Below are 72,089 nucleotides of genomic sequence, written 5' to 3'. Positions count from 1 at the left end.
TATGTGTAAGGGTCTGTGATGCGCATGTAACCTATGTGTAAGGGTCTGTGATGCGCATGTAACCTATGTGTAAGGGTCTGTGATGCGCATGTAACCTAGGTGTCAGGGCCTGTGATGCACATGTAACCTAGGTGTAAGGGTCTGTGATGCGCATGTAACCTAGGTGTAAGAGTCTGTGATGTGCATGTAACCTAGGTGTCAGGGTCTGTGATGCACATGTAACCTAGGTGTAAGGGTCTGTGATGCACATGTAACCTAGGTGTAAGGGTCTGTGATGCGCATGTAACCTAGGTGTCAGGGTCTGTGATGCGCATGTAACCTAGGTGTCAGGGTCTGTGATGCGCATGTAACCTAGGTGTAAGGGTCTGTGATGCGCATGTAACCTAGGTGTCAGGGCCAGTGATGCGCATGTAACCTAGGTGTCAGGATCTGTGATGCGCATGTAACCTAGGTGTCAGGGCCTGTGATGCGCATGTAACCTAGGTGTCAGGGCCTGTGATGTGCATGTAACCTAGGTGTCAGGGTCTGTGATGTGCATGTAACCTAGCTGTCTGGGTCTGTGATGTGCATGTTACCTAGGTGTCATGGTCTGTGATGTGCATGTAACCTAGGTGTCAGGATCTGTGATGCGCATGTAACCTAGGTGTCAGGATCTGTGATGCGCATGTAACCTAGGTGTCAGGGTCTGTGATGCGCATGTAACCTAGGTGTCAGGGCCTGTGATGCGCATGTAACCTAGGTGTCAGGGTCTGTGATGCGCATGTATCCTAGGTGTCAGGGTCTGTGATGCGCATGTATCCTAGGTGTCAGGGCCTGTGATGCGCATGTAACCTAGGTGTCAGGGCCTGTGATGCGCATGTAACCTAGGTGTAAGGGTCTGTGATGCGCATGTAACCTAGGTGTCAGGGTCTGTGGTGCGCATGTAACCTAGGTGTCAGGGTCTGTGATGCGCATGTATCCTAGGTGTCAGGGCCTGTGATGCGCATGTAACCTAGGTGTCAGGGCCTGTGATGCACATGTAACCTAGGTGTAAGGGTCTGTGATGCGCATGTAACCTAGGTGTCAGGGCCTGTGATGCACATGTAACCTAGGTGTAAGGGTCTGTGATGCGCATGTAAGCTAGGTGTCAGGGCCTGTGATGCACATGTGACCTAGGTGTCAGGATCTGTGATGTGCATGTAACCTAGGTGTCAGGGTCTGTGATGCGCATGTAACCTAGGTGTCAGGGCCTGTGATGCACATGTAACCTAGGTGTCAGGGTCTGTGATGCGCATGTAACCTAGGTGTCAGGGCAAGTGATGCGCATGTAACCTAGGTGTCAGAGTCTGTGATGCGCATGTAACCTAGGTGTCAGGGCCAGTGATGCGCATGTAACCTAGGTGTCAGGATCTGTGATGCGCATGTAACCTAGGTGTCAGGGTCTGTGATGCGCATGTAACCTAGGTGTAAGGGCCTGTGATGCACATGTAACCTAGGTGTCAGGGTCTGTGATGCGCATGTAACCTAGGTGTCAGGGTCTGTGGTGTGCATGTAACCTAGGTGTCAGGGTCTGTGATGCGCATGTATCCTAGGTGTCAGGGCCTGTGATGCGCATGTAACCTAGGTGTAAGGGTCTGTGATGCGCATGTAACCTAGGTGTCAGGGCCTGTGATGCGCATGTAACCTAGGTGTAAGGGTCTGTGATGCGCATGTAACCTAGGTGTCAGGGCCTGTGATGCACATGTGACCTAGGTGTCAGGGTCTGTGATGCGCATGTAACCTAGGTGTCAGGGCCTGTGATGCGCATGTAACCTAGGTGTAAGGGTCTGTGATGCGCATGTAACCTAGGTGTCAGGGCCTGTGATGCACATGTGACCTAGGTGTCAGGGTCTGTGATGCGCATGTAACCTAGGTGTCAGGGTCTGTGATGCGCATGTAACCTAGGTGTCAGGGTCTGTGATGCGCATGTATCCTAGGTGTCAGGGCCTGTGATGCGCATGTAACCTAGGTGTCAGGGCCTGTGATGCGCATGTAACCTAGGTGTAAGGGTCTGTGATGCGCATGTAACCTAGGTGTCAGGGTCTGTGGTGCGCATGTAACCTAGGTGTCAGGGTCTGTGATGCGCATGTATCCTAGGTGTCAGGGCCTGTGATGCGCATGTAACCTAGGTGTCAGGGCCTGTGATGCACATGTAACCTAGGTGTAAGGGTCTGTGATGCGCATGTAACCTAGGTGTCAGGGCCTGTGATGCACATGTAACCTAGGTGTAAGGGTCTGTGATGCGCATGTAAGCTAGGTGTCAGGGCCTGTGATGCACATGTGACCTAGGTGTCAGGATCTGTGATGTGCATGTAACCTAGGTGTCAGGGTCTGTGATGCGCATGTAACCTAGGTGTCAGGGCCTGTGATGCACATGTAACCTAGGTGTCAGGGTCTGTGATGCGCATGTAACCTAGGTGTCAGGGCAAGTGATGTGCATGTAACCTAGGTGTCAGAGTCTGTGATGCGCATGTAACCTAGGTGTCAGGGCCAGTGATGCGCATGTAACCTAGGTGTCAGGATCTGTGATGCGCATGTAACCTAGGTGTCAGGGTCTGTGATGCGCATGTAACCTAGGTGTAAGGGCCTGTGATGCACATGTAACCTAGGTGTCAGGGCCTGTGATGCACATGTAACCTAGGTGTCAGGGTCTGTGATGTGCATGTATCCTAGGTGTCAGGGCCTGTGATGCGCATGTAACCTAGGTGTCAGGGCCTGTGATGCACATGTAACCTAGGTGTAAGGGTCTGTGATGCGCATGTAACCTAGGTGTCAGGGTCTGTGGTGTGCATGTAACCTAGGTGTCAGGGTCTGTGATGCGCATGTATCCTAGGTGTCAGGGCCTGTGATGCGCATGTAACCTAGGTGTAAGGGTCTGTGATGCGCATGTAACCTAGGTGTAAGGGTCTGTGATGCGCATGTAACCTAGGTGTCAGGGCCTGTGATGCGCATGTAACCTAGGTGTAAGGGTCTGTGATGCGCATGTAACCTAGGTGTCAGGGCCTGTGATGCACATGTGACCTAGGTGTCAGGGTCTGTGATGCGCATGTAACCTAGGTGTCAGGGTCTGTGATGCGCATGTAACCTAGGTGTCAGGGTCTGTGATGCGCATGTATCCTAGGTGTCAGGGCCTGTGATGCGCATGTAACCTAGGTGTAAGGGTCTGTGATGCGCATGTAACCTAGGTGTCAGGGTCTGTGATGCGCATGTAACCTAGGTGTCAGGGTCTGTGATGCGCATGTAACCTAGGTGTAAGGGTCTGTGATGCGCATGTAACCTAGGTGTCAGGGCCAGTGATGCGCATGTAACCTAGGTGTCAGGATCTGTGATGCACATGTAACCTAGGTGTCAGGGTCTGTGATGCGCATGTAACCTAGGTGTCAGGGCCTGTGATGTGCATGTAACCTAGGTGTCAGGGTCTGTGATGTGCATGTAACCTAGCTGTCTGGGTCTGTGATGTGCATGTTACCTAGGTGTCATGGTCTGTGATGTGCATGTAACCTAGGTGTCAGGATCTGTGATGTGCATGTAACCTAGGTGTCAGGATCTGTGATGCGCATGTAACCTAGGTGTCAGGGTCTGTGATGCGCATGTAACCTAGGTGTCAGGGCCTGTGATGCGCATGTAACCTAGGTGTCAGGGTCTGTGATGCGCATGTATCCTAGGTGTCAGGGTCTGTGATGCGCATGTATCCTAGGTGTCAGGGCCTGTGATGCGCATGTAACCTAGGTGTCAGGGCCTGTGATGCGCATGTAACCTAGGTGTAAGGGTCTGTGATGCGCATGTAACCTAGGTGTCAGGGTCTGTGGTGCGCATGTAACCTAGGTGTCAGGGTCTGTGATGCGCATGTATCCTAGGTGTCAGGGCCTGTGATGCGCATGTAACCTAGGTGTCAGGGCCTGTGATGCACATGTAACCTAGGTGTAAGGGTCTGTGATGCGCATGTAACCTAGGTGTCAGGGCCTGTGATGCACATGTAACCTAGGTGTAAGGGTCTGTGATGCGCATGTAAGCTAGGTGTCAGGGCCTGTGATGCACATGTGACCTAGGTGTCAGGATCTGTGATGTGCATGTAACCTAGGTGTCAGGGTCTGTGATGCGCATGTAACCTAGGTGTCAGGGCCTGTGATGCACATGTAACCTAGGTGTCAGGGTCTGTGATGCGCATGTAACCTAGGTGTCAGGGCAAGTGATGTGCATGTAACCTAGGTGTCAGAGTCTGTGATGCGCATGTAACCTAGGTGTCAGGGCCAGTGATGCGCATGTAACCTAGGTGTCAGGATCTGTGATGCGCATGTAACCTAGGTGTCAGGGTCTGTGATGCGCATGTAACCTAGGTGTAAGGGCCTGTGATGCACATGTAACCTAGGTGTCAGGGCCTGTGATGCACATGTAACCTAGGTGTCAGGGTCTGTGATGTGCATGTATCCTAGGTGTCAGGGCCTGTGATGCGCATGTAACCTAGGTGTCAGGGCCTGTGATGCACATGTAACCTAGGTGTAAGGGTCTGTGATGCGCATGTAACCTAGGTGTCAGGGTCTGTGGTGTGCATGTAACCTAGGTGTCAGGGTCTGTGATGCGCATGTATCCTAGGTGTCAGGGCCTGTGATGCGCATGTAACCTAGGTGTCAGGGCCTGTGATGCACATGTAACCTAGGTGTCAGGATCTGTGATGTGCATGTAACCTAGGTGTCAGGGTCTGTGATGCGCATGTAACCTAGGTGTCAGGGCCTGTGATGCACATGTAACCTAGGTGTCAGGGTCTGTGATGCGCATGTAACCTAGGTGTCAGGGCAAGTGATGTGCATGTAACCTAGGTGTCAGAGTCTGTGATGCGCATGTAACCTAGGTGTCAGGGCCAGTGATGCGCATGTAACCTAGGTGTCAGGATCTGTGATGCGCATGTAACCTAGGTGTCAGGGTCTGTGATGCGCATGTAACCTAGGTGTAAGGGCCTGTGATGCACATGTAACCTAGGTGTCAGGGCCTGTGATGCACATGTAACCTAGGTGTCAGGGTCTGTGATGCGCATGTATCCTAGGTGTCAGGGCCTTTGATGCGCATGTAACCTAGGTGTCAGGGCCTGTGATGCACATGTAACCTAGGTGTAAGGGTCTGTGATGCGCATGTAACCTAGGTGTCAGGGTCTGTGGTGTGCATGTAACCTAGGTGTCAGGGTCTGTGATGCGCATGTATCCTAGGTGTCAGGGCCTGTGATGCGCATGTAACCTAGGTGTAAGGGTCTGTGATGCGCATGTAACCTAGGTGTAAGGGTCTGTGATGCGCATGTAACCTAGGTGTCAGGGCCTGTGATGCGCATGTAACCTAGGTGTAAGGGTCTGTGATACGCATGTAACCTAGGTGTCAGGGCCTGTGATGCACATGTGACCTAGGTGTCAGGGTCTGTGATGCGCATGTGACCTAGGTGTCAGGGTCTGTGATGCGCATGTAACCTAGGTGTCAGGGTCTGTGATGCGCATGTATCCTAGGTGTCAGGGCCTGTGATGCGCATGTAACCTAGGTGTCAGGGCCTGTGATGCGCATGTAACCTAGGTGTAAGGGTCTGTGATGCGCATGTAACCTAGGTGTCAGGGTCTGTGGTGTGCATGTAACCTAGGTGTCAGGGTCTGTGATGCGCATGTATCCTAGGTGTCAGGGCCTGTGATGCGCATGTAACCTAGGTGTAAGGGTCTGTGATGCGCATGTAACCTAGGTGTAAGGGTCTGTGATGCGCATGTAACCTAGGTGTCAGAGTCTGTGATGCGCATGTAACCTAGGTGTCAGGGCCAGTGATGCCCATGTAATCTAGGTGTCAGGATCTGTGATGCGCATGTAACCTAGGTGTCCGGGTCTGTGATGCGCATGTAACCTAGGTGTCAGGGCCTGTGAAGCACATGTAACCTAAGTGTCAGGGCCTGTGATGCACATGTAACCTAGGTGTCAGGGTCTGTGATGTGCATGTATCCTAGGTGTCAGGGCCTGTGATGCGCATGTAACCTAGGTGTCAGGGCATGTGATGCACATATAACCTAGGTGTCAGGGTCTGTGATGTGCATGTATCCTAGGTGTCAGGGCCTGTGATGCGCATGTAACCTAGGTGTCAGGGCCTGTGATGCACATGTAACCTAGGTGTAAGGGTCTGTGATGCGCATGTAACCTAGGTGTCAGGGACTGTGGTGTGCATGTAACCTAGGTGTCAGGGTCTGTGATGTGCATGTATTCTAGGTGTCAGGGCCTGTGATGCGCATGTAACCTAGGTGTAAGGGTCTGTGATGCGCATGTAACCTAGGTGTCAGGGTCTGTGGTGTGCATGTAACCTAGGTGTCAGGGTCTGTGATGTGCATGTATCCTAGGTGTCAGGGCCTGTGATGCGAATGTAACCTAGGTGTAAGGGTCTGTGATGCGCATGTAACCTAGGTGTAAGGGTCTGTGATGCGCATGTAACCTAGGTGTCAGGGCCTGTGATGCACATGTAACCTAGGTGTAAGGGTCTGTGATGCGCATGTAAGCTAGGTGTCAGGGCCTGTGATGCACATGTGACCTAGGTGTCAGGGTCTGTGATGCGCATGTAACCTAGGTGTCAGGGTCTGTGATGCGCATGTAACCTAGGTGTAAGGGTCTGTGATGCACATGTAACCTAGGTGTAAGGGTCTGTGATGCGCATGTAACCTAGGTGTCAGGGTCTGTGATGCGCATGTAACCTAGGTGTCATGGTCTGTGATGCGCATGTAACCTAGGTGTCAGGGTCTGTGATGCGCATGTAACCTAGGTGTCAGGGCCTGTGATGTGCATGTAACCTAGGTGTCAGGGTCTGTGATGTGCATGTAACCTAGCTGTCTGGGTCTGTGATGTGCATGTAACCTAGGTGTCATGGTCTGTGATGTGCATGTAACCTAGGTGTCAGGATCTGTGATGTGCATGTAACCTAGGTGTCAGGATCTGTGATGTGCATGTAACCTAGGTGTCAGGGTCTGTGATGCGCATGTAACCTAGGTGTCAGGGCCTGTGTTGCACATGTAACCTAGGTGTCAGGGCCTGTGATGCACATTTAACCTAGGTGTCAGGGTCTGTGATGTGCATGTATCCTAGGTGTCAGGGCCTGTGATGCGCATGTAACCTAGGTGTCAGGGCCTGTGATGCACATGTAACCTAGGTGTAAGGGTCTGTGATGCGCATGTAACCTAGGTGTAAGAGTTTGTGATGTGCATGTAACCTAGGTGTCACGGTCTGTGATGTACATGTAACCTAGGTGTAAGGGTCTGTGATGCACATGTAACCTAGGTGTAAGGGACTGTGATGCGCATGTAACCTAGGTGTCAGGGTCTGTGATGCGCATGTAACCTAGGTGTCAGGGTCTGTGATGCGCATGTAACCTAGGTGTAAGGGTCTGTGATGCGCTTGTAACCTAGGTGTCAGAGTCTGTGATGCGCATGTAACCTAGGTGTCAGGGCCAGTGATGCGCATGTAACCTAGGTGTCAGGGTCTGTTATGCGCATGTAACCTAGGTGTCAGGATCTGTGATGCGCATGTAACCTAGGTGTCAGGGCCTGTGATGCGCATGTAACCTAGGTGTCAGGGCCTGTGATGCGCATGTAACCTAGGTGTCAGGATCTGTGATGCGCATGTAACCTAGGTGTCAGGGTCTGTGATGCACATGTAACTTAGGTGTCAGGGCCAGTGATGCTCATGTAACCTAGGTGTAAGGGTCTGTGATGTGCATGTAACCTAGTTGTCATGGTCTGTGATGTGCATGTAACCTAGGTGTAAGGTTCTGTGATGTGCATGTAACCTAGGTGTCAGGGTCTGTGATGTGCATGTAACCTAGGTGTAAGGGTCTGTGATGTGCATGTAACCTAGGTGTCATGGTCTGTGATGTGCATGTAACCTAGGTGTAAGGTTCTGTGATGTGCATGTAACCTAGGTGTCAGGGTCTGTGATGCGCATGTAACCTAGGTGTCAGGGTCTGTGATGCACATGTAACCTAGGTGTAAGGGTCTGTGATGCGCATGTAACCTAGGTGTAAGGGCCTGTGATGCACATGTAACCTAGGTGTAAGGGTCTGTGATGCGCATGTAACCTAGCTGTAAGAGTCTGTGATGTGCATGTAACCTAGGTGTCAGGGTCTGTGATGCACATGTAACCTAGGTGTAAGGGTCTGTGATGCACATGTAACCTAGGTGTAAGGGTCTGTGATGCGCATGTAACCTAGGTGTCAGGGTCTGTGATGCGCATGTAACCTAGGTGTCAGGGTCTGTGATGCGCATGTAACCTAGGTGTAAGGGCCTGTGATGCACATGTAACCTAGGTGTCAGGGCCTGTGATGCACATGTAACCTAGGTGTCAGGGTCTGTGATGTGCATGTATCCTAGGTGTCAGGGCCTGTGATGCGCATGTAACCTAGGTGTCAGGGCCTGTGATGCACATGTAACCTAGGTGTAAGGGTCTGTGATGCGCATGTAACCTAGGTGTCAGGGTCTGTGGTGTGCATGTAACCTAGGTGTCAGGGTCTGTGATGCGCATGTATCCTAGGTGTCAGGGCCTGTGATGCGCATGTAACCTAGGTGTAAGGGTCTGTGATGCGCATGTAACCTAGGTGTCAGGGCCTGTGATGCGCATGTAACCTAGGTGTAAGGGACTGTGATGCGCATGTAAGCTAGGTGTCAGGGCCTGTGATGCACATGTGACCTAGGTGTCAGGGCCTGTGTTGCACATGTAACCTAGGTGTCAGGGCCTGTGATGCACATTTAACCTAGGTGTCAGGGTCTGTGATGTGCATGTATCCTAGGTGTCAGGGCCTGTGATGCGCATGTAACCTAGGTGTCAGGGCCTGTGATGCACATGTAACCTAGGTGTAAGGGTCTGTGATGCGCATGTAACCTAGGTGTAAGAGTTTGTGATGTGCATGTAACCTAGGTGTCACGGTCTGTGATGTACATGTAACCTAGGTGTAAGGGTCTGTGATGCACATGTAACCTAGGTGTAAGGGACTGTGATGCGCATGTAACCTAGGTGTCAGGGTCTGTGATGCGCATGTAACCTAGGTGTAAGGGTCTGTGATGTGCATGTAACCTAGGTGTCATGGTCTGTGATGTGCATGTAACCTAGGTGTAAGGTTCTGTGATGTGCATGTAACCTAGGTGTCAGGGTCTGTGATGCGCATGTAACCTAGGTGTCAGGGTCTGTGATGCACATGTAACCTAGGTGTAAGGGTCTGTGATGCGCATGTAACCTAGGTGTCAGGGCCTGTGATGCACATGTAACCTAGGTGTAAGGGTCTGTGATGCGCATGTAACCTAGGTGTAAGAGTCTGTGATGCGCATGTAACCTAGGTGTCAGGGTCTGTGATGCACATGTAACCTAGGTGTAAGGGTCTGTGATGCACATGTAACCTAGGTGTAAGGGTCTGTGATGCGCATGTAACCTAGGTGTCAGGGTCTGTGATGCGCATGTAACCTAGGTGTCAGGGTCTGTGATGCGCATGTAACCTAGGTGTAAGGGTCTGTGATGCGCATGTAACCTAGGTGTCAGAGTCTGTGATGCGCATGTAACCTAGGTGTCAGGGCCAGTGATGCGCATGTAACCTAGGTGTCAGGGTCTGTTATGCGCATGTAACCTAGGTGTCAGGATCTGTGATGTGCATGTAACCTAGGTGTCAGGGCCTGTGATGCGCATGTAACCTAGGTGTCAGGGCCTGTGATGCGCATGTAACCTAGGTGTCAGGGTCTGTGATGCGCATGTAACCTAGGTGTCAGGGTCTGTGATGTGCATGTAACCTAGGTGTCAGGGCCTGTGATGTGCATGTAACCTAGGTGTCAGGGTCTGTGATGCGCATGTAACCTAGGTGTCAGGATCTGTGCTGTGCATGTAACCTAGGTGTCAGGGCCTGTGATGCGCATGTAACCTAGGTGTCAGGGCCTGTGATGCGCATGTAACCTAGGTGTCAGGATCTGTGATGCGCATGTAACCTAGGTGTCAGGATCTGTGATGCGCATGTAACCTCGGTGTAAGGGTCTGTGATGCACATGTAACCTAGGTGTCAGGGTCTGTGATGCACATGTAACCTAGGTGTCAGGGCCAGTGATGCTCATGTAACCTAGGTGTAAGGGTCTGTGATGCGCATGTAACCTAGGTGTCAGGATCTGTGATGCGCATGTAACCTAGGTGTCATGGTCTGTGATGCGCATGTAACCTAGGTGTAAGGGTCTGTGATGCGCATGTAACCTAGGTGTCAGGGCCAGTGATGCGCATGTAACCTAGGTGTCAGGATCTGTGATGTGCATGTAACCTAGGTGTCAGGGTCTGTGATGCGCATGTAAGCTAGGTGTCAGGGCCTGTGATGCACATGTAACCTAGGTGTCAGGGTCTGTGATGTGCATGTATCCTAGGTGTCAGGGCCTGTGATGCGCATGTAACCTAGGTGTCAGGGCCTGTGATGCACATGTAACCTAGGTGTAAGGGTCTGTGATGCGCATGTAACCTAGGTGTAAGGGTCTGTGGTGCGCATGTAACCTAGGTGTCAGGGTCTGTGATGTGCATGTATCCTAGGTGTCAGGGCCTGTGATGCGCATGTAACCTAGGTGTCAGGGCCTGTGATGCACATGTAACCTAGGTGTAAGGGTCTGTGATGCTCATGTAAGCTAGGTGTCAGGGCCTGTGATGCACATGTGACCTAGGTGTCAGGGTCTGTGATGTGCATGTAACCTAGGTGTCAGGGCCTGTGATGCACATGTAACCTAGGTGTCAGGGTCTGTGATGCGCATGTAACCTAGGTGTCAGGGCAAGTGATGTGCATGTAACCTAGGTGTCAGAGTCTGTGATGCGCATGTAACCTAGGTGTCAGGGCCAGTGATGCGCATGTAACCTAGGTGTCAGGATCTGTGATGTGCATGTAACCTAGGTGTCAGGGTCTGTGATGCGCATGTAACCTAGGTGTCAGGGTCTGTGATGCGCATGTAACCTAGGTGTAAGGGTCTGTGATGCGCATGTAACCTAGGTGTCAGGGCCTGTAATGCACATGTAACCTAGGTGTAAGGGTCTGTGATGCGCATGTAACCTAGGTGTAAGAGTCTGTGATGTGCATGTAACCTAGGTGTCACGGTCTGTGATGAACATGTAACCTAGGTGTAAGGGTCTGTGATGCACATGTAACCTAGGTGTAAGGGACTGTGATGCGCATGTAACCTAGGTGTCAGGGTCTGTGATGCGCATGTAACCTAGGTGTCAGGGTCTGTGATGCACATGTAACCTAGGTGTAAGGGTCTGTGATGCGCTTGTAACCTAGGTGTCAGAGTCTGTGATGCGCATGTAACCTAGGTGTCAGGGCCAGTGATGCGCATGTAACCTAGGTGTCAGGGTCTGTTATGCGCATGTAACCTAGGTGTCAGGATCTGTGATGTGCATGTAACCTAGTTGTCAGGGCCTGTGATGCGCATGTAACCTAGGTGTCAGGGCCTGTGATGCGCATGTAACCTAGGTGTCAGGATCTGTGATGCGCATGTAACCTAGGTGTCAGGGTCTGTGATGCACATGTAACTTAGGTGTCAGGGCCAGTGATGCTCATGTAACCTAGGTGTAAGGGTCTGTGATGTGCATGTAACCTAGTTGTCATGGTCTGTGATGTGCATGTAACCTAGGTGTAAGGTTCTGTGATGTGCATGTAACCTAGGTGTCAGGGTCTGTGATGTGCATGTAACCTAGGTGTAAGGGTCTGTGATGTGCATGTAACCTAGGTGTCATGGTCTGTGATGTGCATGTAACCTAAGTGTAAGGTTCTGTGATGTGCATGTAACCTAGGTGTCAGGGTCTGTGATGCGCATGTAACCTAGGTGTCAGGGTCTGTGATGCACATGTAACCTAGGTGTCAGGGTCTGTGATGCGCATGTAACCTAGGTGTCAGGGCCTGTGATGCACATGTAACCTAGGTGTAAGGGTCTGTGATGCGCATGTAACCTAGGTGTAAGAGTCTGTGATGAGCATGTAACCTAGGTGTCAGGGTCTGTGATGCACATGTAACCTAGGTGTAAGGGTCTGTGATGCACATGTAACCTAGGTGTAAGGGTCTGTGATGCGCATGTAACCTAGGTGTCAGGGTCTGTGATGCGCATGTAACCTAGGTGTCAGGGTCTGTGATGCGCATGTAACCTAGGTGTAAGGGTCTGTGATGCGCATGTAACCTAGGTGTCAGAGTCTGTGATGCGCATGTAACCTAGGTGTCAGGGCCAGTGATGCGCATGTAACCTAGGTGTCAGGGTCTGTTATGCGCATGTAACCTAGGTGTCAGGATCTGTGATGTGCATGTAACCTAGGTGTCAGGGCCTGTGATGCGCATGTAACCTAGGTGTCAGGGCCTGTGATGCGCATGTAACCTAGGTGTCAGGATCTGTGATGCGCATGTAACCTAGGTGTCAGGGTCTGTGATGCACATGTAACCTAGGTGTCAGGGCCTGTAATGCACATGTAACCTAGGTGTAAGGGTCTGTGATGCGCATGTAACCTAGGTGTAAGAGTCTGTGATGTGCATGTAACCTAGGTGTCACGGTCTGTGATGTACATGTAACCTAGGTGTAAGGTTCTGTGATGTGCATGTAACCTAGGTGTCAGGGTCTGTGATGCGCATGTAACCTAGGTGTAAGGGTCTGTGATGTGCATGTAACCTAGGTGTCATGGTCTGTGATGTGCATGTAACCTAGGTGTAAGGTTCTGTGATGTGCATGTAACCTAGGTGTCAGGGTCTGTGATGCGCATGTAACCTAGGTGTCAGGGTCTGTGATGCACATGTAACCTAGGTGTAAGGGTCTGTGATGCGCATGTAACCTAGGTGTCAGGGCCTGTGATGCGCATGTAACCTAGGTGTAAGGGTCTGTGATGCGCATGTAACCTAGGTGTAAGAGTCTGTGATGTGCATGTAACCTAGGTGTCAGGGTCTGTGATGCACATGTAACCTAGGTGTAAGGGTCTTTGATGCACATGTAACCTAGGTGTAAGGGTCTGTGATGCGCATGTAACCTAGGTGTCAGGGTCTGTGATGCGCATGTAACCTAGGTGTCAGAGTCTGTAATGCGCATGTAACCTAGGTGTAAGGGTCTGTGATGCGCATGTAACCTAGGTGTCAGAGTCTGTAATGCGCATGTAACCTAGGTGTCAGGGCCAGTGATGCGCATGTAACCTAGGTGTCAGGGTCTGTTATGCGCATGTAACCTAGGTGTCAGGATCTGTGATGTGCATGTAACCTAGGTGTCAGGGCCTGTGATGCGCATGTAACCTAGGTGTCAGGGCCTGTGATGCGCATGTAACCTAGGTGTCAGGATCTGTGATGCGCATGTAACCTAGGTGTCAGGGTCTGTGATGCACATGTAACCTAGGTGTCAGGGCCAGTGATGCTCATGTAACCTAGGTGTAAGGGTCTGTGATGCGCATGTAACCTAGGTGTCAGGATCTGTGATGTGCATGTAACCTAGGTGTCAGGGCCTGTGATGTGCATGTAACCTAGGTGTCAGGGTCTGTGATGCGCATGTAACCTAGGTGTCAGGATCTGTGCTGTGCATGTAACCTAGGTGTCAGGGCCTGTGATGCGCATGTAACCTAGGTGTCAGGGCCTGTGATGCGCATGTAACCTAGGTGTCAGGATCTGTGATGCGCATGTAACCTAGGTGTCAGGATCTGTGATGCGCATGTAACCTCGGTGTAAGGGTCTGTGATGCACATGTAACCTAGGTGTCAGGGTCTGTGATGCACATGTAACCTAGGTGTCAGGGCCAGTGATGCTCATGTAACCTAGGTGTAAGGGTCTGTGATGCGCATGTAACCTAGGTGTCAGGATCTGTGATGCGCATGTAACCTAGGTGTCATGGTCTGTGATGCGCATGTAACCTAGGTGTAAGGGTCTGTGATGCGCATGTAACCTAGGTGTCAGGGCCAGTGATGCGCATGTAACCTAGGTGTCAGGATCTGTGATGTGCATGTAACCTAGGTGTCAGGGTCTGTGATGCGCATGTAAGCTAGGTGTCAGGGCCTGTGATGCACATGTAACCTAGGTGTCAGGGTCTGTGATGTGCATGTATCCTAGGTGTAAGGTTCTGTGATGTGCATGTAACCTAGGTGTCAGGGTCTGTGATGCGCATGTAACCTAGGTGTCAGGGTCTGTGATGCACATGTAACCTAGGTGTAAGGGTCTGTGATGCGCATGTAACCTAGGTGTCAGGGCCTGTGATGCACATGTAACCTAGGTGTAAGGGTCTGTGATGCGCATGTAACCTAGGTGTAAGAGTCTGTGATGAGCATGTAACCTAGGTGTCAGGGTCTGTGATGCACATGTAACCTAGGTGTAAGGGTCTGTGATGCACATGTAACCTAGGTGTAAGGGTCTGTGATGCGCATGTAACCTAGGTGTCAGGGTCTGTGATGCGCATGTAACCTAGGTGTCAGGGTCTGTGATGCGCATGTAACCTAGGTGTAAGGGTCTGTGATGCGCATGTAACCTAGGTGTCAGAGTCTGTGATGCGCATGTAACCTAGGTGTCAGGGCCAGTGATGCGCATGTAACCTAGGTGTCAGGGTCTGTTATGCGCATGTAACCTAGGTGTCAGGATCTGTGATGTGCATGTAACCTAGGTGTCAGGGCCTGTGATGCGCATGTAACCTAGGTGTCAGGGCCTGTGATGCGCATGTAACCTAGGTGTCAGGATCTGTGATGCGCATGTAACCTAGGTGTCAGGGTCTGTGATTCACATGTAACCTAGGTGTCAGGGCCTGTAATGCACATGTAACCTAGGTGTAAGGGTCTGTGATGCGCATGTAACCTAGGTGTAAGAGTCTGTGATGTGCATGTAACCTAGGTGTCACGGTCTGTGATGTACATGTAACCTAGGTGTAAGGGTCTGTGATGCACATGTAACCTAGGTGTAAGGGACTGTGATGCGCATGTAACCTAGGTGTCAGGGTCTGTGATGCACATGTAACCTAGGTGTAAGGGTCTGTGATGCGCTTGTAACCTAGGTGTCAGAGTCTGTGATGCGCATGTAACCTAGGTGTCAGGGCCAGTGATGCGAATGTAACCTAGGTGTCAGGGTCTGTTATGCGCATGTAACCTAGGTGTCAGGATCTGTGATGTGCATGTAACCTAGTTGTCAGGGCCTGTGATGCGCATGTAACCTAGGTGTCAGGGCCTGTGATGCGCATGTAACCTAGGTGTCAGGATCTGTGATGCGCATGTAACCTAGGTGTCAGGATCTGTGATGCGCATGTAACCTAGGTGTCAGGGTCTGTGATGCACATGTAACTTAGGTGTCAGGGCCAGTGATGCTCATGTAACCTAGGTGTAAGGGTCTGTGATGTGCATGTAACCTAGTTGTCATGGTCTGTGATGTGCATGTCACCTAGGTGTAAGGTTCTGTGATGTGCATGTAACCTAGGTGTCAGGGTCTGTGATGCGCATGTAACCTAGGTGTAAGGGTCTGTGATGTGCATGTAACCTAGGTGTAAGGGTCTGTGATGTGCATGTAACCTAGGTGTCATGGTCTGTGATGTGCATGTAACCTAGGTGTAAGGTTCTGTGATGTGCATGTAACCTAGGTGTCAGGGTCTGTGATGCGCATGTAACCTAGGTGTCAGGGTCTGTGATGCACATGTAACCTAGGTGTAAGGGTCTGTGATGCGCATGTAACCTAGGTGTCAGGGCCTGTGATGCACATGTAACCTAGGTGTAAGGGTCTGTGATGCTCATGTAACCTAGGTGTAAGAGTCTGTGATGTGCATGTAACCTAGGTGTCAGGGTCTGTGATGCACATGTAACCTAGGTGTAAGGGTCTGTGATGCACATGTAACCTAGGTGTAAGGGTCTGTGATGCGCATGTAACCTAGGTGTCAGGGTCTGTGATGCGCATGTAACCTAGGTGTCAGGGTCTGTGATGCGCATGTAACCTAGGTGTAAGGGTCTGTGATGCGCATGTAACCTAGGTGTCAGAGTCTGTGATGCGCATGTAACCTAGGTGTCAGGGCCAGTGATGCGCATGTAACCTAGGTGTCAGGGTCTGTTATGCGCATGTAACCTAGGTGTCAGGATCTGTGATGTGCATGTAACCTAGGTGTCAGGGCCTGTGATGCGCATGTAACCTAGGTGTCAGGGCCTGTGATGCGCATGTAACCTAGGTGTCAGGATCTGTGATGCGCATGTAACCTAGGTGTCAGGGTCTGTGATGCACATGTAACCTAGGTGTCAGGGCCAGTGATGCTCATGTAACCTAGGTGTAAGGGTCTGTGATGCGCATGTAACCTAGGTGTCAGGATCTGTGATGTGCATGTAACCTAGGTGTCAGGGCCTGTGATGTGCATGTAACCTAGGTGTCAGGGTCTGTGATGCGCATGTAACCTAGGTGTCAGGATCTGTGCTGTGCATGTAACCTAGGTGTCAGGGCCTGTGATGCGCATGTAACCTAGGTGTCAGGGCCTGTGATGCGCATGTAACCTAGGTGTCAGGATCTGTGATGCGCATGTAACCTAGGTGTCAGGATCTGTGATGCGCATGTAACCTCGGTGTAAGGGTCTGTGATGCACATGTAACCTAGGTGTCAGGGTCTGTGATGCACATGTAACCTAGGTGTCAGGGCCAGTGATGCTCATGTAACCTAGGTGTAAGGGTCTGTGATGCGCATGTAACCTAGGTGTCAGGATCTGTGATGTGCATGTAACCTAGGTGTCAGGGCCTGTGATGTGCATGTAACCTAGGTGTCAGGGCCAGTGATGCTCATGTAACCTAGGTGTCAGGGCCAGTGATGCTCATGTAACCTAGGTGTCAGGATCTGTGATGCGCATGTAACCTAGGTGTCAGGGTCTGTGATGTGCATGTAACCTAGGTGTCAGGGTCTTTGATGCGCATGTAACCTAGGTGTCAGGATCTGTGCTGTGCATGTAACCTAGGTGTCAGGGCCTGTGATGTGCATGTAACCTAGGTGTCAGGGCCTGTGATGCGCATGTAACCTAGGTGTCAGGGCCTGTGATGCGCATGTAACCTAGGTGTCAGGGCCAGTAACAAGGTTGACAGGATCAAAAGGTCAATACAGAAAAGGTTGACAGGGTCAAAAGGTCGACACTGAAAAGGTCGACAGGGTCAAAAGGTCAATATCCAAAAGGTTGACATGGAAAAAGTTTGACATGATTTTTTATGTTTTTAGTGTGTCTATGTCGATATAGGTCAACATGGACACTGCCTACGTGTACCGCGCCCTATTGGATGGTATGGTATGAAATATAGCCTGTCGGCATATGTCGGCTGATAATTTAGTAAAACAAAAACATGTCGACCCTTTTCATGTCGACCTTTTGACCATGTCAACCTATTGTCTGTCGACCTTTAAACCCTGTCGACCTTTTGACTGTCTACCATTAGTGGTCGACCATATGACTGTCTATCATGAGTCAGACTATGATCAGTCCGGATACCGGGTGGAACTACCGCTGGTGCAGTGCACCGGGGCCCAAGGTGTTACAGGGGCCCGGCTCTTGAACCTCAAAAGACAAAGACAATGAGGAGAGTGATATGCAATGGTAAAGCACTGTGAGTCCTATTGGGAGAAAAGTGCTATATAAAGATCATTATTATTATTATTATTATTATTATTATTATAATAGAGTACTAATGAGGGTCAAGAGCCATTTTCTACAGTTTTCCTTAACAAATAACACTATAAAGATGAATGAAAGAGTTATCTCGTATCCTCACAGAATCAGAACTGGGGGGGGGGGGGGGGGCTGTTTAAAGTTCCTGAATCGCAAATAGGAAAAAAATACCTCTAAGTGTTAGATCAGCATAGACATCAAACCAATATAGTGTTAAAAATAAAATAAAAACTAGAATAAAATAAAATATATATATAACAAAATACTTGCCCAACAACCAACCAGGAGCTCTGATCCATCCACGGACAGATCCAGCCAATCAGCTGGAAACAAATATAGGAAAGACAGGGAGTATGGGGTGAAAGAAAAAGGAGGAAAGGCGTAAGATGACATAAGCAAGCCATTGTCAAGGGATACCAGATTATTTTAAAATAATGTACGCGGGCAGCGGGGGGACAGGTTTCTGGTGCATAGCCCACTCTATTGGCCTGTCCTGTAGTCCCACCGCACTCAGCTGCTACTGCTAGTGTGTACGGGCTCAGCAGCACTGCAGCAGCGCAGCGGAGACAGTGACTCTGGAGGGAGGGCGGTTGCTGCTGTCAGGACAGGATCTGACTGACTGGCCAACCACTGAGAGATCTCGGTCCCCTTGAACTTGCGGCTCCACCTGCATCCATCCCCACAACCATCAGAACCGGTGCAGAGAGAGGCCTATGATGTCCTGCCTATGCTGATACACCCCAGGCCCGCAGCTGCATGTCAGAGCTTAGCCTGAGGTAGTGAGGTGAGCCAGCTTCGTCATGAATGGGCTGCCCCCTGCCCACTGATTGTCCACTCTATAAAGTGTATGAAACTAACTACTGTATGTATATAACCCTATGCAGTGTAACCTATCCCCCCCCCCAATGCATTGCAGTGTAGTGTGACCCCATGTGAGCATGTGCTGGAACAGTTCAGTGTAGCCATGTGTGTGTGTGTATGTGTGTGTGTGTGTGCTGGAGCAGTTCAGTGTAACCATGGGGCCCATTTATCAAAGCATATTTGAGGCTAAATCGCACGTTTTCGGGGTTTAGCCGCAAATACTAAGTATCCCCTAAATGTATCATAGGGGGACCGCAGCAGGAATCTCCGATCCCTGCTGCGATCCTCCCTGCAGCACCGCCGGCCACATCCCCCATAGGTTTCTATGGGGGATGCGAAGCTGCCCGTTGTATCAACATCGGGCAGCCCGGCATCGCACCCCATGGCTATCGCCATTCTGGGATGGCGATAGTCCATTGTAGCCAATGGCTACACATCGCACTGCCCGAGCAGGGCAGTGCGGTAAGAGGGGTCGGCGGGGGTCAGCGCATAACCGCGCATGCGCAGACCCCCCGGCTTCCGGCTTAGCACTTCGCAGGGACAGGCTCCTTTCGGGGCCCTGTCCCTGCAGTGCCAGGGATGATCATCCCAGTGATCTGATCGCATTTTACAATGCGATCCTGGGCGGTAATATTCCGCCGAGATCGCATTGTAAATGCGATCATGATAAATGTGCCCCCATGTGTGTGCTGGAGCAGTTCAGTGTAACCATGAGTCTGTGTGCTGGAGCAGTTTAGTGTAGCCATGTGTGTGTGTGTGCTGGAGCAGTTCAGTGTAACCATCAGTCTGTGTGCTGGAGCACTTTAGTGTAGCAGTGTGTGTGTGTGCTGGAGAAGTTCAGTGTAAACATGTGTGTGTGCTGGAGCAGTTCAGTGTAACCATGTGTGCTCTGGAGCAGTTCAGTGTAACCATGTACAATATGTGTGTGTGTGTGTGTGTGTGTGTGTGTGCTGAAGCAGTTCAGTGTAACCATGTGTGTGCTGGAGCAGTTCAGTGTAACCATGTGTGTGTGCTGGAGCAGTTCAGTGTAACCATGTACAGTATGTGTGTGTGTGTGTGTGTGTGTGTGCTGGAGCAGTTCAGTGTAACCATCAGTCTGTGTGCTGGAGCACTTTAGTGTAGCAGTGTGTGTGTGTGCTGGAGAAGTTCAGTGTAACCATGTGTGTGTGCTGGAGCAGTTCAGTGTAACCATGTGTGCTCTGGAGCAGTTCAGTGTAACCATGTACAGTATGTGTGTGTGTGCTGAAGCAGTTCAGTGTAACCATGTGTGTGCTGGTGCAGTTCAGTGTAACCATGTGTGTGTGCTGGAGCAGTTCAGTGTAACCATGTACAGTATGTGTGTGTGTGTGTGTGTGTGCTGGAGCAGTTCAGTGTAACCATGTGTCTGTGTGCTGGAGCAATTTTGTGTAGCCATGTGTGTGTGTGTGTGTGTGTGTGTGTGTGTGTGTGTGTACTGGAGCAGTTCAGTGTAACCATGTGTGTGGGCTGGAGCAGTTCAGTGTAACCATGTGTGTGTGTGTGTGTGTGTGTGTGTACTGGAGCAGTTCAGTGTAACCATGTGTGTGCTGGAGCAGTTCAGTGTAACCATGTGTGTGTGCTGGAGCAGTTCAGTGTAACCATGTACAGTATGTGTGCTGGAGCAGTTTAGTGTAGCCATGTGTGTGTATGTGCTGGAATAGTTCAGTGTAACCATGTGTGTGTGTGTGTGTGTGTGCTGGAGCAGTTCAGTGTAACCATGTGTGTGGGCTGGAGCAGTTCAGTGTAACCATGTGTGTGTGTGTGTGTACTGGAGCAGTTCAGTGTAACCATGTGTGTGCTGGAGCAGTTCAGTGTAACCATGTGTCTGTGTGCTGGAGCAGTTTAGTTTAGCCATGTGTGTATATGTGCTGGAGTAGTTCAGTGTAACCATTTGTGTGTGTGTTGGAGCAGTTCAGTGTAACCATGTGTGTGTGTGTACTGGAGCAGTTCAGTGTAACCATGTGTGTGTGTGTGTGTGTGATTGTGTGCTGTAGCAGTTCAGTGTAACCATGTGTGTGTGTGTCATACTTGCCTACTTTTTAAAACTAGTTTCAGGGAGATTATAGTTGGTAGTAGAATTTTGCACAGCGCCCCATTGAGGGGGCGTGTCATGCTCCACCCAAAGGGTGTGTCTAGTTCCATATATGGAGAGATTGTGAAAAGAGATTGTGAACATGGCACCTAGAAGTGTGGGTGTGTACTGCTATATCTGAGAGGAATCTTTGAAAATGATTTATATCCAAATGTAGATGAGCCCTAAAGCAGTTAGTAAGTGCTACTATACTTGGTAAAGTGCTGAGAAGTGGTGCTGATGATTCATTGTAAATGTATCTGTCTCTCATTCCCTTTTTTTCCCAAAAATGTAAAAGTGTAGTGGGTTAGGTGAAATGAGGGAGATTGCTAGACTAATGAGGGAGAGAGGGAGATTGCTGTTTTTTCAGGGAGTCTCCTGCTGAATGCAGGAGGGTAGGTAACTATGATGTAACAGTTTAATGTGGGCTAGGTGACATGAGGAATATTGCTAGACTAATGAGGGAGAGAGGGAGATTGCTGCTATGTCAGGGAGTCTCCTGCAGAATGCAGCAGGGTAGGCAACTATGGTGTGTGTGTATGTGTGTGTGTGGGGCATTGCAGGAAGGGGGCGCCAGAAACCTTTTTGACATAGGGATCAATATTTATAGTTACACCACTGCAATAAATAGTGTGCTATGTATTCCAAATGTGGCTGCAAAATCCGATTTGCTTGTGATCCGGCAGCACATAGACAGCGCTCCCCACCCTGGTGCAGCTCCGTGATGGAATAGAGAAATATAGGTGAGGGGGAGTTTTGTAGTTCTCTCACCTGCTGACCTTGCTGCCCCGGTCCTCCCTTGGTGTTTGCTGCAGCATTCCCTTCCCTCTTCACAGCGGCCGCCCTGTCCTCCCTGTGGTCAGCAGAGCTACATTTTCATCATGCTGCCAACATCTGTGCCCCCGAGGCTGGGGCCTGTGTACCCCCGCTGATGGGTATGGGGCCTGTGTGCCCCCGCTGATGGGTTTGGGGCCTGTGTACCCCCGCTGATGGGTATGGGGCCAGTGTGCCCCCCACTGATGGGTATGGGGCCAGGGTGCCCCCGCTTATGGGTATGGGGCCAGTGTGCACCCGCTGATGGGTATGGGGCCTGTGTACCCCCGCTGATGGGTATGGGGCCAGTGTGCCCCCCCTCTGATGGGTATGGGGCCAGTGTGCCCCCGCTAATGGGTATGCGGCCTGTGTGCCCCCACTGATGGGTGTGGGGCCTGTGTGCCCCCGCTGATGGGTACGGGGCCTGTGTGCCCCCATTGATGGGGAGAGGGGCTGTGTGCCCCCGCTGATGGGGAGAGGGACTGTGTGCCCTTAGGGATAGTGGCTGTGATGGGTATGGGGCCAGGGTGCCCCCGCTTATGGGTATGGGGCCAGTGTGCACCCGCTGATGGGTATGGGGCCTGTGTACCCCCGCTGATGGGTATGGGGCCAGTGTGCCCCCCCTCTGATGGGTATGGGGCCAGTGTGCCCCCGCTAATGGGTATGCGGCCTGTGTGCCCCCACTGATGGGTGTGGGGCCTGTGTGCCCCCGCTGATGGGTATGGGGCCTGTGTGCCCCCATTGATGGGGAGAGGGGCTGTGTGCCCCCGCTGATGGGGAGAGGGACTGTGTGCCCTTAGGGATAGTGGCTGTGTACTCCTGCTGTGGGGAGAGGGGCTCTGTGCTCTTTCTGTGGGGAGATGGGCTGTGAACCCCTGCTGTTGGGAAGCAGGCTGTGTATTCCCCTGGATGGGGAGAGGGGCTATGTTTCCCCGATGATGGGGAGAGGGGCTGTGTGCCCCCACTGAGGGGGAGAGGGGCTGTGATCACCTGCTGATGGGGAGAGGGGCTGTGTATCCTTGCTGTGGGGATCAGGAACTGTGTACTCCTGCTGTGGGGAGAGCAGCTGTGTGCCCCTAGGGATAGTGGCTGTGTACTCCTGCTGTGGGGAGAGGGGCTCTGTGCTCTTGCTGTGGGGAGAGTGGCTGTGTGCCCCTGCTGTGGAGAAGCGGGCTGTGTTTCCTTGCTACTATACAGTATGTCTGGTGCACGATCCTTAGCTTGCTGTCAAGTGGAGGGGGTGAAAGGGATGGTGTGTTTGCAAACAACACAGGGTGTGGGAGGTGTTAAACAGGGAATTGCCAGGAGCATGGGATGAAATGGCTACAGGGGGAAAAGGGATGCCAGTGGTACAGCGAGTCATAGGGTTAACAGGGGAATGTGGCAAAAGGGGAGTAACAATGCTAGGACCACAGGTGTGATAGTTGTAACAGGGGCTCATGGGGTGTCAGAGGAGTAGCCCCATATACACTAAGCAATTTTTTTTAAATGATATTGCTCATTTTTCCCCTTCTGAGCAATATCATTAAACCTCTGAGCGTCTGATGCTCCCGCCATACTTTTACCCTTAAAGAGACTAAGAAACCCCACCCCCTTAAATGTCCCCCATCCCACCCTTCCCTTTCCACCTCTTCCCCTTTTTCCTGAAATAACCAAACAGAGTCATTTATTTATGGCGAATTAAAGGTCACATTTATTAATCAGATTACCAATATTATCTTACTCGCTTATGTGGCAAAGAAAGCACTGCGGTCCACCAGCCCTCAGATGTAACTGAATCAAGCTGACCGTGGGGGGATCCCCATTGATCCCTTCTCGCAACTGAAACCTGTAACCCACCTGGGTCCCCAATTTGCCCCCCCCCCCCAACACCTGGCCTTTGGAGATCTGCACCCCCTTTATTGGGTGCCTCCGCTTCCTGGCGCCACTTTGGCTGTCCCGCAGGTACTTCCGCCCTGTTAAAACAATCTCTGCTGTAACTAGATGCTTCTTGGATGTTTCTCCTTGTTCGTCCAAGGGTGGGCGGGTGCTTCAATACTTTCTGCATCACCTGTTGCTATTTCTGATCCACCCCCTATACCTGTCCTGTCATTAAGTATGGCTATACGCCCCCGGGGAGGGGCCTGCTCCATATAGCCCTCTCTTACCTTCCTCCTTCTTTCCTCCCCTATCTCTTCCCTACTATCTCTAATACCAGCAAGACAATGGGGCACACCTCCTGGCCTTGGGAGCCCAGACTAATAGTTTATGGTCTCTCTCCCGGCTAGTTGCCGCTCGCTCCTATTAAACCTCTGAGCGTCTGATGCTCCCGCCACACTTTTACCCTTAAAGAGACTAAGAAACCCCATCCCCTTAAATGTCCCCCATTCCTTTCCACCTGCTCCCCATTTTCCTGAAATAACCAAACAGAGACATTTATTTATTGCAAATTAACCCCTTGAGTGGTATGCCTGGAAATGTCCCAGGCTCAGCTGTGCTGCCGCAGCGGGCTATCCAGGAAAATTTCCGGGCATACCACTAACATAGAATAGGTGCGCGCCAGTGGTGTCCAGGTGTGCACCACTGGCGCAGCAACTCTAGAGCCCCCCTTTCCCGGTCACATACTTTCAGTCCCCCCCAGCCATTGCTCCGGCGATCGGTGCGCCGGACCTCCCTGCCCTGACCCACCTGCTGTCACTTATTTTACAGTGATGTCGGCAGCACGCCGCGAACATCCCCCAGCCTGCCACCAACGTCACTGCTAAATGTGACAGGCGGCTAAGGTTGGCAGCAGGGACAGCGGCTGAAGGGAAGCTCCGGTGTACTAATGCCGAAGCGGAGGTGAGGGGGGGGGTTCCAACTTCATGTGGTGGGTTTTGCTGGGGCTGGACAAACCTGCCCTGGTTGGTTTGCCCTGCCCCAGAAAAAACCCACCACCCAAGGAGTTAAAGGTCACATTTATTAATCAGATTACAAAATAATCTTACTCGCTTAGGTGGCAAAGAAAGCACTGCGGTTCACCAGCCCTCGAATGTAACTGAATCAAGTCGACCGTGAGGGGGGGGGGGAGGGGATGGACCCTTTCTCAAAACTGAAACCTATAACCGACCTGGGTCCCCAATTTGCCCCCCCCGCATTTTATCTCTTTCTCCGAACACCCTGCTTCGAACGCTGCGGTGGCTGCGCCAATTCTAAACGAGTGCGTACCATACTCCTTTTCCTGCTGACGGTTAGCCTTCACACATCACTTAAGCAGGAATTTAAATTGGTATACCATGAGTGGGGACTTATCCGCGTGCGCCAAAAAGGCCTCAGACCCTCCGTTACCCTCGTTGACTCTGAGCGCCAAGTATTCTTTTACCAACCTAACGGGGCAGGTCTCTGGGTTGCTTCCTTCCCGCAATGCCACCCATTTTCCTTTGCCTTGCTGCTCTGTCGTAGATCTGTGTATTTTGCAGGTCACCACCGTTCTGCTCACTGATACTTTGCCCGCCAATATGCCTGACCCCTTGCAAGCTTTTGATGCAGCCACCAGCTCGCTAACCCTAAATGCCCCATGGAATGCCATTGCGAATGCTGCCCTGAGCAACGCTGTTTTGAAAACCCCTTTGCACACATCCTTAGCTGCCACCATGAGCTGCCCCAGCACATTGTCTCGGTAATGGGCCGCCTAGAATCAGGCTCTGTTGGGCTCCTCCTGCCCCAACCTTTCATCATTTGGCTGATGGTAAAGCTCTTTGTCATGTCATCCTCCCCTGCTACCTTTGTAAAGAAAGCAATGGCTGCCAGCGCTACCCTCGCTTGCGCCCTAGACTTCCCGTCTTTGTACATTTCCCACAGTAATATTTTAGCGCTTTGCTTTCCAGCTTACCCTCCTTCACTGCTGTTTTCTTATGTTACCCCATTCCTCCCAAGCTGCCCTGTAGCTTCTCCATGTAGCAAACGCTAACGAGTCTTTCACTAGCTTGTTCACGCCATCTTGATGACCTTGATACTTGAGGAGGACATGAGGTGCCGCTTCCCTAAAGGCTTCCCACTTTCCCCTTGAGAGGGCATGAGCTATGATGTTATCTACCCCTGGGACGTGCTTGGCGCAAAAGTTAATGAAGTGCCGCAGGCAAACCAATAGCAAATACCTGATCAGAATGATCGCTGGTTGGGAGGAGGCACTCTGCCTGTTGATCACCTGAACCACCCAAGGTTGTCACACCAGAAGTTTATTTCCTTGTTGGCTAACCTGTTACCCCACATCTCCACCACTCCTATGATCGGGAACAGCTCTAGCAGCAGCATGTTCCTGGTCAGCCCTGCTTGAACACAGCTCTGCGGCCACTGGGATGCACACCATTCTCCCTCGAGATATGCCCCAAAACCACAAGACCTTGCTGTATCGGTGTACATCTGCAGCCTCTTGCTCGACACAGGCGGTGCCGGCCAGATGTGAATACCATTGAATTCCCTTAGAACGGTCTCCCACATCAACACGTCTTCTCTGATTTCTGTTGTCAGCTTAATCGATGATGCGGTTTTTTTACCCCTACTGTGGCCCTTTCCAGCTGTCGGCAGAAGATTCTGCCTATTGGGATAACTCTGCATGCGAAATTCAGTGACCCCCATAACGATTGAAGCTGTTTTATGGTAATCTTGTTTGCTCTGGCCTGCTCTCCAATCTGCCTCATAAGGCCGGCAACCTTGTCTTCTGGTAATCTACACAGCCTGTCGGTGGTATCTATTTCTATTCCCAGATACGACAGTTTGTTTGTAGGCCCCTCTGTTTTTCCCATTGCTATGGGAACCCCAAAAGTGTGGAAAAGCGCCTGCGTGTATTTTAACAGCCGCTCGCATGTGTCAGTGTTCGCCTGGCCGACCATTAGAAAGTCATCCAGATAGTGCGCAATTGTCCTGCAGCCCGTCTCCACTTCAACGCACCAGTGCAGGAACGTGCTGAATTTTTCAAAGAATGCGCATGAAATGGCGCAACCCATGGGTAAGCATAGATCCACATAATAACTGCTCTCAAACTTTAGTACTGTGAATCTGTGACTATGTGCGTGAAGGGGGAGGAGCCTAAATGCTGGTTTGATATCTATCTTCCCCAATTGGGCCCTTACCCCGCAGCTGCGCACTATTCTGAGCGCATTTTCAAAAGACTGGTAAGCGACGCTGCACTGTTGCTTTTCCAAGGCATCGTTCACTGATTTTCCTGCTGGGTATGACATGTGTTGGATGAGCCTGAATCTCCCATGACCTGGCCTTTTGGCATGCGCTTTGCACTCCCTGCGCTAACACATCTGACCTGCAGCTTCTCCGTGCCGCTGTCACTAATGCTTTCTTTGCTATGGCAAATGTAAGGCTCTTGCTACTTTATGCACATACTAACACAGCGTGCGAGGAAATGTAGGGCCATTGGAACCTGGTTATACCATCATTTTTCCACCACACTAGAACTCATTCCTGTCAAGAAAGAGTACGTTTTCATACTACGCTTTTGGCATTGCTGTAGCTCAGCGTCCGTCCAGGTCATCAGCCGGGCCACCCCCCCCCCCCCCATCCTTAGGTATCTGCAGGTGGAAGAGGAAGGGATGCACTGCGAGGTGACATATTACACGTTAGTTTGTACTGTGTGTAAATACATTGCACCATGCAGCCTCCCAAACCTGAGCAATAATCCTATAATGCCGCCTTCCCTGCATCCTCCTTTTTCAATTTCCTACCCTGCCTCTATCTGATACAAGTGACTGAATAGCTACCCCCATGGAATTTATAACGTCCCATTAAGCCCTGTTGTCATTAGACTTTTCACTAAGCTTGTTCAGTAAATACTGCATTACCTTTGTTCTAAATGACCGTGAAAGAGAACTTGTACTAAGCTTCAAAAGAAGGGGCTGTTATCCCTTGTATTAGCATAAAGGTTGTAAGATGTTGCCACCACATTGCTGGCAGGTGCACTGCACATAGGTCTCCTTGCACCTTTCTGATTCCTGTACATAATTTGCTCTACACCCTGCTCATGCTATTGCACCTGTGACTGTTTACCACCCAAGTTACACAAAATGACTTAGATTTTGCTGTGATTATTCTGCTTTGCTTATTCCATTTCCAAATTTCCAGCACATTCCGCCTTATTGGCAAGCTAACGTGCACTGAGCGGTTATCTGCCCTGTGTAGTTATCCGTAACCCATTTTTTAAAATGTTTTTTTTTTTTTTATGCGTAATCTGTTAAAGGGCCCATCTACTTTGCACCCAGCTTCAGAAATATTACTTCCCTGCTAAGTCAAAGCATGTACCCCTTAAAAACTTAACTTAGTTGCTGTGAGAACTATGGTTCCACCCCTGTGCCCTAATTATATTCATTACTTCTTATACAATTGCATAAATTGACTTTAACAGAATTCTAACAGCAAAAGATTTTGTATAAAGCAGCAGATTACCCCCAGCGCTTTTCAGGAAGTAACGTAAGTTGCTCTGGCCTGAACGTATGGCGATTTTAGATCGGACCCGATTTTTGTAATGTATTCACTGACAGAGAGCAGTGAATAATTTACATAGGAAAATTGCATCTCATTGCATCGCATGTCATACAATACTGTGATTTCACTACATTTGCTTAAGTAGTAATATCGGGCGCCGTGCTAGGAAAAAAGTACCTATAAATACACTGTACTTGTTGTTACTCGCTGTTACGATGTATTCCTAGTTTTATTTGTGTTATAATGATACAAATATTTCTTACAATGACAAGCTGACACATGTTTATGCATATTATTGGTGTTTTTGCTTATACTCATATTGATATATTTTAAAAAAAATGTGATAAAATTCTAACTGCATTAAAGATTAAATTCATAAAATTACAGAGACGTTGGGAGTTTGTAACAGCAGATTGCAGCAGGGTGGCCGGGTGCCAAATATGGAATTAAGTAAAAGAATAAGAAGGAATACTTGCAAATAAAATATCCCTAGATACTTATCATAATATTTCTGGTTCATTCCTCTGCTGCTTTCTGGGTGTTCTTGCTGGATAAAGACAATCCTTTCTGCATCACCTGTTGCTATTTCTGATCCTCCCCCTATACTGGTCCTGTCCTTAAGTATGGGTATACGACCCTGGGGAGGGGCCTGCTCCCTATAGCCCTCTCTTACCTTCCCCCATCTCTTCCCTACTATCTCCTTGCCCCATTCCTAATACCAGCAAGACAATTGGGCATACCTCCTGGCCTTGGGCACCCAGACTAATAGTTTATGGTCTCTCCCGGCTAATCGCCACTTGCTCCTATTTCTGGGAATCAGTAGTTCAGTGGTTGCAAACTTAGATTCTTCACGGTGCATTCTCCCCCTATTTGTGGGGGATCTACCTGCAGTCTGTCCACTGGCATCTCTCCTGGATGCATTGCTGGGGGCATTTTATGCCTCACGAGGTTTCCTACCACTCACCCAGACCATACTCTCCAAAGACTCACACCTCCTGTCCTGCTTCTAGGGTACCTTGAAAGTGGGGATCTTCCTTGTTTCTTCCACTGCTGCCTCATGCTGTGGCTGCTTACCTTCCACTGATCTCTCCTGCTGCTCTCACACTGTGCTCTCCTTTCCATAAGGCCAGGGGCTATGGAATATAATACTGCCTGTTCTCCACACCCCCAGCCTGGGCTCTTACCCCTGGACATGCTCTCCTGTGTATTGTATTATCTTCCTCAGTTCACACTCAACTATAGACTGTCCTTTTTTCTAAAACCGTAACATCCAGTCCTAACTCCCTTCACTTCCTGTCCTATCCCCTTACATGTAGTAGGATCTGGAAGAACTGGTTTGGGGATCATTAACTCCCCCACTCACTGATAAGTCTGCATAGCTATTCTAAAACCCCTGCAATGCCTGCAGTTCAGCTAAAGGCTGGGATGCCACATACACCCCTGCTATAATCTTGCATGTCCTCATGCAAACCGATCCTTAACATAAAACATGATAAACCAGCATAATTGGAGTATATAAGAGAGACTGCGAACCAAGAATACTGTTACAGCTGCTGTATATGGGAGTGTGTAAGGCTCCCTACTAAGTACGAATCAAGAAAAAGAAGGATATACAGCTCTTGGGTTAGTCTAATCCAAGTGCTGTATATCCTCCTCTTTCATAATTGGAGTATATATTACACAATATAATGAGCACCTGAACAGGAATCATGATAAACCAGCATAATTTCAGTATATATTACACAACATAACGAGCACCTGAATAGGAAACATGACATGCAATACATCACATAAAACACATACTGCTTCCTTTTTACTGTGAATTACAGTCCTGAGTCACAGATTTTAAATGTTTGAACATCTTCTGGCAATTGCACTGAACACTAAATTCAGATGGATTCAGATGGATCGGGCAGTGAAATCAGGCCAAATCGCAGGTTTAGACACCGGGTCCGACCCGATGCACGGTTCCGTGTGCATCGGGTCAGAGACGGCAGGTCGGACCTCACGTGGTTTCCTTCCACTCACCCAGACCATCCTCTCCCAAGACTCACACCTCCTGTCCTGCATCTAGGGTACCCCTGGGGAAGTACATAGAAGTCTTGGTTGTATTGGTCAGACATTTCTAGCTGTGTAACGTCACATTATCTTGCTGGAAGATCCCAGCCACCCCAGCATGTATGGTTGCATGTTATTTGCTAGGATGGATTCATAACTAAATTGGTTGAGTGCTGCCACATGGATGACTGGGTCCAGAGAATGCCATGATAACATCCCCCAGGGATTGCTGAGCTGTCTGGTAGCCCTCAGGTTCATGTTGATGGTGAGCTGCTCCACTGTAGCACGTCAGATGTCCCTCATGCACCTTTGGAGCCAACGTTCACCACTTACATCAACGGCATTTGGGGATTCTCAGTTCTTACATCAATTATTCACAATGGTCCCATCTGCCCAGTCACAATACACAATAACCACAGCGGCATGTTAACAGATCACAATCTGCGCTGTTTCAGAAATACTGCCACCCTTGCCCGAAGGCTGATAATTATCCCTCTTTGCACATCAGATAAATTCCCCCTTTTATTTACGACAGCAATGAGTGAATGACCTTATATACCCACCAAGCCAGTGTATGACACATGAAGTACTTCATGGGCTACATGCTGCTGTCATATGTAGGAGTTCATCATAATTATGTGACTCATTCAGAACATTTATATGGCTTCTCTCCTGTGTGAATCCTCTGATGTCGGACAAGCTGTGACTTCCAGGGAAAACATTTGTTGCATTCAGAACATTTATATGGCTTCTCTCCTGTGTGAATCCTCTGATGACTGACAAGCTGTGACTTCTGGGGAAAACATTTGCTGCATTCAGAACATTTATATGGTTTCTCTCCTGTGTGAATCCTCTGATGTATGACAAGATGTGACTTACGGGGAAAACATTTGCTGCATTCAGAACATTTATATGGCTTCTCTCCTGTGTGACTCTTCTGATGTATAGCAATATATGACTCCTGTGAAAAACATTTGCTGCATTCAGTACATTTATATGGCTTCTCTCCTGTGTGACTCCTCTGATGTATAACAAGATATGACTTACGGGGAAAACATTTGCTGCATTCAGAACATTTATATGGTTTCTCTCCTGTGTGACTCCTCTGATGTATAACAAGATTTGACTCCTGGGTAAAACATTTGCTGCATTCAGTACATTTATATGGCTTCTCTCCTGTGTGACTCCTCTGATGTCGGACAAGATGTGACTCCTGGGAATAACATTTGCTGCATTCCGAACATTTATATGGTTTCTCTCCCGTGTGACTCCTCTGATGTTGGACAAGATGTGACTTATTGGGAAAACATTTGCTGCATTCAGAACATTTATATGGTTTCTCTCCTGTGTGAATCCTCTGATGTTGGACAAGATGTGACTCCTGGGAAAAACATTTGCTGCATTCAGAACATGTATATGGTTTCTCTCCCGTGTGACTCCTCTGATGTTGGACAAGATGTGACTTGAAGGGAAAATATTTGCTGCATTCAAAGCATTTATATGACTTCTCTCCTGTGTGAATCCTCTGATGTATAACAAGATATGACTCCTGGGAAAAACATTTGCTGCATTCAGAACATTTATATGGCTTCTCTCCTGTGTGACTCCTCTGATGTACGACAAGATGTGACTTCTGGGAAAAACATTTGCTGCATTCAGAACATGTAAATGGTTTCTCTCCTGTGTGTATCCTCTGATGTATGACAAGATAATGCTTGTGGGAAAAACATTTGCTGCATTCAGAACATTTATATGGCTTCTCTCCTGTGTGAATCCTCTGATGTAGGACAAGTGCTGACTTCTGGGAAAAACATTTGCTGCATTCAGAACATTTATATGGTTTCTCTCCTGTGTGACTCCTCTGATGTAGGACAAGATCTGACTTCTGGGAAAAACATTTGCTGCATTCAGAACATTTATATGGTTTCTCTCCTGTGTGACTCTTCTGATGTATAACAAGATATGACTCCTGGGAAAAACATTTGCTGCATTCAGAACATGTAAATGGTTTCTCTCCTGTGTGTATCCTCTGATGTATGACAAGATAATGCTTGTGGGAAAAACATTTGCTGCATTCAGAACATTTATATGGCTTCTCTCCTGTGTGAATCCTCTGATGTAGGACAAGTGCTGACTTCTGGGAAAAACATTTGCTGCATTCAGAACATTTATATGGTTTCTCTCCTGTGTGACTCCTCTGATGTAGGACAAGATAATGCTTCTGGGAAAAACATTTGCTGCATTCAGAACATTTATATGGCTTCTCTCCTGTGTGACTCCTCTGATGTACAACATGCTGTGACTTCTGGGAAAAACATTTGCTGCATTCAGAACATTTATATGGTTTATCTCCTGTGTGTATCCTCTGATGTATGAGAAGCTGTGATTTACATGTAAAGCCTTTGTCACACTCAGAACACACATGTGGTCTCTCTCCTGTGAGACTCATCATGTGTGAGATGGGAAAAATTAACTGTTCCATGTTTCTTCTATTCAGAAAATAAAGTCACTTGTGTTAATCCTCCAGGTGTAAGAAGAAATGATGACTTTAGTTGGCTGGATCAGAGAACAACGTCCCTTTCAGCTGGATTTGGACTAAGAATATTAGAAGATGTTGTGCAATCGTCCTGTAAGAAATGTAAAAAGTAAATAAAAAAAGTTAACATAGTCTAACTGTTTTGTCTGGGTTATATTGTGTAAGGAACTATTATATATATATATATATATATATATATATATATATAAAAAATATACAAACACAAAAATAATGAAAAAGATATGCACCATTAAACAGTTTATAATAAAAAATATTTACTAGAAATAATTGCTCACCTACTGTACATAAATGTAAAGATGAAACAGCTTGCTTGATGTCTATGAACATTTACAGTGGAGTGATTTTTTTGGAGGGGGGCACAAGGGCACGTGCCCACATGTTGTTTTATTTAAAAATATCTGGACAGGAGAAACAGGGGGGACAGAGCTGCAGCTGCCAAGAGCCAGCAGAGTGTTTGACCGATCTGTAGACAGAGTTACTGGGAGCCAGCTGATGTAGGGGTGGTGGTAAAGCTCCCGGGAGCCAGAAGAGCAGGAGACAGAGCTGCAGCATTCAAAATGGGAGACGCTGCTGGGAGCTGGCTGATGGGGTGCCGGACGAGGTCCCGACAGTCAGGATCCCGACAGCCATTCATCCAACGTTGGGATCCCGACTGTCAAAACACAGACAGACGGGTTCTCGATGGCCGTCGGCTATTTTCCCTCCCATAGAGGGAGAATAGAATAGGTGGCTCGCGTAGTGAGCCCACAAGGGGCTTTGTTGTGCTCACCATGCTGTCTGGGTCTGGCCAGTCAGGATCCCAACATTGGGATAATGACTGTCGGGATCCCGACTGTCGGACCCATATACCACACCCTGCTGATGGGGCAGTGCTGGCAGAGCAGGGTACAGTACTGAAGCTGCAGGGAGGTGGGATGGTGCACGGATCCAGCTAAGGAGGGATGGTGCTGCAGCTCCTGGAGTAGGGACTGATCTGCAGCTACTGAGAGCTGGCTGAGGGGGGGGGGGGCAGTGCTGAAGCTCCTGGGAGCTGGCATAGCAGGGTTCAGAGCTGAAGCTGCAGGGCCCCAACTGAGGGACGGTGCTGCAGCCACTGGAGATGGGGACTGAGCTGCAGCTCCTGAGAGCTGGCTGAAGAGGGGGGGGGGGGTGGCGCTGAAGATCCCGGGAGCTGACAGAGCAGGGGACAGAGCTGAAGCTGCAGGGCCCCAGCTGAGGAGGGATGGTGCTGCAGCTCCTGAGTGGGGGACTGAGCTGCAGCTGCTGAGAGCTGGCTGAGGGGTAGTGGTGGTGCCGAAGCTCCTGGGAGCTGGCAGAGCAGGGGACAGAGCTGAAGCTGCAGGGCCCCAGCTGAGGAGCGATGGTGCTGCAGCTCCTGGAGTTGGGGTCTGAGCTGCTGAGATCTAGCTATGAGAGGCAGTGCTGAAGCTCCCGGGTGCTGGCGGAGTGCTGTTGGGGGCAAAGGTGTTCCTGTCAGCAGATGAGTTGATGATCTGTTGATGCCAGGAGGAGCCAGCAGAGGGGGAATGAAGCAGCAGGTGATGGGAGCTGGTGGAGTAAGGGATAGATATCTGCTGCTGCCTGGAGAGAGATAAAGTGGTGGACAGATCTGCCCGCTGCCTGGTGTAGGCCAGGGGGATGGAGTTGCTGCTGGCAGTGCAGAAGTGATGCAGCAGAGGAGAGGCTGTTGTTAGAGTGACTGTGCAGGGCTAGGAGAAAGACATCAGCAGGTCAGTGCTCATATAGGTGTCCCAACATGTATTGACAATCCCATAATACCAGCCCAGTGTCTCCCAGCCATCACTCCCCCAGCTCCCCCACCTACCTTATCACCCACTTCCTTCAATATGTCCTTCTCCTGTCAACAAGTGTTTCTCCATCCCACTGTGCCTCTTCCTCCCCAACTGTGTCTATCTGTCTCCCTCTACCTGGCGTCACCCACTACTTCTCCTCACCATCCACTACATCACCTAATGCTTTCTCATGTCACCTATCCCCTGGGATCACCTACTGCTTTCCCATGTCACCTATCCCCTAGCATCACCCACTGCTTCTCCTCGTCATCCTCTACATCACCTAATGCTTTTCCATGTCACCTATCCCCTAGCATCACCCACTGCTTCTCCTCATCATCCTCTACATCAGCTAACGCTTTCCCATATGACCTATCCCCTGGCATCACCCACTGCTTCTCCTCATCATCCTCTACATCACCTAATGCTTTCCCATGGCACCTTTCCCCTGGGATCACCTAATGCTTTTCCATGTCACCTATCCCCTGGCATCACCCACTGCTTCTCCTCATCATCCTTTACATCAGCTAATGCTTTCCCATAGCCCTCCCGCCCGGTGGATACGAACAAAGTTAAGTACAGGGGAAATCTCGCGAGAGCTATAGACCTCTCGCAAGATATTATGCTTTGTCAATATAAAATTAACCCTTTCTCAAGGTGAGTCGAATGATCCGGATCTTTCAACTGACTAATCCGCTGGATCCCGGCTCGCCTAGGTGATCCGTTTTGCCCATCTCTACTCCCTCTTGTGATGCCCCTCCCAGTTTTTCAACACACGTAAAATAACTCCTCCCTCACTTCCCCTGCCATGGTACACCCCCCCCCTGTAAAACATTTCTAGTAAATATTTTTGGTACTCTTTACTTAGAAGGGCGCCCACGATTTTGATCGTGGGGATCGTTAGTAAAAAATCTCGGGCATCTCGGGGATTGAATGCACTAAAAAATCGGGTGCGATCAACCGACGAGATGCCCGAGATTTCCCATAGGGAACAATGTTAAATGTCTCAATTGACCCAATTTTCCTGTTCAATGCCTCAATTGACCCGATTTTTCCATAGGAAACAATTTGAAATGGGCCACAGAGGCCAAATAGGCACCCTGAAGTGTATAATGGCCACCCGAATTGTTAACGCCACCCCACGATCAACGTCAACCCGATGCTTGGCGAGCGCAGCGAGCCCGCGAGGGGCGGCGGTACGCGTCCTACGACCTTTTCATACCCCCACTATCCACGTCGGCGTGGAGTTGAGAATAGAAAGTGTGGCGAGCGCAGCGAGCCACCGAGCCCGAAGCGTGGCGAGCGCAGCGAGCCCCGCGAGGGTACGCGGACAGCTGTGAAGCCCGCGAGGGGACGCGGATACCTGTGAAGGTATCTGCGTCCGCTCGCCACGCTTCGGGCTCGGTGGCTCGCTGCCCTCGCCACACTTTCTATTCTCAACTCCACGCCGACGTGGATAGTGGGGGTATGAAAAGGTCGTAGGACGCGTACCGCCACCCCTCGCGGGCTCGCTGCGCTCGCCACGCTTCGGGTTGACGTTGATCGTGGGGTGGCGTTAACAATTCGGGTGGCCATTATTCACTTCAGGGTGCCTATTTGGCCTCTGTGGCCCATTTAACATTGTTTCCTATGGAAAAATTGGGTCAATTGAGGCATTGAACAGGAAAATCGGGTCAATTGAGACATTTAACATTGTTCCCTATGGGAAATCTCGGGCATCTCGTCGGTTGATCGCACCCGATTTTTTAGTGCATTCAATCCCCGAGATGCCCGAGATGGGCGCCCTTCTAAATAAAGAGTACCATATTTTTTATTACACACTGCTCATTGGTGCGTATCTTTCTCCTTCTTTAACAAGTATTCAGCCAGGTTGTTGGTAAGGATTCAATGAAAGAGGCTGCAGACATCTATTAACTTTTCTGGACTTAATTAATCACACTGAGAGGACTTTGCGCTGGGAATCACACTACAATGGATATTTTGCAAGAAGCAAAAAATAGTCGTCACTCTGCGGTTACAATGGTACAGCAATACATTACATAATGTGCCATCAACGTTTCCTGGCCCCAACCACCATTTCATCAGGATGCGGTCTGTTTAAGTGAATTGTTGCATGTGCAAGAGAGTGACAATCAGAAGCGTGCCTACCGGATTCTTATAGTGACAGGGGAGCCCAGTGGCGTAACTTCAAATATTGCTCCTCCCCGCCAAAGGTTTCTGGTGCTCCCCCCTCCCCCTCCCTGCCCGCCCGCCACCTATATAATAACTTACTCAGAGTCCGGCTGTCAGCTGGGATGCCTGTCGGCGCCAGGGCCGCCGAGAGGCAGGGGGGGGGGGTACATTTTACCTGGGCCCGGGCCTGCCAGGGGGGCCCGGGTCGGGACACACACTTTAAAATATATTTTTTGGGCTGCGGGTGCGTAGGGAGGACAAGGACCTGTGTGCCCGCCCGCCCATGTGTCCGGCCACCCGCCCGTCAGCTGCGGCTGCCACAGTCTTCCCCTGTCTGTCCTTCCCCTGCACACAGAGAGTCAGACGCTAAAAGTCATAGTTCACCTCTAGCGTCTGACAGGAAGCACAGCTCTGCACTTCCTGGTAACGCTGCCGGGCTGTGGTTGCTGTCAGAGACGCTGGAAGTGAAAAATGACTTCTAGCGTCTGTCTCTCTGTGCGCAGGGGAAGGCAGGGTAAAGCAGGGGGCAGCAGCAGCTGATGGGCGGGTGGCCAAGCACATATTAACCCCTTGGCAACAAGCTAGAACCCCTGGCAATGGAAATAAACCCCCCCTTGGCAACGAGCAAGAACCCCTGGCAAAAAATATTAACCCCTTGGCAACATTTAAAAACCCCTTGGCAATGAGCAAGAACCCCTGGCAATGGACATTAAATCCCCCTTGGCAACGAGCAAGAACCCCTGGCAAAGTACATTAACCCCCCTTGGCAATGAGCATTAACCCCTGGGAACAAATTTAAACCCATTGGTAACAAGCAATAACCCCTGGCAATGCATATTAACCCCTTGGCAACGAGCAAGAACCCCTGGCAACAGACATTAACCCCCCTCTTGGCAACGAGCAAGAACCCCTGGCAACAGACATTAACTCCCCTTGACAACAAGCAATAACCCCTGGCAATGCATATTAACTCCCTTGGCAACAAGCAGGTAATTTATAATGTATTAGAAGCCTTACTGTGGGGGGCAACGTGGTGTGGCATAGTCAGTGTGTATCGATTTTTGTGTGACATCCCATTTTTTTGGGACGGTTCTGTGGGAATTAGACACTGGCCATGCCCTCACAGCGACAAAACGGCGCCCAAAAATTTTTGACGCATGCCTGCGGCATGCACATATATTCCTTTCTCCACTGCCGTAGTTGGGAGGTATGCATTAGGTGTGAGGGGTATTGCAATGTGTGGCATAATGTGTCAGGGGCATTACAGTGTGCAGCATAGTATCAGGCATTGCGGTGTGCTGCATCATGTTTCAGAGAAATGGCGGTGTGTGGCATAATGTATCGGGCATTACAGTGTGCAGCATATTGCGCTGGGGCATTACGGTGTGTGGCATAGTATTATGGGCATTGTTCAAATTTTAGTAGCTCTCGGGGACTTTTGTTTGTCTTTGTCACGAGTAGCTCTCGCTCAATTAAGGTTGGAGACCACTGGACTAGGAGAGCGGGCATGGGGTTAGCTGTGTCCATACACCAACTCACGCATTCACATGTGCAGTCTAATGCCGGGCAGCGTCTGAGCACTCGCTCAGACACTGCCCGGCTGTTCCCGACCTGGCGTGTGGCCTGCGCTGTGTGATTCGGTCATAGGTCACGCTGCGCAGGCCGCAGCGCTGACCACCAGTGCCGAAACCTGTTTGCCGCCGGGCCTCCCACATCATACCCGACACCGGAACCTGCTCGCCGCCGGGCCTCCCACGTCGCACATGTCTACCCGACGCCTGCCTATGCACTGCGGCCGCCTGCCCCCCTCCACAGCAAGTCAGTGTGGGGGCACAGGGGGAAATTTTCTTTTAGGGATGCCATTCCCTGGATCCCGGGAATACCGGGTTTCAGCATTTTTCAATCCCAGTGATATTGGGGTACTGGCCCCAAGATTTCTGTAGAAATGACCTTCTAGACCTACTTTGTCTCTGTCCCTGCGTCCCCACCGTCTGGTCCTTCGTCACCATCGTCTCTGTCCCTGCATCCCGCCATCTCGCTCTATGCACCTTTGTCCCCGCCATCTCTCTCCCTGCATCCCCACCATTCATCTCACTCTCCCTGAATATTGCCTCAATCTGTGTGGAATAATTTGAATTTTGTGTCATTCCATGTGGCATAATGTGAATTTTAACACATTCCATGTGAATTTTGGCTCATTCTGTGTAGCATAATGTGTAAGGGTCAAGTATAAGGGGTCTACTATTGTGTTGCATAAAGGGTATATGGTGTGGTACACACCCCTATATCCTTTAATGGCCACACCTCTTTTCTGTCGCTTGCCACTCCAGGGGGGCCCCGTGACGCTGTTGTACCGGGGCCCAGGATTTCTCTTGGCAGCCCTGGTCGCCGCTGCGGTGGTCCCGGCTCCCGAGTCCCGTCCTGGCTTCATTCTGATATGAAAAATGGACCATCACAAAATGTCCGCCCCCATACAGCAGACAGTTTCAGAGAACTGTCTGCTATATAGGGGCGGACATTTTATGATGGTCCGTCTCCATAGGCTCAGAATGAAGTCAGAGCGGGAGCCGGGACAACTGCATCGCTGACAGGTAAACCTGCGGGGCATGGGGGGGGGGGGGGCATTACAATAGCACCGCAGCCCCCCGGCGCCCGCACTTACACTGCGCCTCCCCGCAACCGCGGGGGCTGCTGTGCTATTGTTACGCCACTGGGGGCGCCCATGATGTGTGTGGGAGACGCCACAGGTTCCTGCGCGCCGGGCTGGACGGTGTCTGCACCACTTCTGGGTCACTTAGCATCACCTTCATCCCGTTCTATGGCTCCCTGCTGCTTCCGGGTTTCAGTGACATGCACGTTGGGCCGTCCTGTGGTTCCTCCTTGTGAGGAAATAAGGACAAGGGGAAACAAACGCTTGTAAGCCCTTGTCATAAAATAGTGTTGAAAAGAACACAAATAAGTGGAAACAGCGCATATAATGCTGCTTTCCCACTGCTGAAACGGGTCATTACCCATTATTTTTAAATGGGTTTTTAAACAGCAAGAGCCATAAAGACCCTTTCCCACTGCAGCTTTTAAACGGTAAATTACCGTTTAAAAGCCGTTTTTGGCACATCCACACTGCCGTTTAAAAACCCCTTTAACCCATAAAAAATATGAGGGGGGATTAAAAAAAAAAAAAAAACGGTGTGGGGTCCCCCCACTGCCATAACCAGCACCAGGCTGAAAGAGCCGGGGCTGGTATTAAAAAATCAGGAAACAAATAGGGCTTCACTGATTTTTTAAAACCAGCCCCAGGCTCAAGGGCCAGGGTTGGTTCCCAAAATATGGGGGACAAAATGAGTAGGGGTCCCCGTATTTTAAGAACCAGCCCCAGGCACAACCAGCCAGCAGGGTAATGCCACAGCCGGGGGACACTTATTATATAAGGTCCCGCGGCCAAAGCATTAACCCTACCGACCAGTCAGCCTGGCCAGGGGTCCTGTGGGAGTGGGGACACCCCCAATAAAGGGGTCCCCCCCCTCCAGGACTTACCTGACCAGGCTGACCACTGGGGGTGGCGTAAGAACCAGCCCCAGGGGTGGCGTAAGAACCAGCCCCAGGCACAACCAGCCAGCAGGGTAATGCCACAGCCGGGGGACACTTATTATATAAGGTCCCGCGGCCAAATGCCCCTGGGCTGTGGGCATCGAGCTGATCTTTGTGTAAAAAAATTGATTAAAAACTATTGTCTTATACCGTGGAACTATGAGTCCCAGCAAGTCTCCCCTGCATGCTGGGACTTGGAAAACCACAAGTCCCAGCATGCGTGGCATTAACGGGCCCGCTGGCACTTGTAGTTCCACAGTACAAGAAATAGTTAAATAAACACACTGTCAAGCCAGAAAAATAAAAGTTTAATACATACATTACACAAACACACTGATACTTACCTATCTTTAGCCCGTCGGTAGGTCCCTGGGTCCGGTCCGGTGGCTTGGTTCCGGGGCTGGTCCGGGTCCGGGCAGTGCCGTCTTTCCCATTGGGCACGATGGGCAGTTGCCCGGGGGCCCTAGGACCTAGGGGCCCCCGGCCCAGCCCAATGGGAAAGATGGTGGCCGGGGTCCGGGAATCCGCTCACCCTCGCTGGGGGATCCGGGCAGGGGGATCAGGGCGGTGGCGGTAGCTAGAAGCCTGATTCGGCGAAGCTCTATTTGCCGGCGGGGCGGGAAGCGCTGTTGCATTTGAATAGACTGGCCGGACGCTGATTGGCTGAATTCAGAAAATCAGCATCCGGCCAGTCTTTGAAAAGGCAACAGCGCTTCCCACCAAGCCGGCAAATAGCGCTTTACCTCCTAGCTAGCAGTGAATTTAATTTCGGGGGTCCGTGTGCCGGGGTTCTGATCACCCTCACTGGGTGATCCGGCAGGGGGATCAGGGCATCGGTGGCGGTAGCTAGGAGCCCGAAGCGGCGAAGCGCTATTTGCCGGCAGGGGGGGGCGAGAAGCGCTGCTGCATTTAAAATGACTGGCTGAATGCTGATTGGCTGAATTCAGCCAATCAGCATCCGGCCAGACTTTTCAAATTCAACAGCGCTTCCCGTCCCCGCCGACAAATAGTGCTTCGCCGCTTCGGGCTCCTAGCTACCGCCACCGCCGCCCTGATCCCCTTCCCCAGCGAGGATGGTCGGATCCCCGCCACCCGGCCACCATCTTTCCCATTAGCGCTATTTGCCGGTGGGGCGGGAAGCGCTGCTGCATTTGAAAAGACTGGCCGAACGCTGATTGGCTGAATTCAGCCAATCAGCGTCTGGCCAGTCTTTTCAAATGCAACAGTGCTTCCCGCCCCGCCAGTTAATAGCGCTTTGCCACTTCAGGGCAGGCTCCTAGCTACCGCTGCTGCCCTGATCCCGCTGCCCGGATCCCCCAGCGAAGATGATCGGATCCCCGGCCGCCGGAAGCTAACTGGCTGCCGCACGGAGCCAGAGAGGTGAGGGTTGGGGAGGTGACTGTGGGCTCCTGGGCAAACTAATTTGGGGGGGGGGGGGGGTGTCCAGTGAACTAGGTTGCCCAGGGGCCCTTCCTAATGTTAAGACGGCCCTGGGTCCGGGGCTCCAGGGCTGAAGAGTCCGGGGTCCAGGATCCGTAGTAATCCAAAGGGGTACCTGTGGAAGGAAATCCTACTCACCTGGTCCTCTGGCGAAGGATCCCGGCATCTTCTCTTCAAGTCGCGCTTCTCCCGGCTGCTGGTACCCGCTCATACACTGGAGAGACGCAGAGATCCTTCATCTTCTGCGCCTCTCATCCGAATGATTCTATTGGCCAATCAGGAGCTGACTTTCTTGGCCTAAAGCCATGTCGTCCTAAAGTCATGTTGACCTAATTGCCTGTCGAACTAGCCACATGTCGACCTTTCAGAATGTTCACCTAATGGTGTCGACCTAATGCTTGTTGACCAACTTGCTGTAGACAAAACGATCCCAACCTGCCCGGGGAATGCGCACTCGGCCACCTGAAGCCATTAGGTCTTGGGGGGCTGGGTCTCCAGATTGATTGATTGATAGAGTGTTTTTATATGTATGTGAATAAAACCAACTGTACTTCACTATATAGATATATTTTTTTATCCTTTTATGCCCTACTTGAATGATGGAGGTATATCATCATTGTGACTTACCAGCGCAGGCTAAGTGTCATTATTCAAATTTTTATGTCTTGTGTATTAACGGGGAAGGAATAAGGAATCCTTTACTTAGGATATTGCACACAGCGTATATCAGGGTTGCCTACTTTGTTATTCTCCTCTCTGGGAGAAGCCCGGAGAGGAGAATTTCAGCAGCCGCTCAGGGGGCGGGGCTTAAGCGTGACATCACTAAGCCCCGCCCCATGATGCTAAACCAGAAAATTTACGGATCCCCGTGGAAGGGGCGGGGCTAAAATGACGCGATTGTGTCATTTTAGCTCCGCCCCCTCCTCTGAGACCCGAGGATTGCGGGGGTGCCCCCTGAATCCGGGAGGGTTGCCCACCCGGGGGCCGGGAGGGGGGACACGATTTTCGGGAGACTCCCGGAAATTCCAGGAGGGTCGGCAACCCTGGCGTATATATTCATTATACACTTTCACCCTTTTTCCCTCTTGCAAAGTATCTCACTCCCTGTATACTGTATATCCCCTGTATTACACTGTATCTCACTCCCTGTATACTGTATACCCCCTGTATTACAATGTATCACACTTCCTGTATACTGTATACCCCCTGTATATGGCTGTATTCATGTAACACAACTGTCCTGTTACTCTCTGCTGAAGCAGTTACACAGCATATGCCCAGACCTGGGAATTACAAGGTATCTCACTCCCTGTATACCCCCTGAATATCACTCCCTGTATACTGTATACCCCCTGTAATACACTGTATCTCACTCCTTGTATACTATATACCCCCTGTATTACACTGTATCTCACTCCCTGTATTACACTGTATCTCACTCCCTGTATACTGTATTACACTGTATATCTCTCCCTGTATACCCCCTGTATTACACTGTATATCACTCCCTGTATACTGTATACCCCCTGTAATACACTGTATCTCACTCCCTGTATACTATATACCCCCTGTATTACACTGTATCTCACTCCCTGTATACTGTATACCCCCTGTATTACACTGTATCTCACTCCCTGTATACTGTATACCCCCTGTATTACAATGTATCTCACTCCCTGTATACTGTATACCCCTGTATTACACTGTATATCACTCCCTGTATACTGTATACCTCCTGTATTACAATGTATCTCACTCCCTGTATACTGTATACCCCCTGTATCTCACTCCCTGTATACTGTATACCCCTGTATTACAATGTATCACACTCCATGTATACTGTATTACACTGTATATCTCTCCCTGTATACTGTATACCCCCTGTATTACACTGAATATCACTCCCTGTATACCCTTGTATTACACTGTATATCACTCCCTGTATACCCCCTGTATTAAACTGTATCTCACTCCCTGTATACTGTATACCCCCTGTATTACACTGTATATCACTCCCTGTATACTGTATACCCTTGTATTACACTGTATATCACTCCCTGTATACTGTATACCCTTGTATTACACTGTATATCACTCCCTGTATACCCCCTGTATTAAACTGTATCTCACTCCCTGTATACTGTATACCCCCTGTATTACACTGTATATCACTCCCTGTATACTGTATACCCCTGTATTACACTGTATACCTGTCATGATCCACCCTCTGGGCACCCCCACCTGGATCATGAGGGGGTAGGCACCCCAAGATTCCTAAATATAGCCCAGAGACCCAGACACTCTCTTACCTGAATTAACAACATTTTTCCAATACAATTCCCTGCCTGCCATCTCATGGGAGCCGTGCCTCTCACACTAATAGAGCCTTCCACAGGACTGTGTGTTCTATAGTACTAGGACAGGACTTTATTACATACCAGATGTCTGCCTGCGATGGGAAATAGTACCACGTGTTTATAAGTATTGCGCCCATCAGGGCATATACTCCTGAGCCTGATATGTCTCTATCACAGTAATGTATGGTTTATTGCATGTGTGTAATATCTTGTTGGCTAATGCGGACAGCCGACTCCCCCCTATCTCATCCCCCTCACAGGAAGCATCAGCAAGCTGAATAGGCTGAGACTTCACAACCAACAACAGGGTCTGTTTTGACTTCACACCTGGGCCGCCCCCTTATCAGCAATGGTTCCTGGCCTTTTGTTCTCCCCGGGGACTTGTTATAGACTGGCCGGCACCAGACCAGCAGGGGGCCAAAGAGTCCCAGAGAACAGCAAGTTGGCAGGGCTACAGCAGCAGCCAATCCCTACACAGGACTCAGGGGCATTTACATCTCAGGCTTCAAGCAATGACCAATCCGGTCGCAGAACTCAAGGATAAAATGGGCTGAAACAACAGCTCTGGGTTCAACTTTCTGCATCCATCCAGGATCCCTGACCCTGCGAGGCAGGATCCCAGGGGAGGAAGCTGAGTTCCCTCCAGACCCCACCAGAACATCAGCAGTGGGCAGTCGGCCCTGGCGCAGTGGACCCCATACCACAGCCAGCGGTTGCATCCAGCGTGCCAGCACCCCGACGGCACCCACAGGCCAAGCGGCTGGGATTCATCACCTGCAGGACCAGCAGTGGGCAGTCGGCCCTGGCGCAGTGGACCCCATACCACAGCCAGCGGTTGCATCCAGCGTGCCAGCACCCCGACGGCACCCACAGGCCAAGCGGCTGGGATTCATCACCTGCAGGACCGGCAGCGGGCATCGGCCCTGGCTCAGTGGAGCCCGTACCTCCGCTGGGGTTCTGCATTCCCCCCTCACCAAGGCCCCACCAGCCTCAGCTCAGAGATTGCCCAAGGTGACTATTGTCTGTGGAAGGGAAGGGGAGGTGTTCACCTTTGTGTGGTTCTGATATAGTTAGTGTGTGCTGTGTATATTGTAGGCTACCTGTATTGTGTAGTGTTAGTGGTGTGGTTATGGTTTTCATGTACTGTTAATATGAAATAAAGGTGCGTTTTGTACCTTGCTTTTGTGGCCTTACTGTGTGATCCGCGAACTGAAGTTCTCCCGGGACTGTGCAAATGCTGTAAACACTGCCTTTCTCAAGGCGGATACGAGCGCTAGGTCCCGACATGCACCCATGAGCCCGGGAGTCTTTACAATTGGTGGCAAGCAGTGGGGATCATACAGTCCTGTAGACCAGGCAGAACCAGGGGCCCGTATCGTTATACGGCCAGGTTCTGTTGGCGCAATAGCCCATAACCAGTAGTATAGAACCACACAGAGGTGAGCTCTTGTAACCCTAGCAGGGATGCCGGGGAGGAGAAAAAGGATAATTTGTGAGGGCATTAAGCGAGGGAAGAATTCCGCTTAAGTGCCGGCTTGTCCAGGGGACAATCCCTGCAAGTGAGGGAACGGCGGAGTGTGCCGTGGCCCAGAAACGGAAGCTGACGTAAGGGGGTCCAGCAAGTGACGCTGACCAAGCTCTACGAGTGCAGCCCGTGTGGAGAATGGCTCCAGGAAAAGGACAGAGACGTCCAAAGAGAGGCAAGAGGTGCCCACAGTCACCCAGAGCAGTGAGGCTCATAGATGAGGAATCGTCATGGAGTCTTCTGGCTGAGGAATGGGACTGGAGAAGCCCATCCACGCTGATGCAGCCCCTCTGGGAGGATTGGGAAGCAGCATATCGGTGGATTAATGTATGGACAGGTGCTACTACAGAGGAGAAAGCAGCTTACCTGACTGATGAATTTAAGCAGTATGTATCTGAGGCTGCTGCAGGAAACTTGCTGCATACGGTGGCGTGGAAGGCTTTTGTCACAGAAGTAAGTAACGCCACGCATCAGCTAATGCATAGAAGCCGGATCGCTGAGGCCAGCGTGCCAGCACCGGGTAACGTGGGTCCTGGGAAGGAGCCCGCAAAGAGAACTCAAAGGGAGGAGGAGTTGATGGTGCCACCAGGGTGGATGACCGAGGGGTCCACTACCGAGATCCCAGGGGGGGAGGCAGAGGAACTGTGGCCTGCAGAATCTGGAGCTCCATTAGCGAGAATGAGTCTGGAGGACCTAACTGACGAATGGAGGCTACGATGCAGCACACCCCCTGAAGGCCGCTCACACTGCACTCTCATCCGATGGGTGTACGAGCAACAAGAGGACCCGCTACATGCATTCAGCGTGTATAGGAACTATGTCCTGTGTCCAGGAGAACTGAGAAGTGTCCAGGAGCAGTTGCAGTGTCTCCTGCACTGTTATGATAATGCAGAGAGGGTCGCCCTGGCACAGGGGCAGCTGAATTCTCCAGAGTGGCTGGACCAGTGTCAGAGGGTGGAGGCAGAGGAACGTCGGCTGCTGCGGCTTATGCATCCTCAGAGAGCCACAGAACTAGATCCCCCACTGACACAGGGAGAAATCACAGAACTGTTCCCATTCAGTGAGTTGGGAAATGAGGAACTAGCTGTGGAGTGTCCCTGTGATATCGCACCAGGGACCCCGGACTCTAAAGGAGCCCTAACGTCATGGACTGTGATTGTAGCAGATGGATATCGGGAAGAGGATATTTATTCCCCCTGCATTGTGCCAAGTAGTGTGGCGGAGCTGGGCACTGTGGCCCCACATGGTGATGATGGACTGGTGCACACGGAGCCCGTGATAGATGGAGCAGTGCCAGTATACAGTGCAGGGGCTGCCCCAGAGACTAGCCCCAGAGCAGAGCAGATCTCGGAGGCTGGGACTGTGATGGCTGAGTCCTCGCCACAGGAGGTACAAAGCAGTGGTCAGCCACTGCTCCAAGCAGCTAGCCAAAGGATGGGGGTGCACCCAAAAATGGCACCCCAGGAAGAATGGCAGTACATCTTCCCTTTTGCAGATGTGGGAGATGGAGACTTTGAAACTAGCGGCCAGGGGGTCTACAATGATTGGGCCCCAGCAGAGGGGGCAGTACTTCTCCCCTACATGACCACCAGCGGCCCAGCGAATGAGGGCATCTTGCCCCAGGAGCCCCAGCATATTCAGCAGGGGGAGATGGAAGGAAATGTGTCTGGTGTGTGCTCTGCCACTCTACCACCCCAGGAGGATTGTCCAGGACTGTTCCCACTTAGCCATCAGAGCCAGGAGGATCTGGAGTCAAAAGGCAGGTATGTGACCGGGGTGCCAGAGCAGGGAGTAGAGGCTGGGGTGCAGCGCTTCTGGGAGTCCCCTGCAAGAGTGACTGACTGTAATTATGTGCCCGGGGAGCCGCTGCAGCAAACAGGCAGCCAAGCAAGCAAACATGGAGGGGATGGTCAGAGGCATAGCTCAGCACCCCCCTGCGCCTCAGAGGAAGACACCTCACCACCCAGCATGGCACGAGCAAGAGAATGTGAGTTTGCACCTGGGGCTGTGAGGGAGATGCCAGCAGTGATGCCGTACAATGCCACGCCACCAGTCCCTCTCATAGCCAGGCTGGGGAAGCAGTGCACCCTGGGGAAGATGGAAGTTTGCCCAGGGGAGGCCCAGCCGTTATTGTTCAAAGGGCTGGGGGAGGTGTTCGACCCAAGGGGGGGGATTGTGGGAAAATCAGGGGGAGACTTGCGGATACCCCCTGCTTCTCTGCAGCCATTGTGTGAAGGAGAATCCTCAGGACCGCTGCCTGCTGCTGAGGGCAGGTGGGGGCTGGGTGTGCTCAGGCCCTGGGAGGTGGGGGAGAAGGATCCCACCAGCAAGGCTCTTCAAGCATCACGTAAGGGTCCAGAGGACCATCTAGAACTGGGGGAGGTGTTTGTGGGGGCTGTGGAGGGAAGAGCAGGGGAAGGATTGCGGATACCCCCTGCTCTTCTGCAGCCATGGTGTGAAGGAGAATCCCCAGGACCGCTGCCTGCTGCTGAGGGCAGGTGGGGGCAGAGTGTGCTGAGGCCCTGCAAGGTGGATGAACAGACAGGGATGGAAAGTTGCCCAGGGGAGGCCCAGCAGCTTCAGGGGCTGGGGGAGGTTTCAGGCCCAAGTGGGGTGACTGTGAAGGCTTTTGAAGTTTTGGGAGAAGCATCGTTGTTACCCACTGCTCCCCTGCAGCCAACGTCGGCGCTGTTGTTAAGAGCAGAATCCGCAGCCAGGTTTCCGGATTGTAGCCTGTGTGCGCAGATCGGGCCCCTCCCAGTTGCGCCAGAGGCGGAGGGAGGAGGGTCAACCAAACAGGCAGGAGAGAAGGAAAGGTTTCCACATGACAGGGGCAAACCCTGTAACTGGGGTACTGGAATGCGGGTTACCCATGGTGAACTGCTGACCTCGGACCCCCCTCATCCGGAGCAGGAGGAGCGGAATCACGCCTCCAGGAGACCACTGGGCCCGGTCATCCTGACTGGCTCCGATCCGGGAGCCAGCCCCTCGGACCGGATTTAGGAAGGGGGAGGTATGTCATGATCCACCCTCTGGGCACCCCCACCTGGATCATGAGGGGGTAGGCACCCCAAGATTCCTAAATATAGCCCAGAGACCCAGACACTCTCTTACCTGAATTAACAAAATTTTTCCAATACAATTCCCTGCCTGCCATCTCATGGGAGCCGTGCCTCTCACACTAATAGAGCCTTCCACAGGACTGTGTGTTCTATAGTACTAGGACAGGACTTTATTACATACCAGATGTCTGCCTGCGATGGGAAATAGTACCGCGTGTTTATAAGTATTGCGCCCATCAGGGCATATACTCCTGAGCCTGATATGTCTCTATCACAGTAATGTATGGTTTATTGCATGTGTGTAATATCTTGTTGGCTAATGCGGACAGCCGACTCCCCCCTATCTCATCCCCCTCACAGGAAGCATCAGCAAGCTGAATAGGCTGAGACTTCACAACCAACAACAGGGTCTGTTTTGACTTCACACCTGGGCCGCCCCCTTATCAGCAATGGTTCCTGGCCTTTTGTTCTCCCCGGGGACTTGTTATAGACTGGCCGGCACCAGACCAGCAGGGGGCCAAAGAGTCCCAGAGAACAGCAAGTTGGCAGGGCTACAGCAGCAGCCAATCCCTACACAGGACTCAGGGGCATTTACATCTCAGGCTTCAAGCAATGACCAATCCGGTCGCAGAACTCAAGGATAAAATGGGCTGAAACAACAGCTCTGGGTTCAACTTTCTGCATCCATCCAGGATCCCTGACCCGGCGAGGCAGGATCCCAGGGGAGGAAGCTGAGTTCCCTCCAGACCCCACCAGAACATCAGCAGTGGGCAGTCGGCCCTGGCGCAGTGGACCCCATACCACAGCCAGCGGTTGCATCCAGCGTGCCAGCACCCCGACGGCACCCACAGGCCAAGCGGCTGGGATTCATCACCTGCAGGACCAGCAGTGGGCAGTCGGCCCTGGCGCAGTGGACCCCATACCACAGCCAGCGGTTGCATCCAGCGTGCCAGCACCCCGACGGCACCCACAGGCCAAGCGGCTGGGATTCATCACCTGCAGGACCGGCAGCGGGCATCGGCCCTGGCTCAGTGGAGCCCGTACCTCCGCTGGGGTTCTGCATTCCCCCCCTCACCAAGGCCCCACCAGCCTCAGCTCAGAGATTGCCCAAGGTGACTATTGTCTGTGGAAGGGAAGGGGAGGTGTTCACCTTTGTGTGGTTCTGATATAGTTAGTGTGTGCTGTGTATATTGTAGGCTACCTGTATTGTGTAGTGTTAGTGGTGTGGTTATGGTTTTCATGTACTGTTAATATGAAATAAAGGTGCGTTTTGTACCTTGCTTTTGTGGCCTTACTGTGTGATCCGCGAACTGAAGTTCTCCCGGGACTGTGCAAATGCTGTAAACACTGCCTTTCTCAAGGCGGATACGAGCGCTAGGTCCCGACATGCACCCATGAGCCCGGGAGTCCTTACAATACCTCCTGTATTACAATGTATCACACTCCCTGTATACTGTATACCCCCGTATTACAATGTATCTCACTCCCTGTATACTGTCTACCTCTGTATTACAATGTATCTCACTCCCTGTATACTGTATACCCCTGTATTACATTGTATCTCACTCCCTGTATACTGTATAACCCCTGTATTACATTGTATCTCACTCCCTGTATACTGTATATTCCTGTATTACAATGTATCTCACTCCCTGTTTGCTGTATACCCCCTGTATTACAATGTAGCTCAGTCCCTGCATACTGTATACCCCTGTATTAAAATGTATCACACTCCATGTATACTGTATTACACTGTATATCACTCCCTGTATACTGTATACCCCCTGTATTACAATGTATCTCACTCCCTGTATACTGTATACCCCTGTATTACAATGTATCTCACTCCCTGTATACTGTATACCCCCTGTATTACAATATATATCAATCCCTGCATACTGTATACCCCCTGTATTACACTGTATATCACTCCCTGTGTAATGTATATCCCCTGTATCTCACTCCCTGTATACAGTATACCCCCTGTCTTACAATGTATCTCAATCCCTGTATACTGTATACCCTCTGTATTACAATGTATCTCACTCCCTGTATAACCCCTGTATTACAATGTATCTCACTCCTTGTATAACCCATGTATTACAATGTATCTCACTCCCTGTATACTGTATACCCCCTGTATTACACTGAATATCACTCCCTGTATACTGTATACCCCCTGTATTACAATGTATCTTACTCCCTGTATACTGTATACCCCCTGTATTACACTGTAAATCACTCCCTGTAAACTGTATACAATGTATCTCACTCCCTGTATACCCCCTGTATTACACTGTATATCACTCCCTGTATACTGTATACCCTTGTATTACACTGTATATCACTCCCTGTATACCCCCTGTATTAAACTGTATCTCACTCCCTGTATACTGTATACCCCCTGTATTACACTGTATATCATTCCCTGTATACTGTATACCCTTGTATTACACTGTATATCACTCCCTGTATACCCCCTGTATTAAACTGTATCTCACTCCCTGTATACTGTATACCCCCTGTATTACACTGTATATCACTCCCTGTATACTGTATACCTCCTGTATTACAATGTATCACACTCCCTGTATACTGTATACCCCCGTATTACAATGTATCTCACTCCCTGTATACTGTCTACCTCTGTATTACAATGTATCTCACTCCCTGTATACTGTATACCCCTGTATTACATTGTATCTCACTCCCTGTATACTGTATAACCCCTGTATTACACTGTATCTCACTCCCTGTATACTGTATATCCCTGTATTACAATGTATCTCACTCCCTGTTTGCTGTATACCCCCTGTATTACAATGTAGCTCAGTCCCTGCATACTGTATACCCCTGTTTTAAAATGTATCACACTCCATGCATACTGTATTACACTGTATATCACTCCCTGTATACTGTATACCCCTGTATTACAATGTATCTCACTCCCTGTATACTGTATACCCGTGTATTACATACCTCCCAACTGTCACGATTCCGTCGGGACAGTCCCGATTTTCGGGTCCTGTCCCGACGTCCCACCCGCGGCAGGCATTGTTCCGCTGCGGGGGGTGGCAGTTGGGAGACCCCCCAATTTAGTAGAATAGACGCTGTGCGCATGCGCACAGCGTCTATTCTCGTATGAAAATGAGGTCGCGGCTAATTAGCATAAGCCGCACCCTCATTTGCATACGCCGCGCCCCCTTTTCGGGCGCTTGCGCGGCTTCGCCGCGCGAGTGTCCCTATTTCCTCCGTACAGAAGTTGGGAGGTATGGTATTACAATGTATCTCACTCCCTGTATACTGTATACCCCCTGTATTACAATGTATATCAATCCCTGCATACTGTATACCCCCTGTATTACACTGTATATCACTCCCTGTATACTGTATACCCCCTGTATTACGTTGTATCTCACTCCCTGTATACAGTATACCCCCTGTCTTACAATGTATCTCAATCCCTGTATACTGTATACCCTCTGTATTACAATGTATCTCACTCCCTGTATAACCCCTGTATTACAATGTATCTCACTCCTTGTATAACCCCTGTATTACAATGTATCTCACTCCCTGTATACAGTGTATCCCCTGTATTACAATGAATATCACTCCCTGTATACTGTATACCCCCTGTATTACACTGTATATCACTCCCTATATAATGTATACACCCTGTATTACAATGTATCTCACTCCCTGTATCCTGTATATCCCCTGTATTACACTGTATCTCACTCCCTGTATACTGTATACCCCCTGTATTACAATGTAGCTCACTCCCTATATACTGTATACCCCTGTATTACAATGTATCTCACTCCCTGTATACTGTATACCCCTGTATTACAATATATCTCACTCCCTGTATACTGTATACCACTGTATTACAATGTATATCACTCCCTGTATTCTGTATACCCCCTGTATTACAATGTTTCTCACTCCCTGTATACTACCTGTATTACAATGTATCTCAGTCCCTGTATACTGTATACCCCCTGTATTACAATGTATCTCAGTCCCTGTATACTGTATACCACTGTATTACAATGTTTCTCACTCCCTGTATACTGTATACCACCTGTATTACAATGTTTCTCACTCCCTGTATACTGTATACCACCTGTATTACAATGTTTCTCACTCCCTGTATACTGTATACCCCTGTATTACACTGTATATCACTCCCTGTATACCCCTGTATTACACTGTATCTCACTCCCTGTATTCTGTATACCCCCTGTATTACACTGTATCTCACTCTCTGTACACTGTATACCCCCTGTATTACACTGTATCTCACTCCCTGTATACTGTATACCCCTGTATTACAATATATCTCACTCCCTGTATACTGTATACCACTGTATTACAATGTTTCTCACTCCCTGTATTCTGTATACCCCCTGTATTACAATGTTTCTCACTCCCTGTATACTGTATACCTGGGTTGCCGTCTTTAAGATTCTCCTCTCCAGGAGAAACCCGAAGAGGAGAGTTTCAGCAGCCGCTCAGGGGGCGGGGCTTATGAGTGACATCACTAAGCCCCACCCCCATGCTGGTAAAGCAACAAATTCACGGATCTCTGTGGAGGGGGCGGGGCTAAAATGACGCAATTGTGCCGTTTTAGCTCCGCCCCCTCCTCTGAAACCCGAGGATTGCGGGCATTTTAATGCCGCGATCCGGGGGACAACGGGGGTCCCCCCTGAATCCGGGAGGGTTGCCCATCCTACCAGGGGGCCGGGAGGGGGACCCGATTTTTGGGAGACTCCCGGAAATCCCGGGAGGGTCGGCAACCCTGCTGTATACCCCCTGTATTACAATGTATCTAACTCCCTGTATCCTGTATACCAGGGGTGGGGAACCTCCGGCCCGCGGGCCGGATACGGCCCCCGCACCCAGTATGTCCGGCCCGCCCGCCTGCCTATATTACAGCCGCCCGCCCGCCCGCCTATATTAAAGAAGTATCATCCGCCCGGCCGCCTATATTTCATTCCAGCCGCCGGGGATGGCTGCTGCTGCTGCTGCCGGGGAGATGTGCATAAGACGCGCCAGCCAATCACTGCCGGCGCATCCCCTCCACAGCCACTGTGATTGGCGGGCGCGTCTTCTACACATCTCCCCGGCGGCAGCAGCAGCAGCCATCCCCGGCGCCTGGTATGTAATATAGGAGGGAGGGCGGATGATAATACATCAGTAATATAGGGGCAGGCGGGCGGCTGATAATACATCAGTTATATAGGCGGGCGGGCAGCTGATTAATCAGTAATATAGCCGGGCGGGTGGCGGGGAAGATGTGCGCCCGCCAATGCTGCTTCTCTCACCCTCCCTTCCCCAGTGACTGACACATCCAGGGGTTGTCATTTACCCCTGGATTCACCCCCAAACAGGTTAATGTGATTATGTCTGATTCTCATAATCAGACATAATCACATTAACCTGTTTGGGGGTGACACCCCCCTTCCTCCACACTGTCACTTTTTATGGTGTCTCTGCCCACATGTATATGCCATTGCCCGTGTGTATAATGCCCACATGTATATGCCGCTGCCCTTGTGTATTATGCCCACATGTATATGCCGGTGCCCTGTGTATAATGCCCACATGTATATGCCGCTGCCAGTGTGTATAATGCCCACATGTATATGCCGCTGCCCTGTGTATTATGCCCACATGTATATGCCGCTGCCCTTGTGTATTATGCCCACATGTATATGCCGGTGCCCTTGTGTATTATGCCCACATGTATATGCCGCTGCCCTTGTGTATTATGCCCACATGTATATGCCGCTGCCCTTGTGTATTATGCCCACATGTATATGCCGCTGCCCTGTGTATAATGCCCACATGTATATGCCGGTGCCCTGTGTATAATGCCCACATGTATATGCCGGTGCCCTGTGTATAATGCCCACATGTATATGCCGCTGCCCTTGTGTATTATGCCCACATGTATATGCCGGTGCCCTGTGTATAATGCCCACATGTATATGCCGCTGCCAGTGTGTATAATGCCCACATGTATATGCCGCTGCCCTGTGTATAATGCCCACATGTATATGCCACTGCCCTGTGTATAATGCCCACGCGTATATGCCACTGCCCTGTGTATAATGCCCACATGTATATGCCGCTGCCCTGTGTATAATGCCCACATGTATATGCCGCTGCCCTGTGTATAATGCCCACGCGTATATGCCACTGCCCTGTGTATAATGCCCACATGTATATGCCGCTGCCCTGTGTATAATGCCCACATGTATATGCCGCTGCCCTGTGTATAATGCCCACATGTATATGCCGCTGCGATGTGTATAATGCCCACATGTATATGCCGCTGCGATGTGTATAATGCCCACGCGTATATGCCGATAATTGATCATTTTTATATGGCCCCCGAAGGGTTTTCAAATTTTCCAAATGGCCCTCGGTAGAAAAAAGGTTCCCCACCCCTGCTGTATACCCATGTATTACACTGTATCTCACTCCCTGTATTCCCCCTGTATTACAATGTATCTCACACCCTGTATACTGTATACCCCCTGTATTACACTGTATCTCACTCCCTGTATACTGTATTCCCCCTGTATTACACTGTATCTCACTCCCTCTATACTGTATTCCCTTGTATTACACCAGGGGTGGCCAACCGGTCAGAGGTAAAGAGCTGAAAAATATCGGTAGTCAAGCTAAAGAGCCGACATCATGCGCGCGCCGAAGGCACATGCGCCCAAAAAAGGGGCGTAGTCTATTTTGACCCCTTGGGTGGGTGTGATACAAATATGCCTCCAATAGTGCAGTGCCATATATACATATGCCCCCAATAGTGCCAGATACACATATGCCCCCCACGGTGCCAGGTATGCACCACACGGTGCCGGGTATGCCCCCACAGTGCCAAAAAGCTGCTATGCCCCCACAGTGCCACAAACTGCTATGCCTCCACAGTGCAAATTTCCCAGCAGCAGCACTCACCGTTGTTGCTGCTGCTGCCAGGCGGGGAGAGGACAGTCTGGTGTCCCCCTGCAGTCCTCCTGTCATGTCACTGATGGGAGGAGAGCACAGCACACTGCGCGTCTCCTTCCCCCTCACTTCCCTGTGACTGGGCCGCCCACCAATCAAAGCTCGCTGGCCGGCTCCTGATTGGCTGCTGGCTCACGAGCTCTGATTGGCGGACGGCCCAGTCACAAGGATGCACAGTAAGGGGTAGGAGAGATGCGCGATGCGCGCTCTCCTCCCCTCAAAAGGAGAATGGATTCAGGGAACTGGCAGCAGGGGGGACTGATGCAGACGGTGGGCGGCGGGGAGCAGGAGCCGCACTTTACAAGGGGGAGAGCCGCATGAGGCTCAAGAGCCACAGGTTGGCCACCACTGTATTACACTGTATCTCACTCCCTGTATTCCCCATGTATTACAGTGTATCTCACTCCCTGTGTACTGTATACCCCCTGTATTACACTGTATATCACTCCCTGTATACTGTATACCCCCTGTATTACACGGTATATCACTCCCTGTATATCTGTATACTCCCTGTATTACACTGTATATCACTTCCTGTTTACTGTATACCCCTGTATTACAATGTATCTCACTCCCTGTATACTGTATACCGCCTGTATTACACTGTATATCACTCCCTGTATACTGTACATCCCCTGTATTAGCAAACACAATGGGTGATCTTTTAGGCGCTGTATCTTCCTTTTCTCTTCTTTGCAGTATATTCAATCCCTGCGTCTTGATGTTCAAAATAGGACACTGTCAACTGACCTGTAATCAGTGCCCTATGTGCACATCAAGGTTTCTTTTTGCTTTCGCACGGTATCAGCTGGACATCAATTCACACTCCCACACTTCTGATTACTAATAGGATGGAACTCACCAAGGGTCAGAGCCCTATGTTCATCAAAAGGTTTCTTTTGGGGATAGGGTCCGTATATCACAGGAATCACCGATATCCACTCCAGTTGGTCAGGTAATGCACTTTATTCCATACACCAACACTCCAAATAAAATACGATTAAAAAGTCCACACAGAGGGATACACCTGGCTCTTTGCAAGTTAAGATGGGTAGCTCTCCAATCCGGATAGAAAGTTTCCCCACAGCCAAAGATGACAAACAGCAAACAACTGTGCAAGAGTAATCCAGGTGATCCACCTCCTCCCACCAACGCGTTTCAGGCTATTACTAGCCCTTTTTCAAGGTGTGGAGGTAGCTGGTCAGTGACAGGTTTTTATACCTGTCCACTACCAGGCTATACATAAAACATGGCAAATAAATTCACCGGTTCCAAATACATTTAAAATGATTATACATAGTGCTTTAAGTATAGAACATTTGCATTTCATATATGTACATCGCTAATACTAATACATACTTTTTCAGCCTATCTACATGCATACTATACGTTAACACTTAATGCGGGTAGGCAATTCCATTTTCCTTATTTTTCTTAGAGCCATCCATCCACAGGTGAGGCTTAATTACATCAGTGTCGCTTACGTTTCCTCAGCTGCGTCCCGGATGTATTTGCATGTACTTCCGGTCTGGTGCTTGACGCTAGGCGGAAGTGCGTCTTTTTGCCCGCTGGAACGCACGCTTCCTGATGTTTGACCCGCTATTTTTGCTACCCTGTATGTAAGACCATAGGTCTGCTTATATGCTGCTATGCTAAATAAGTGCTGCTATTTTTATAAATTTTTGATACCAATAAATTTTAGGATTAATGGTTTTTATATAACATTCCTTTTTAATAGTTGTAATATGTTGCATATATTAATTTATGGTGAGCTGTCATATTGTGTATAAATTTATGGCACCTACAGATGGCGCTAATGCACTTATGTATAATTAGTATTGTATATATACGTTTTTGTGGTCCTAATTATATCTTTCTCGTTTTATGGTAAAAAACGTATTAACGGAGAAAAACCACACCACACGTTAAAGGCATGGAACCAAGATTCTATGAAAGTCATTCCTATGCAGGGAGAAATAAAACGCAACACAACATGCGGGTCAAACATCAGGAAGCGTGCGTTCCAGCGGGCAAAAAGACGCACTTCCGCCTAGCGTCAAGCACCAGACCGGAAGTACATGCAAATACATCCGGGACGCAGCTGAGGAAACGTAAGCGACACTGATGTAATTAAGCCTCACCTGTGGATGGATGGCTCTAAGAAAAATAAGGAAAATGGAATTGCCTACCCGCATTAAGTGTTAACGTATAGTATGCATGTAGATAGGCTGAAAAAGTATGTATTAGTATTAGCGATGTACATATATGAAATGCAAATGTTCTATACTTAAAGCACTATGTATAATCATTTTAAATGTATTTGGAACCGGTGAATTTATTTGCCATGTTTTATGTATAGCCTGGTAGTGGACAGGTATAAAAACCTGTCACTGACCAGCTACCTCCACACCTTGAAAAAGGGCTAGTAATAGCCTGAAACGCGTTGGTGGGAGGAGGTGGATCACCTGGATTACTCTTGCACAGTTGTTTGCTGTTTGTCATCTTTGGCTGTGGGGAAACTTTCTATCCGGATTGGAGAGCTACCCATCTTAACTTGCAAAGAGCCAGGTGTATCCCTCTGTGTGGACTTTTTAATCGTATTTTATTTGGAGTGTTGGTGTATGGAATAAAGTGCATTACCTGACCAACTGGAGTGGATATCGGTGATTCCTGTGATATACGGACCCTATCCCCAAAAGAAACCTTTTGATGAACATAGGGCTCTGACCCTTGGTGAGTTCCATCCTATTAGTAATCAGAAGTGTGGGAGTGTGAATTGATGTCCAGCTGATACCGTGCGAAAGCAAAAAGAAACCTTGATGTGCACATAGGGCACTGATTACAGGTCAGTTGACAGTGTCCTATTTTGAACATCAAGACGCAGGGATTGAATATACTGCAAAGAAGAGAAAAGGAAGATACAGCGCCTAAAAGATCACCCATTGTGTTTGCTATATTTGTTCAGGATCTTAGGAGTCTTGGGGTGTATCTAGGGCTGCAGTGTCTGGAGCGCGGTCATTATTCTATAAATTCTGTCATTGTGCATTTCATCCCCTGTATTACACTGTATCTCACTACCTGTATATTGTATACCCCCTGTATTACACTGTATCTCACTTCCTGTATACTATATACTATACCACCTGTATTACAGTGTATCTCACTCCCTGCATACTGTATTACAATGTATCTCACTCCCTGTATACTGTATTCCCCCTGTATACTGTATTCCCCCTGTATTACAATGTATCTCACTTCCTGTATACTGTATACCCCCTGTATTACACTGTATCTCACTCCCTGTGTACTGTATACCCCTGTATTACAATGTATCTCAGTCCCTGTATACTGTATACCCCTGTATTACAATGTATCTCACTTCCTGTATACTGTATACCCCTGTATTATAATGTATCTCAGTCCCTGTATACTGTATACCGCCTGTATTACAATGTATCTCACTCCCTGTATACTGTATACCCACTGTATTACACTGTATCTCACTCCCTGTATACTGTACACCCCCTGTATTACAATATATCTTTCACCCTTAATACTGTATACCCCTGTATTACACTGTATCTCACTCCCTGTATTACAATGTATCTCACTCCCTGTATACTGTACACCCCCTGTATTACACTGTATCTCACTCCCTGTATACTGTATACCCCCTGTATTACAATGTATCTCACTCCCTGTATACTGTATACCCCCTGTATTACACTGTATCTCACTCCATGTGTACTGTATACCCCCTGTATCTCTCTCCCTGTATATTGTATACTCCCCTGTATTACAATGTATATCACTCCCTGTATACTGTATAACCCCTGTATTACAATGTATCTCACTTCCTGTATACTGTATACCCCCTGTATTACACTGTATCTCTCTCCCTGTATACTATATACCCCCTGTATTACAATGTATCTCAGTCCCTGTATACTGTATACCCCCTGCATTACAATGTATCTCACTCCCTGTATACCCCCTGTATTATAATGTATCTCAGTCCCTGTATACTGTATACCCCTGTATTACAATGTATATCACTCCCTGTATACTGTATACCCCCTGTATTACAATGTATCTCACTCCCTGTATACTGTATACCCCCTGTATTACAATGTATCTCACTCCCTGTATACCCCCTGTATTACAATGTATCTCACTCCCTGTATACTGTATACCCCCTGTATTACAATGTATATCACTCCCTGTATACTGTATACCCCTGTATTACAATGTATATCACTCCCTGTATACTGTATACCCCTGTATTACAATGTATCTCACTCCCTGTATACTGTATACCCCCTGTATTACAATGTATCTCACTCCCTGTATACTGTATACCCCTGTATTACAAAGTATCTCACTCCCTGTATACTGTATACCCCCTGTATTACAATGTATCTCACTCCCTGTATACTGTATACCGCCTGTATTACACTGTATCCCTCACCCTGTATACTGTATACCCCTGTATTACAATGTATCTCACACCCTGTATACCCCCCTATATTACAATGTATCTCACTCCCTGTATACTCTATACCCCCTGTATTACACTGTATCTCACTCCCTGTATACCCCCTGTATTACAATGTATCTCTCTCCCTGTATACTGTATACCCCCTGTATTACAATGTATCTCAGTCCCTGTATACTGTATACCCCCTGTATTACAATGTATCTTAGTCCCTGTATACTGTATACCTCTGTATTACACTGTATCTCAGTCCCTGTATATAAACATTTGCTGGGATCTGTGCAGTAAATCAGTCAGCAGCTGTCTCCTTGTATTCTTATTTAGTCTGCCTGGTTATAGGACACAAGTGCAGCCCTACAGTGACCACCAGCTGTTACCTAATGTAAATGACCTTTTTAAAATCTAATACTAGATTTTGGATGCATGTAGAATACAGGGGGCAATTCAGAACAGCTCATATGTCCCAGATGTACAGGGTGCAATTCAGAACAGCTCATATGTCCCAGACATACAGGGGGTAATTCAGAACCGCTCATATGCCCCAGACATAAGGGAGCGCAGGCAGCCAAGATGGCGCCCGGAGCGGCATAGGGGGGCGGGGCAGTGGCGTTCCGAGGCCGAACGGCGGGAAGCTAGGGGGGACAGGCAAGTATGCCTGACCCCTTTTCACACCTGGCACTACGGCCAGCCAGTCAGGGGGGAGCGGGGGAGAGCCCGGCCGGGAGGGGGTTAAAAGGCAGAGCTGGCGGGGGAGGCTGCATTCCAGGAGGACACGCAGCTAGGCAGCAGATACACAGGTCCCTGCAGCAGCAAAGGAGGAGAGGACAAAGGGCACGTTTTCTCCTACCTGCCTAGCACCGAGCGGAGCATCCATCAGCCGGGGGCAGAGTATTCACAGGTCACCCTCCCAGCGGAAGATCAGTCGCAGGCCACCCACCATCTCCCTCACAGCTGCTGGCATAGCATAAGGGAGACAGCTGCATCATACACCCAGCAGCCTCGCAGGTCCAGGAGAAAGGCCACGTCCAGAGGTCACAGGGCAGCATGGAGGTCTCTGCAGCCAGACCGTGCAGATCCAGGAAGCAGCCGAGAAGACTCGTACAGGAAGCGGAGGAGGGGCCCAGTACTAAGGAAAGCACACAGCTACAGGTCGGCAGCAGCAGCAGCAGCAGCACAGAGGCCCACGGCAGGGGAGGGCTCCCCCTGGTGGACGCAAAGCAGCAAAGCAGCCAGCAGCAGCAGCACAGAAAGTTATGGAGAATTCAGCACTACAGGTACACAGCCCAGAGCAGCCGCAGGAGAGAAGAGTTGCAGCAGCAAATGAGGACGACGGGCCGACGGCGACAGAATCGGACAGGCCAGAGTCCGACAGCGGTGAGCAGAATGCACCCATTTCCACGCACCCAAGCAGCACCCACTCACCCTTCACACAGCGCACGGAGTACACCCACACGGCATCGGAGGAGCGAGCGGCGTGGGTACAACGGGCAGCGACGCAGCTGTATGCTGTTTTGTCGCAGCCTCCCACCACAGCAACGGCATCTGCAGCCCATCACGGCAGGGTGCCTTTCCAGCACACGGCGGCAAGGGGCCGCTCATACCAGCGTCAGGCCCTATTTGATTCACTACCGGGGAGCAGGCATCGCCACCCCAGGTCCCGCACCGAGCATCATGGCCGCCGCAGTTGCAGTTGCACACGGCGGTCGTAAGGGCGGGAGCAAGCTTACCATCATACCGAGCGCGATTTCCAGCTCGGGGAAAGGGAGAACATCAGAAGGCGGAGAAGTCCACTACGTCGTTACAGCAGAAGTCCGACACGGGGATACTTTAGGCCAGAGGCCAGGGGATCCCCCCACAGATCACCACAAAGGAGCAAGAATCACCTTTACAGCACGCCAAGAAGGTATCACGACAGGCACTCAGGCCGAAGGGAGCAGGAGCAAGTACATCAAAGCACGGCCAACTCTATGGTCGGTGTGGCTCCAACACTCACGCCCGAGCGGATGGAACACACTCGGTCACCTCCTTGCGCTTTGTTCGGCGTAGGTAACGGGGGACACGAGCGAAACCTCCCGAATATCGGCACAAGAACGGACCAGACGTCGCACAGGATTGGTAAGACAAATGTTGTTAATGATACCCAGCATAGCATGTTTCGCACACCAGCAAATGTATGCAATAGCCTGAATGTTAGCAATGCTATAGGCGAGGGTTTGAGGGTACCCAGTGTTGTTTCACAAAATGTATGCATTACATCGGCAGGGGCTCAGAACTTTAGCAATGCCACAGGTAATGTTGTAGGTGTAGCTAGTAGTTTGGGGTTGCAAAATCCATGCGTTCCACCGGAAGGGGGTGGGAACGGGTCACAAGGGGACCTTAATTTAATGGGGGGCACCACGGAATCAGACGAGGACGAGGCATGCAGAGTTTTAAGGGAACAGTGGAGGGCCGCAGTAGCTAAATGGAGAAGCAAGAAGGGCAGCATCCCAGGAGCGGACGCGGTCAGGGATCAGTTGGGCGGTATACAGCCGGATAAGGTGGCATCCTTTGCGCAGGGCAACACCGCCATGGGATATGCGTTCGGGTCATTAGCGGCACATCTGCCACCGGTGACCCGGAAGGAGATAGAGAAAGGGGCATTTATAGACATATGTTCTTTAACTAAAGAAGGACTAAAGGATAAAGAGAAGGCCAAGCTGGAAGGGGGGGAGCTGGATGATAGCTACAAAACAATTGAGCATTGGCTGAGCGGCATGTTTGCTTACACAGCATGCTATACTGAGGCCTACCCCGGGGCGCGGGTAGGGTTATCAAGATATACTGATTTTATTTACACAGCTTACAAGGAGCAGGGGGGGTCGGTATGGCGCAAATACGACGAGGATTTCAGGGCAAGAGCCAAAAGCCCATAGACTTCGGGTCTAGGGACGTTGACTTGTGGCTGAATGCGCAGTCAGCAGGGTTGGCAGAAAAGGCAGCAGCGCAACAGGAAGTGGGCGCAGCGGGGCCTAGCAGCCAGGAGCAGGATCGTAAATGCTGGGCATTTAACGATATGTGCTGCACCCGCGTGCAGTGCAAATTCAAACACGCATGTAGCACATGTGGCGCTAACCATGCAGCCAAGGAGTGTACCAGGCAAGGGGGTAGCGGCAGGAAGAAGGTTCCCGTAGCAGCAAAAGAAGAGAATAGCGGTGAGCCTCGTCAATAATGCGGACGTGGCTAGCCACATATCAAAGGGCGACGGGGAGGGGGGAGGGAGGTTTTATTACCATCGTTGCCTCCGCAGTCGATGGTTGCCATCGACGGCGAAAGTGCAACTAATCATCGATAGTGTATAGCCATTCAATATGGGACCATCGATGTTGGAATATCGAGGGTCTTCCATGTTCAATGAGGCGGGCCAGTCAAAAGGCGGGGGCGGTGCATCAGGGGCGGAGCTATGTTCCATATCCCTGCACTTTGGGAGCAGAAAACAAGGAAGGAGCTATTTGTTTAGGTTTTACATCGAAGGCGGGAAACCAGCTGGTTCCCCGCCATCGATGGCAAACCTATTAGACGGCGGCCATAAAACATGGACGATTATGCAGCGGTATGCAGCAGTGCAATCGGGCGATGGGGTGCACCCGTCAGAGGTCGGTGCAGAGCTGTGCAGCAACGGGCTGCAGGAGGCGGGGGAGGGTCGAGCTAAGTGCATAGGGCAGGGTGGGGGGTGTTCGGCCCCGGGTAGAGGGGCCTCAGTGGCGGGAAGAAGCGGTGCGCAAGGCATCGGGACAGGAGGAGCCAGCTGAGGTTCGCAGATTCACCCTCGGTCAGGCCGCACGCCAGGCTCTAGCTGTCGATGGCAGGCCGTCCGGCTGCGCGCCAGGAAGGGGGTGATCCGCAGGGGGCTGGCTCACGGGAGGGGGCGTAGCCGAGGGCCTACAGCGTAGGCAGGGGCACGCCCCCAAGTCATAAATCAATGAAGGTCATTGACAGGTTGCTTGCCTTGCCCACCGTTCTCTGTCCCTACCCTGCATTATGTAATTAGGAGCATAAATAAACTGTGGCCAATGATTCAATCCCAAGTACTGTCTCGGAGCATTATTTCGGTTGGGGTTGGGAGTGAGGTCACACGAGGGACACAAACCACACAGCCCTCGCACCCTTAAGGGAGCGCAGGCAGCCAAGATGGCGCCCGGAGCGGCATAGGGGGGCGGGGCAGTGGCGTTCCGAGGCCGAACGGCGGGAAGCTAGGGGGGACAGGCAAGTATGCCTGACCCCTTTTCACACCTGGCACTACGGCCAGCCAGTCAGGGGGGAGCGGGGGAGAGCCCGGCCGGGAGGGGGTTAAAAGGCAGAGCTGGCGGGGGAGGCTGCATTCCAGGAGGACACGCATCTAGGCAGCAGATCCCACCCACCCATCCCATTTTGCGCAGGTAGGGGCCGGGACTCAGAATGAAGCGGGCATTGCAAGAGGGGGGCACGAAAGTAGGGGCCAGGCGAGGGTGCGAGAGGTAATTAGGGGGCATGGGATTGTGTGTCATGAAATTGCAAAAAAAAAAAAAAAAATTAAAAAGAAAATATATATATAATAAATAAAATAAAAATGAATCTAAAAAAAGTCAAAAAAAAAAAAATTTTTTTTTGAAACGATGTATATACATAAAACGCATTGGGGGATCAAGGGGAATGTTGAAATGCAGTCAAGGTGAATGTTGAAATGCAGAATATGTTTGTGAAGTGCGGTTGGGCAATCAGTGTTAAAGGGAGGTATTGAGTAATTATTATGCATTTTGTCACAGTTGAAAAGTCTGATGTATGTCACAGGGCGGGAAGAAGCGGTGCGCAAGGCATCGGGACAGGTGGAGCCAGCTGAGGATCGCAGATTCACCCTCGGTCGGGCCGCACGCCAGGCTCTAGCTGTCGACGGCAGGCCGTCCGGCTGCGCGCCAGGAAGGGGGTGATCCGCAGGGGGCTGGCTCACGGGAGGGGGCGTAGCCGAGGGCCTACAGCGTAGGCAGGGGCACGCCCCCAAGTCAAAAATCAATGAAGGTCATTGACAGGTTGCTTGCCTTGCCCACCGTTCTCTGTCCCTACCCTGCATTATGTAATTAGGAGCATAAATAAACTGTGGCCAATGATTCAATCCCAAGTACTGTCTCGGAGCATTATTTCGGTTGGGGTTGGGAGTGAGGTCACACGAGGGACACAGCACACAGCCCTCGCACCCTTATGTATCACACTTCCTGTATACTGCATACCCCCTGTATTACACTGTATCTCACTCCTGTATACTGTATACCCCCTGTATTACACTGTATCTCACTCCCTGTATACTGTATACCCCCTGTATTACAATGTATCTCTCTCCCTGTATACTGTATACCCCCTGTATTACACTGTATCTCACTCCCTGTATACTGTATACCCCCTGTATTACACTGTATCTCACTCCCTGTATACTGTATACCCCCTGTATTACACTGTATATCACTCCCTGTATACTGTATACCCCCTGTAATACACTGTATCTCACTCCCTGTATACTATATACCCCCTGTATTACACTGTATCTCACTCCCTGTATACTGTATACCCCTGTATTACACTGTATCTCACTCCCTGTATACTGTATACCCCCTGTATTACATTGTATCTCACTCCCTGTATACTGTATACCCCCTGTATTACACTGTATATCACTCCCTGTATACTGTATACCCCCTGTATTACACTGTATCTCACTCCCTGTATACTGTATACCCCCTGTATTACACTGTATATCACTCCATGTAAACTGTATACCCCCTGTATTAAACTGTATCTCACTCCCTGTATACTGTATACCCCCTGTATTACACTGTATATCACTCCCTGTATACTGTATACCTTTGTATTACACTGTATATCACTCCCTGTATACCCCCTGTATTAAACTGTATCTCACTCCCTGTATACTGTATACACCCTGTATTACACTGTATATCACTCCCTGTATACTGTATACCTCCTGTATTCCAATGTATCACACTCCCTGTATACTGTATACCCCGTATTACAATGTATCTCACTCCCTTTATACTGTCTACCCCTGTATTACAATGTATCTCACTCCCTGTATACTGTATACCCCTGTATTACACTGTATATCACTCCCTGTATACTGTATACCTCCTGTATTACAATGTATCACACTCCCTGTATACTGTATACCCCCGTATTACAATGTATCTCACTCCCTTTATACTGTCTACCCCTGTATTACAATGTATCTCACTCCCTGTATACTGTATACCTCCTGTATTACACTGTATCTCACTCCCTGTATACTGTATAACCCCTGTATTACACTGTATCTCACTCCCTGTATACTGTATATCCCTGTATTACAATGTATCTCACTCCCTGTTTGCTGTATACCCCCTGTATTACAATGAAGCTCAGTCCCTGTATACTGTATACCCCTGTATTAAAATGTATCACACTCCATGTATACTGTATTACACTGTATATCACTCCCTGTATACTGTATACCCCCTGTATTACAATGTATCTCACTCCCTGTATACTGTATACCCCCTGTATTACAATGTATCTCACTCTCTGTATACTGTATACCCCCTGTATTACACTGTATCTCACTCCCTGTATACTGTATACCCCCTGTATTACAATGTATCTCACTCACTGTATACTGTATATCCTCTGTATTACAATGTATCTCACTCCCTGTATACTGCATACCCCTGTCTTACAATGTATCTCACTCCCTGTATACTGTATACCCCCTGTATTACAATGTATCTCACTCCCTGTATACAGTATACCCCCTGTCTTACAATGTATCTCAATCCCTGTATACTGTATACCCCCTGTATTACAATGTATCTCACTCCCTGTATAACCCCTGTATTACAATGTATCTCACTCCTTGTATAACCCCTGTATTACAATGTATCTCACTCCCTGTATACAGTGTATCCCCTGTATTACAATGTATATCAGAATCAGAATCAGAATCAACTTTATTGGCCATGTGTGCTTGCGCACACTAGGAATTTTTTGTGGATTTACAGTGCAGCATCAAGCAGGGATGAAGGTGGGGGGTGAAGGCATTACATACATTACATTAAGACATTACATGTGGGGAACACATACCCGCCGAGCTGCACAGCGCCTAGGCAGCCATCAGCGGCGCCACTGGTCGCTGCAACAGCCAGGAAGGTAACATTAAGTACAGTTATCACATAGGGAGCACATACCCGCCAAGCTGAACAGTGCCTAGGCAGCCATCAGCGGCGCCACTGGTCGCTGAAACAGCCAGGTAGGTAACAATACAAACAGAGAGACAGTACAGTTATCACACAGGGAACATATCTGGCTGAGCTGCACAGCTCCTAGGCAGCCATCAGCAGCGCCATCTTGATCATGCTGCTCAAAGGCAGCAGTAATAATATTATTTTCATGGCAACTGAAGCATGAGTTCGACCGGATGCAGCACTTTTCTTCCAAAGCTGGCACACCCTGCCAGCTTGTTGTTCAAAGGGTGTGCAACTAGTGATGGTACAGCATACAGGCTTTGCAAACAGTGGTTACAGAGGTACATGGTACAAATCATTGTAAAGAGACAGTAAACAAAGAAAATACATAGCTTTCATCAGCTTAGAGGCTGAGAGAGATGGTAATTGGTGAAAAATAAAATGATGCCATGTGCGGGTGAAGTCCAAATCCAGTCCAAACTCCAGTCAAACTCATGCTTCAGTTGTCATGCTTACGATGCAGGCTAAGAGCAGGCAAAGCCTTTGAGCAGGCTTGCAAACATTTCCAATATTAAAGGAAAGTTTGGGTCAGCTGGTACAGGGGGAGGGGCTGGTGTTTGCACAAATTCCTCAACAGGCTAATTAGTGGAAGGGGGAAGTTGCAGGCTCCAAGTAACAAAACAATTCACAATGCAGACTGTTCTTTAAATGAAAAGCATCAGATGTTCAAAATGGGATTCATGTACCTGTAAAATAGGAGATGAGATGGTTTTAGAACTTCTCTCCAGTCAAACTCATGCTTCAGTTGTCATGCTTACGATGCAGGCTAAGAGCAGGCAAAGCCTTTGAGCAGGCTTGCAAACATTTCCAATATTAACGGAAAGTTTGGGTCAGCTGGTACAGGGGGAGGGGCTGGTGTTTGCACAAATTCCTCAACAGGCTAATTAGTGGAAGGGGGAAGTTGCAGGCTCCAAGTAACAAAACAATTCACAATGCAGACTGTTCTTTAATGCAAAATATGTTTATTGAATTTAAAGGGGGGGGGGGGTACAATAAATGGGAATACAGAATGCAAGATAGTCTTAACAATAATTTAACAGTATACAAAATTGCATGTATGTATGAGCGCAGAAAAACTCAAGAATGTCGGGGGTGGGGGGAAATGAGGTCATAGAAAGGAGGGACGAGGTGGGGTGGGGGATTGGGGGTGGGGATCCGATATAAAGCGTAAAGGTCCGTTAGGAAGTAATAAGTTTATATTCCTCTAGAGTAGTTATGGGGTGTGGGTGGAGTATGTGTGAGGTATATACGAGGTGTGGTCTGGGGCGTCGTCAGCTATCTGGGGTGTCACTAGGGCGTCTGTGGTGGGAGGGGATGAAGTGCTGTTCTATATGAGGGAGATTCTTTAAAGTTTATCCAAACTGACCAAGTATCCCTAAAGGCGGCTGAGTCGTCTTCGGCCGAGCATACTATATCCTCCATATCCATATAGGAGTCCAGCCGGTTAAACCAGTCTAAAGTTGTTGGGGGATGTGGCGAGCGCCACCGGACAGGAATAACCGCCTTTGCCGCATTATTTAGGCGACAAAGGATAGATTTCTTATATCTTGAAATTGAGCCTGTTGAGTAGTGGAATAACCAGAACAAAGGGTCAGATGGGGCCGGTTCACCCAGTATTTTCCCAGAGATGGCAATAACATTACGCCAGTAGGGTTTTATGCATGGGCAGTTCCACCAGATGTGTAGGAGGTCTCCTGGGCTCGCGGAGCATCGCCAACATTTGTTGGGAAGACCGAGGCCCATTTTAGAAAGTGTGTCGGGGCATCTGTACCAACGTGACAACAGCTTATATTGTGTCTCGACTACTAGTGTGCTAGGGGAGCAATGATGTGCTAGTTTGAAAATTTTTCCCCAATCATCGTCGTTTAGATCTACTTTCAGGTCTGTATTCCATCTCGTAGTGAAAGAAGGAGGACTATGGCTCCTGTCTCCCAATAGGAGATTGTATATCTGGGACACTGGGCGCGATGGATGGTCTTTCGCCTCACATAGCTGTTCAAAGGGGGTAAGGGTGGAGGTTATTGAGGTCGAGGGGTTCTGGGAGGTAAGGTAGTGGCGTGTTTGAAGGTATTTCCAAAGGTCATTCGCAGGTAAATTCCATTTATTTTGTAGATCCGTAAAAGGAACTACTGATCCCTCAGACAGTAGCTGGCCTACCCGGTATAGACCCCGGTCGTACCAAGGGCGGAAGGCAGTGGCCTCGTGTCCGGGGGGAAAGCGTTTGTCGAAAAGAAAGGACATGTAAGGGGAAGTGGGTGCGGAGATGGATGGCGATTTGCGGACAGTCTTCCAACAGACTAGGGTTGGGCTTATAGTGGGGTGGGTAGAGCTGGGTAGGTGTGAGAGCCAGGGTGTAACATTGATAGGGGAAGAGAGTGAATGGTTCTCTATCTGGACCCATTGTTTGTTGGTGTTTGATCTGGACCACTCTATTATTCTGCTCAACAGACAGGCTTGGTAGTACCCTTGAATATCCGGCAACCCAATACCCCCTGCATTTTTTTGTCTCTGAAGTAGGGAAAGGCCCACTCGTGGTCTCTTATTTCCCCAGACAAAATCCCGGAAGAGGGAATGGGTCTCTTTAAACCATCGAGGCGGAATTTTAATAGGGAGGGTCTGTAGGAGGTACAATATTTTCGGAAGTGAGTTCATTTTAAGAATCCCTACTCTGCCAAACCAGGAAAAGTGTCGAGATTTCCAGGATTGGTGGTCCGCGCGAAGTTTGTGTAGGAGTGGGGTGAAGTTAAGGTCGAACAGTCTAGTGGGGTCACTGGAGATGTTTACTCCCAGGTATTTGAGGTGGGATGTGTGCCATGTAAAGGGAAATGAGTTTTTGAGGTTTGTCACAGTAGTCGGAGAAGCGGAGACGTTCATAGCCGCCGACTTAGTAAAATTTATTTTAAAATTAGAGAGGGTGCTGAAACCTTGAAACTCGGACATTAAGTTGGGAAGGGAGGTCGTGGGATTAGTAATTGTAGCAAGTAGATCGTCCGCAAAGAGCGCTAGCTTATATTCTTGTCCAGCTATTGTAATCCCGCTAATGTTTTGGTTTCCCCTGATAGCCCTGGCCAGGGCTTCGATGCACAGAACGAAAATTAGGGGGGGGAGTGGGCACCCCTGTCTGGTCCCATTGCTAATAGTGAATGAGTTAGACAGCGTGCCATTGATCCGTATTCTAGCGGAAGGGGAGGTATATAGGGCTAAGATACGTTGTAGACATATCGGTCCTAACCCTAGGTGGTCCAACACCCCCTTCATGAAGCCCCAGTCAATTCTATCAAATGCCTTCTCGGCGTCAGTTGACAGAAGGATTCCAGGGGTTTTGGTGGTTGTAAGGTGGTGTATAAGGGCAATTATTTTGGAGGTATTATCCTTGGCTTCACGGCCTGGGACGAAGCCTACCTGATCGTTGTGGATAATGGTTGGCAGAAGATGTTTTAGTCTGTTTGCAAGTAGTTTGGCATATAGTTTCACATCTATATTAAGGAGCGAGATGGGGCGGTAGCTAGGGCATAGGGATGGGTCTTTGCCCTCTTTAGGGATTACGGTAATGTGGGCTTCTAATGATTGGAGGGGGAAGGGATGAGTCGCACTTACTGTGTTACAGGCCCGCAGTAACAGAGGTAGAAGTTTGTCCTTAAAGGCTTTATAGTAGGAGATGGTAAATCCATCCGGGCCAGGGCTTTTACCTGAGGGGGTTGTCTTAATCGCCTCGGTCAACTCTAACTCTGTAAAGGGTCTCTCGAGGTCGTTTTTAAGCTCATCGGTTAAGGTAGGGAAGCCGATTTTCGTAAGGTAGGACCTAATATGTCGTTGTTGTTCCTCGAGTTGGTCGGGGGTCTTTGGAGGGTTTAAGTTATATAGGGATGAGTAATATGAGCAGAAGGTAGCTGCAATGGAGTCCGTGTCGTGTAGTGTTTGGGCTCGAGTGTTTTTAATAGAGGGGATGAAAGAGAGGGACCTTTGGGTGCGGAGTGCCTTAGCAAGCATTTTGCCCGGTTTATTCCCCCATCGGTAATATCGATTACGACATTTCCGAAATACCATTTTCACTTTGTCCAACAATAGTTTATTAAGAGCTGACCTAGCGGAGGTGAGTTCTATAAACGTGGTGGAGGAGAGGGATGCTTTATGGGTAGTTTCTAGAACTTGGATTTTCTGAAGGAGGTCATCGATTTTTTTCTGTTTCTGTTTTTTAATAAATGACCCTAACTGAATACATTTTCCCCTCATAACACACTTGTGTGCTTCCCAGATCACCATGTCAGAGACATCAGGGGTGACATTATGTTCCACATAGGTGTCCAAGGTTTCCTCCAATTGGGATTTGTAGGTCGGGTCTGAAAGTAAGGATTCGTTAAAGCGCCAGGATCGTTGTCTGGGGGCCATATCTAAGGAGATGTCTATATAAACAGGGGCATGGTCAGACCAGGTTATGGAGCCAATAGAAGTGTCTCGAACCAAGTGGAGGCAGTTATGGTTCAGGAGGAAATAATCTAGTCTAGAGTAAGATTTGTGGGGTGGTGAATAGTAGGTGAAGTCCCGTTCGGTAGGGTGATGGATTCGCCAAACGTCTGATAGTTGATGGGTGTGAAAGAGACGCTTCACCTCCCTGGTTTGTGAACTCGGAGGGGAGTTAGGGGATGGCTTTACATCTTGGAGAGGGTCTAGGGCCCAGTTGAAATCACCTCCGATCACCAGGATCCCTTGCTTAAGTGAGTCAACCCTTTCTAGAACCTTCCTGAGGAAAGTCATTTGTCCCTGATTAGGCGCGTAGATGTTAACAATTGTGAACTTTGTATTATATATGGTGCCTGTTAGAAGTAGACAGCGACCCTCCTCTAGTATGTGTGTTTGTACGTCAGAGATTGG

General features: G+C 49.8%; 1 protein-coding gene across 1 annotated transcript; it reads right to left on the bottom strand.

Moving 5' to 3' along the window:
• Positions 1-23,253: 23,253 nt before the first annotated feature.
• Positions 23,254-61,033, bottom strand: LOC146075870 (uncharacterized). Its single transcript, XM_083185539.1, has 2 exons — positions 60,767-61,033; positions 23,254-32,528 (listed from the first exon to the last, which is right to left on the bottom strand). Exon 2 carries the CDS (start codon positions 32,381-32,383, stop codon positions 30,545-30,547), a length of 1,839 nt encoding a protein of 612 aa, XP_083041665.1. The 5' UTR covers positions 32,384-32,528; positions 60,767-61,033; the 3' UTR covers positions 23,254-30,544.
• Positions 61,034-72,089: the final 11,056 nt, after the last annotated feature.

Source organism: Crinia signifera, chromosome 4 (genome assembly GCF_055691185.1).
Source record: "Crinia signifera chromosome 4, ASM5569118v1, whole genome shotgun sequence".
NCBI classification, from domain to species: domain Eukaryota; kingdom Metazoa; phylum Chordata; class Amphibia; order Anura; family Myobatrachidae; genus Crinia; species Crinia signifera.
The sequence above is the reverse complement of the archived record's forward strand: the minus strand, read 5'-3'. Positions and strand labels throughout refer to the sequence as shown.

Bases quoted from the DNA above. Each gene is read 5' to 3' on its own strand.
- LOC146075870 (XM_083185539.1), bottom strand. From the start codon at position 32,383: ATGGAACAGTTAATTTTTCCCATCTCACACATGATGAGTCTCACAGGA.